The following is a 72,089-nucleotide window of genomic DNA, read 5'->3' as shown; positions in this document are numbered from 1 at the left end:
GCCCAATTTTAATGTTCGGGGCTAAATTTCCCCAGCCCCCAGCCCCACACCCAAATTTTTCGGTTTTTTCCCGACCCTATCAGTTCAGATTCCCACAGTTTTCGGTTTCTCCCTACCCCATCGTCACCCCTAGTCCACACTCACTGCACCAAGTTGATACTAGGGTATGTATACTAACACTCTAATTGTTGGTCCCTTGTTTAGTTGCAAGTATAGTTCCAGGGGGGGTTAGGAACTATTTAAACTTTTTATTTTTATTTTTGCAATTTAGGCAGACTTCTTTTTCTAAAGAAAAAGGTTTCAACAGCGGCGCTGAGTAAATAGCAAGATACTGGCTTAGTCAACAGGTGACTAGGTCAGTTTCTTAGCTTGAGTCAGGAGATAGCACTTAGAGTCTATTCCTGAGCTCAGACGTTCAACGCGCACAACTCAACTTGACCTCTTTACTTGGTCAGTGTTGATTATTTAAAGCAAGCAATATAAATAAGGAGTTAAGGTTTAGAAATACTTTACTCAGCAGATTTATCCAGGTTCGGCTTCTTCTAAGCCTACGTCCTGTCCCCGGAACACTTCCGAGATTTTAAATCCTCTACTGAGCTCTTTAAAGGTAGAGCCTCAAACCTTTTACAATATCAGCAATTGAGTATGACAAGAGTACCTTCCTCTATACTTCTACTCAATCCTAATCTCTCCGCTGAGTACTTAAAACCGAGTACTCAGCCTCTCCTTTCTATCTCTAGAAATGATAAGTGTTTTTGTCCTAATACAAAGATGTGCTAAGACACTTTAGACGATTTACAATCACTCTAGACTTTTACACAGATATGAAAATGTAGTGTAAGAACTTTGCTTTGCTTCTTGCCTGCAGAACTTGTAGAGATTTGGACAGCGTAATGGCTTGATCAAGTTCTGTATTGTGAAGCTTGTGATGGCACTATTTATAGAGACGTCTGGTCATTCGGTCATTTCAAATTTCGAAATAACCGTTGGAGGGAAACGGCTATGTGTCATTGTCATCCTGACTTGCACAGAGGTTTCGGCCAATCACAATCGTGTATCTTCTGTCCTCGGTCAGCACAGCAGATGGTCTCTCCTTTTATGGTAAAGTCAACTGGACAGCATACTGTGTCGTCTGAACTTTGCTAAAAGAGGAAACACTTTGTCTGGAAGTTTTCCTTTGTCAGCTGCTGTCTTGTACGCTTTGTCGAGACTACTCAGTAGCTTCATTGTGAAGTTGTTCCCGGAGGTCTTCTAGATCCTTCCGATTGCTGAGATGCGTTTTTGTCCAAAACGGCAACGTCTTGACATACGCGGGCCGAGTGTACTGAGTTGTTTGACTTGGGCCTTGGCTTCCGTATTGGGCTTGGGCCTTCCAATCCTTATGACTTATAACATTTATACTCAACATTGAACAAACACATTAGTAGAATAGATCAAGGCATTTAAACTTAGTGTGTTTAGAATATGTATTATAATTTATACTTAAACAATTTTGTCAAATCAAAATTATGTGGAAAGGTGTTTCAACAAACTCCCCCATTTTGATGTTGACAAAACTATTCAGCAAGGAACTCAGTATGAGCTCCCCCATGATAGTTGACCTTATATCATTTAGCAAACTCCCCCGTAAGGGTTGCACTACTGACTTAGTTTTAATTGCAACATTTAAGAATTTAAATGAGTGAGTCTAGGATCAGTTTTTAGGTGAAGGCTAGCTATATTACATATTCTATTTACTCAGTGTTAAGCGGAAGTTTTAGATATATTGAGCGCGCTGAGCAAATTATTGTTCAATGAGTTCTTTATCAGAATGTTTCATAAGATCATAGTATGATGTCAAACATGTTATCAGCATATCATTTAGTCAATAAGTGTTAAACATAGCTGATATAAACGAAGATACATAATAACTCAGTACATAATAGCATATATCATAACTCAAGATTTGAATAAGAGAAGTAAGTATGATATATTGATAGAAGTCAGCAGTTACACAGCAAAAGAAATAAACATAGATTACAAATGTTAAGACCTAGCATATCTATTTCTTTTTCTTTCCCTGTGACTGACTTCTCTCGTACTGACGTTGCTCATGCTGAGCTCTAGCAGCTTGCACTTTCTCCCCCGTTTTGTCAACTTCAGGGAGCTTAAACGCATCGGTTAAGACAGCTCGAGTCAGTTCTTGTGAAAGCTCTTTGAGTTTGTCAGCACTTTCATTGACCCCATCAAAAATGGCAACTCCATCAGCTGATACTTCGACTGGTATATGAAGATCAGCAGCACTGAGCATATTTATGCTGAAAGCTTGTGCTTTGGCTTGCCAAATGAGAGCTTCAGTGAGACCAGCAAAGACTTGGTGGAAGGTTTTCAGGAGTGCTGAGTCATAATGATGACGTTGGATATTATTATGACGGATATGGTTGAAGGACTGTTGTGCGAGGGACAACAATTCGTTCTGCTTCAACGCGTCAGTATCCATTTCTTGCTTGTTCAGGTTCAGTAGCCTGACAGCCTCACTGATCTGCTCAACTGAGCACTGACTATAGGACACCATTTGCTCATTTGTCTTGAGTTGCTCAGTATGCAGCTGAGCAAAAAGCATCTTTAGTTCTGAGGAAGTGGCGTAGTCAGTGTTCATAGCAGATAACTTCTGGACTTGCTGATGTAGTGAGTTCAGATGTTGGATTGTGGATAGTTGAATCTTTGCCAACTTGGCAAGGGAGTCTTGCTTTGCTTGCTGGGATTGAAATGTCAAGATGACATTCAGCAGGTCCTTGAGTCCCTTGACTTCGTTTAGAAGTAGAGTGACTTGGGAGAGCTGAGTTGCCTCTGGGAATGAGGATCCAGCAGCAGGTGAAGCAGACTGGTGAAGATCTTGGATGAGAGCTTGCACTGAGTCGATGAGCTTCTTTCCGGACTCAGTGGCATCCTTATGTACATCAGTATGACCAGAAGAATGTGGAGTGAAAGGAGTACCCTGGTCAGTGACTGGATGACTTGGCTCAATCTGCACTTGAGTTGGAGGTAAGTTTGATTGATCAGCAGATAGGTTGTTGATGGAAGTCACAACCCGAACACTGTCAGTGCTGACGGTAGAGGGATAAGGAGTCAGCATCATGCTTGAGGAAACAGCATAGGCAGTGCTTGGTTCAACCGGACTGGTTGAAGTGATTGAAGTGTTATGCTCGGCATGTTCCTGTTGAGAAGAAACAGAGGCTTGTTTTTCCAATGGCGTTGTAGTAGAGGAAGTTGAGGGCCGTTTGAAAAATTTTAATTGGATGGTAGAAGGATCCTTTGTTGTCTTGGAGAGGACAAGTTCAGGAATGGATGGTGGTTGCACAGGAGGTTCACTGACGAGCTTCTCACTGGCTTTAACCAACTTTCACCTTCTACGTGGTGGAGTGAAAGTAGGAGCAACTTCTTCTTTTGAATGAGTAGGAGAGGAATCCTGTTGCTCAGTATGAATTTGGTCAGCTTGCTCTTCAACTTGTTCAACTCCCGCAGCCAACTCAGTGTCAGTCTGCACAGCTCCACCAGCTAACCCAGTGTTAGCATCCTCAGCTTCTATTTCACTGTCATATTCCTCATAGTCATCATCGTCATCCTGATCGCTGGCTTCAACTTCTTCTTCTTCAGCAGTGCTGTCTCCATCAAGCTCTTCCTCAACTTGGGAGATGAAGTGGTCATCTAACTGGACCTCAGTTCCCTCAGCATCAGTACCTTGACATTGAGTGAAGTGAGAATCACCCGGTATAATAAAATCTGTTGGTATGACGTTGAGAGGTGCCAGTGTTGAAGGCTTTTGCTTCTTCTGAGGTAGCTCAGCAGCTTCCTCAGTTTCAGGCTCATCTTGCCTGGTTCTCTTTTCAGCTGACTTTCCAGCTGACCTCTGCCTCTTAGCAGGGGACTCAACATTTGATGAGGGAGTCTCAGCAGACTTTCTCTTGCGAGAAGCTGGGGCCTTAGTTCTTCGCCCTTTCTTAGGCTCAGCAATAGTCTCCTCAGTCTGATCAGCTTGGCCAGCGGCAGCAACAACAGCTTTTCCTTTCTTCAAAGGCTGTCCGTATTTCAGTGCCCTCAGCGAGGCAGCTGTGATTTCGGTTCCTCTGAAAGATTCCTCACTTTCGAGGTCAATCTTGTGGTCGATGAAGATCCTGGTAATGATTGATCCCAACCTCATTGTACCCGTGCTGCGTAGGAACCCAGCAACTAGGAAGACCGGCATGTTGATGGGGGTATACGTCAGCATGTGCCATATGAAGCACTGTTCAAAGTTGGTTGCTGATGTAGTACAGTTGATTTTTGGGTAAATGAAATAGCTCAGCAGGTAGTGAGCCATCTTCTGGTGCTGTCCCATTGAAGATGCTGAGATCTCGCCTGAGTGACCCTCAGGTTTGCAGAATGAATGGACGTAGTTGGTTTTGTCCTGATCTCCTGACTTCCTCAGCCTTACTCCCTCAGTTTTGAGCTGGAGGAGATTTCCTATGTACAGAGGGTTGATGAAAATGGTTTTCCCTTTTACTTCAGTGCTTAGGTAGTCGGCGGAATCATTGGCAACTTTGAGGTTGTGGTAAAATTCCCTCACTAGGTCAGGATATGTCTCATCTCTGACAGAGAACAACCCAGTCCATTCGTTCTTTGCAATCCATTCGGCAAACGGTTGTTCATGTTGGACGAAGTGCTCAGAAACCCATCTGGAGGGCTCAACTTTCCATTCGATGACACTTTCGAAGGCTTTGGAGTAGGTCCGTATCTTCACAGCTTTCTCTTTTCCAGAGTTTTGGTCAGTTTTACCCTTGCTAGAGGTGGAAGGGTTTCGTGAAGGTTCATCGGAGCTGGACTTATTTTGGCCGGCACCGGAGACGTTGAAGGATAACTTAGTCATTCTTCTAAGATGGAGAGAATAAAGGTATTTGAGAGAGAGAAATTTGAGTAATTTCTTAGCCTTAAGAATTTGTTAAGCGTAAAGAGTAAAAGATGGGGAAATTCCCATAATTTATAGACGAGTTGAACGGTGTGGATCTTAACCAAATCCATGTGTCAGTTTTGCCTTGGGATCATGTATCGACAAGGATCCTGGCATTTATGACACATTACGGCGAATACGTCATCCTAGGCTATACGCGTGCTTTGTAGGTATGCTAACGGATTAATCACTCAGTATTTAGAATGTCAAGCGTTTGATATTCTGAGTGGTCAGTGCAATATCTAAGAATGATTTTAAGTTTAAGTCTTAAACTAATTTACTCAGTGTGCAAGTATACTCAGTATTGTATATTCAGTCAGTTTCAATGAGATACTCAGCAAACAATAAATCATTCAGCATGTAATTCACTCAGCATTCAATGTTCATTTAGCACAGGAATTTACTGAAGAGGATTAAACATACCAATTGCTTCTCTCAGTATGCTGAACTGCTCACGAGCCAGTGGCTTCGTGAAGATATCCGCCAGTTGTTCGTCCGTTGGGACAAAGGTCAGCTTGATCTCATCTTTGAGTACATGGTCTCTAATGAAGTGATGTCTGATGCTGACATGCTTCATTCTGCTGTGTTGAATTGGGTTCTTGGAAAGATCAATTGCACTTTTGTTGTCACATTTGACTTCAATTGTCTTCGTTTGAACACCATAATCTTCAAGTTGTTGCTTGATCCATAGGACTTGAGCAACACAGTGACCAGCAGCAATGTACTCAGCTTCAGTGGTGGACAAGGCTACTGACGCCTGCTTTTTGCTGAACCAGGATACAAGACAGCTTCCTAAGAAATGGCATCCTCTAGAGGTGCTTTTACGTTCCAGCTTATCTCGTCCATAGTCAGCGTCAGTGTATCCGATAAGTGTAAAATCATGAGTATTTGGATACCACAAACCTGTGTTCACTGAGCTTTGCAAATATCTAAGGATTCTTTTTACAGCAATGTAATGAGATTCCTTAGGGTTAGATTGATATCTAGCACAGTAGCATACTGAAAACTGAATGTCCGATCTACTGGCTGTTAAGTAAAGTAGAGAGCCTATCATACATCGATATAACTTGCTGTCTACTGACTTACCATTCTCATCAGCACAGAGGACAGTGTCAGTGCCCATAGGAGTGGATATTGGCTTGCAATTTTCCAAGTCATATTTCTTTAAGATCTCCTTGGCATATTTGGCTTGACTGATGACGATGCCATTCTTTCCTTGTTTAATTTGAAGACCGAGGAAGAAGTTGAGTTCTCCCATCATAGACATTTCAAACTCAGTCTGCATTTGTTTGCTAAACTCCTTGCACATTGATTCGTTAGTTGCACCAAATATTATATCATCAATATAGATTTGGGCCAGCAGGGTATCTTTACCCTTTTTCTTAATGAATAAGGTTGTATCAGCTTTACCCCTGACATAATTTCTAGTCAGCAGGAAACTGGTCAGCCTCTCATACCAAGCACGTGGTGCTTGCTTGAGGCCGTACAAAGCCTTTTTGAGTTTGTAAACATAGTTTGGGAACTTAGGGTCCTCAAAACCTGGAGGTTGATTTACATAAACCTCCTCGTTTATAACTCCATTAAGAAACGCACTTTTGACATCCATTTGGAATAATTTAAAGTTCATGTAAGATGCATATGCACACAGTATTCTAATTGCCTCTAGCCTTGCCACTGGGGCAAAGGTCTCACCGTAGTCTATACCTTCTTGCTGACTGTAGCCCTGAGCTACAAGCCTTGCTTTGTTCCTGACTACGTTTCCTTGTTCGTCCATTTTGTTCCTGAAGACCCATCTTGTTCCGATGGTCTTTTGACTCTTTGGATGAGGCACTAACTCCCATACATCATTTCTTCAAAATGATCGAGCTCCTCTTGCATTGCGTTCATCCAGAATTCATCGTACTCAGCTTCAGCGAAATTCTTCGGTTCTTGTACTGAGACGAAAGCAACATTGCTGAGGTACTTCCTGAGTTGATTCCTCGTCATCAGGGTATTCCCAACAGAATCAAGGATTGCAATTTCGGAGTGCCCTCTTGGAATCCTTATTTCTTTGGGTAGATTCATGTCTTGTGCTGTTCCTGTTTCAACAATCTCTGCAGAAGTAGATGGGTCAGTAAAAGTAATCTTAGGTTCACTTTTACTCTTGGTCAGCCTTTTCGTGAATGACTCAGTAGCTGGTTCTGAGTCAGCGATGGTTACTGAGTTTGGATCATCTTCGGTCAGCGGCTGGTATCTACCTGCAGGGCCAGTTTCATCGAACTCTACATGTATTGACTCTTCTAAAACTTGAGTTCGCTTATTAAAAACTCTGTATGCTTTGCTGTTTGTTGAGTAGCCCAAAAAGATAGCTTCATCAACTTTTGAATCAAACTTTGCTAAGCTATCTTTGGTATTTAAAATAAAGCATCTACAGCCAAAAGCACGAAAGTATCCAATATTGGGCTTTCGTCCTTTCCAAAGTTCATAGGGGGTTTTCTTGAGTATAGGTCTAACTAGAGCCCTATTAAGAATGTAGCATGCTGTGTTAACAGCCTCTCCCCAAAAATACTTTGGAAGCCTATGCTCATCCAGCATTGTCCTGGCTATTTCAACCAGAGTTCTGTTCTTCCTTTCTACAACCCCATTTTGCTGAGGTGTTCTAGGAGCAGAAAAATTATGGTCAATGCTGCTAGCTTCACAGAATTCAACAAACTTTTGGTTTTTGAATTCTCCACCGTTATCACTACGGATATGAGCTAATTTTAGGTCTTTTTCATTTTCAATTTTTCTAACCAAATTTGAAAATGTCTCAAAAGTTTCATCCTTGCTGGTCAGCAAGATAACCCACGTATACCGAGAGAAATCATCTACAATGACCAAGGAAAATCTTCTTCCACCCAGACTCAGCGGCTGGACTGGACCAAAGAGATCCAAGTGTAGTAATTCTAACGGACGTTTAGTTGAGACAATGTTTTTACTGTGAAAGGATTGTTTGGTTTGTTTTCCAGCTTGGCAAGCGTGGCATAATTGATCTTTTTGAAATTTAAGTTCAGGCAGGCCCTCAACCAATTGCTTTCTTGCTAGTTTGGCTAGGAGGTCCATGCTTACATGACCAAGTCTCCTGTGCCATAGCTAGGAATTTTCTTCCTTTGTTACTAAGCACACAGTTTTTGAAAACTTTTTCTCTAAGTCTAGCATAAAGACATTATCTATCCGAGGGGCAGTTAAAATTAACTCATTAGTTTTACCCTCGTATATTTTACATCCAGTAGCATCAAATATAACTTTTCTCCCATTGTCACATAGCTGAGCTACGCTGAGTAAGTTATATTTGAGTCCGCTGACTAGGGAGACAGATTTAATAGTAGGGTTACCTCCGATGGTTCCTGAGCCTACTATCTTACCCTTCTTGTTGTCTCCAAAACTTACACTCACTCCTCGTTTACGTTCAAACGTGATGAACTGAGTTTCATCACCCGTCATATGCCTTGAGCATGCGCTGTCAATATACCACATCTTTGACTTCTCGGCACATCTTAGGCTTACCTGCATTGTAACTAGTTACTTTTAGGTACCCAATTCTTTTTGGGTCCTGACTTGTTAGGTGCAACAGGTATAGCATCATATTTTATTTTATGGCGACATACATGGACAGTATGGCCATTCTTTCCACAGAAGTCACAACTGACCTTCTGTTTAGGATTTTTTACTGACTTGTCAGCACCCCAGTGCTGAGCGTGCCAGCACACTTTAGTAGTGTGTCCTAACTTCCCACAAAAGTCACATTGGACTCTTCGCTGGGGATTTCGTCTCTGCTGAGTACCTTGGTACTGTGTACCTTGATACTGAGTTCTCAGCGAAAAATTGTTTTTGTTTGGAACCTTTAATTGGTTCTGAATGGTTGTGATGTCCTTCCTCAGTTTCTTTGAAACTGACTGGACTTCAGAGACAGACTCATGAATGGTTTTCATATTTTCATGCAAAACTGAGTTGTCCTGAAGAAGATATCTGAGGTCACTCAGTTTGACCTCTTCTACTTCATCACAGCGCCGACTGAGTGCTTTAATCTTCCTGTTACACTTTTTAACAAGTGTATAGAGATCACTCAGGGCGTTATCCATTTCATTTCTGAGTTGAGAGAGTGAGATTACCTCATTAGATTGCTCTTTATTATCTGACTCATCAGATTGGTCAGCATGCTCAGAAATGCATGGCTCAGCAAGTTCGTCAGCCATAAAGCATATCTTCACTGATTCGGTGGCCTCAGTTTCTGTTGATGAAGATTCATCACTGTCACTCCAAGTAGCCACCATTGCCTTCTTCCCACTTTTCTTGTCTTTCCTCAGCGTGGGGCAGTTTGACTTAATATGGCCAGCTTGATGGCACTCAAAGCATGTAATGGGCTTTGAGCTGTCCTTTCTGTATTTGCTGTCGCTTGAGTCAGCCTTATACTTATCAAACTTTTTGTAAGGCTTTTTAGAATATTTGTCGTTCTTCCTGAACAACCTCTTCATCTTTCTTGTGAACATGGCCATCTCCTCATCATTAGTTGAACTCCCGTCAGTGGAGTCAGCCTTTATGACAAGTGACTTCTGCTTCTTGTCATCAAATTTTTCCTTCACCTCAAAGTTTTTCATGGATATCTCATGGGTCAGCAATGAACCGATGAGTTCGTCATATTTGTAGGTGGTTAAATCCTGAGCTTCCTCAAATGCTGTCTTCTTTGCTTGCCAGTCTTTTGGAAGACTACTGAGTATCTTTTTGACTTGTTCTTCCTCAGTGAAGATTTTCCCAAGTCTCTTGAGCTCATTAATGATGTTGGTGAACCTTGCGTTCATGTTTGAAATGTCCTCATCATTGTTCATCTCGAACAGCTCATACAGTCTCATCTGCTGATTCACCTTGGATTCTTTTACTTTGTTTGTTCCCTCGTAGGTGACTTCCAGCTTCTTCCAGATCTATTGTGCCGACTCATAACCTGAGATTTTGTTATATTCTGCAGCATCGAGCGCACAGTGAAGCATATTGATAGCCGAAGCATGGTTTTGAAGCTTCTTAAGATCATCCTCTGTCCATTTGGCCTCAGCTTTTATAACTGTTTGGCCAGCCACAACCTCAACAGGTACAAACGGCCCTTGGACTATAGATAGCTAGGCACTCATGTTTGTAGCCTGAATGCAGTTTTTCATCCTATTCTTCCAGAAGGTATAGTTTGACCCGAAGAATAGGGGAGGCCTAGTAATGGACAGCCCCTCAGGCAGTATTTGAGTTGTTTGGTTTCCAGGGAGAAACCGAGTGCTGTTTTCGCCCATGGTAGGGATCAGCTCAAGGTTGTTAAACCTTTTATAGTGAGCTTTTATGCTCTGATACCACTTGTTGGTCCCTTGTTTAGTTGCAAGTATAGTTCCAAGGGGGGGGGGGGGTTAGGAACTATTTAAACTTTTTTTTTTTTTTTTGCAATTTAGGCAGACTTCTTTTTCTAAAGAAAAAGGTTTCAACAACGGCGCTGAGTAAACAGCAAGATACTGGCTTAGTCAACAGGTGACTAGGTCAGTTTCTTAGCTTGAGTCAGGAGATAGCACTTAGAGTCTATTCCTGAGCTCAGACGTTCAACGCGCACAACTCAACTTGACCTCTTTACTTGGTCAGTGTTGATTATTTAAAGCAAGCAATATAAATAAGGAGTTAAGGTTTAGAAATACTTTACTCAGCAGATTTATCCAGGTTCGGCTTCTTCTAAGCCTACGTCCTGTCCCCGGAACACTTCCGAGATTTCAAATCCTCTACTGAGCTCTTTAAAGGTAGAGCCTCAAACCTTTTACAATATCAGCAATTGAGTATGACAAGAGTACCTTCCTCTATACTTCTACTCAATCCTAATCTCTCCGCTGAGTACTTAAAACCGAGTACTCAGCCTCTCCTTTCTATCTCTAGAAATGATAAGTGTTTTTGTCCTAATACAAAGATGTGCTAAGACACTTTACAATCACTCTAGACTTTTACACAGATATGAAAATGTAGTGTAAGAACTTTGCTTTGCTTCTTTCTTGCAGAACTTGTAGAGATTTGGACAGCGTAATGGCTTGATCAAGTTCTGTATTGTGAAGCTTGTGATGGCACTATTTATAGAGACGTCTGGTCATTCGGTCATTTCGAATTTCGAAATAACCGTTGGAGGGAAACGGCTATGTGTCGTTGTCATCCTGACTTGCACAGAGGTCTCGGCCAATCACAATCGTGTATCTTCTGTCCTCGGTCAGCACAGCAGATGGTCTCTCCTTTTATGGTAAAGTCAACTGGACAGCATACTGTGTCGTCTGAACTTTGCTAAAAGAGGAAACACTTTGTCTGGAAGTTTTCCTTTGCCAGCTGCTGTCTTGTACGCTTTGTCGAGACTACTCAGCAGCTTCATTGTGAAGTTGTTCCCGAAGGTCTTCTAGATCCTTCCGATTGCTGAGATGCGTTTTTGTCCAAAACGGCAACGTCTTGACATACGCGGGCCGAGTGTACTGAGTTGTTTGACTTGGGCCTTGGCTTCCGTATTGGGCTTGGGCCTTCCAATCCTTATGACTTATAACATTTATACTCAACATTGAACAAACACATTAGTAGAATAGATCAAGGCATTTAAACTTAGTGTGTTTAGAATATGTATTATAATTTATACTTAAACAATTTTGTCAAATCAAAATTATGTGGAAAGGTGTTTCAACACTAATGACTAACGAGATCTTTTTGGTGCTTGAGATAAGACAGAAAGATGGTCAGAGGGAGGCCATTAACAGACAACCCCACTCTGATGTCTTAGTCAATTGTATGTAGGATGGAGTATTGAGCGATTTGAGTGTAATTATAGAGAATATGAATATATACTTGATTGCGTGATATTTTATTTAGGCATATATATAAGGAATTATTGTCTTAAGAGTCCTTAGAAGATAGTTTAGACAAGTTGGATCCTACCAATTTTGGACTTTCCTTGATTCTATGTGAATTTAGTGGGATTTAGTCCGAGTAGGATGTGGAGATCTTCATATTGGTCTATATGATGGAGGAAATGCAATATCCCTACGAGTGAATCTGATGGCTTCTATCGCTCTAGATGTTACTGTCCGTCTAAGATGGTGACACGTGTACTAACATTATTCCTCGTCTTATCACATTTTATAATTTTAAGGTAAATTAAATTCATGACCCTTGAACTTTGTATTTATTGTTATTATGTTCCTCAATTTCAAAACTTGACATTATGACTCCTGAACTTTTGCACTTTACTGTAAAACATAATGGTTCCTTTTAACGTTGATCAAGTAAAAAACGACTAATGACGATCTCAAAATAGAGAATTCCCAAAACTAAAGTTGTTTAGAACTATATTTCTTAAGGAACTTTAATTTTTAATTTTCCAAATCACAGTTTTCAAAACTTTCAATCTATAAATAATCAATTTTTTTTTTTAAAAAAAAGGCCTATTTTTCTCTCTTAACCCAACAACATCTAAATAATATTAAAATTAAAAAGTTTAAGAACTAAAGTTTTTTAAAATATCATTTTCACCAGCTTTACACTAAAGGATTACCGTTGATTGAAGATGCCATCTTGATCAATGTTAGAAGAAACCATTATATTAATAAAGTACAAAGTCCAGAAGTCATAATATTCGATTTTAAAGTTCAGAGGTTATAATAAAAATAAAAGCAAAGATTAGGAACCATGAGTGTAATTTATCCTATAATTTTAATTTTTATACACATTATTATTTTAATTAACCTCAATATAAAATAAATAAAAATACTGTTATAGTTTAGCTTCTATTTAATTTTAAAAAAATCTTTTTTTACTATTTTATACGGAAGATATGAAATATTTAATAATGATTACGAAATATAACTATTTTAAAAGGAAATGATTTAATATCATTTTCTGGTTACAACAATGAAAGGATCAGACTTCGAAGATAGAAAAAATTAAATGTGGACACGATCAACCGAATTAGTTTAAAATTAAATATGGATACGACAAATCGAAGTAGTTTCAATCGTGTCTGTAATTAATTAATATCTTTAAACAAACAGTAAATAAAACAAATGAATCAAGTATTTAATAATTAAAATATATACTCATAAAAATATATTTTATTTTTATTCAAAAAAAATAGGGAATAAATAAAATGTCATAAATTCAGAAACAAGTGCCATGTGACTATTCTCTCAAAAAGGAAAAGTGCCATGGGATTATTATGATCTAACGGCTCTCATCCATATGAATACGCAATCATAAACAAGTCAGCCCAGTCCCACGGAAGAAACTATACATATGCGTATAGACAATAATTTCCTGCGCAAAAAGAAGTTTGGCCGGACTCTAATATTTATGGTATTAAAATGATTTTGTGCATATCAATAATAATCAAGTTGCGTAAGACGGTTGAACAATCAACTCAGCGAGTTGACTCGGGACTCGTTCCGACTCGGTGACTCAGTTAAAGATTAGTGGCAGTTTTATTTTTGTTTTGTATTGAGCATAAGAATGAACTAAAATGGGGCAATAAAAAGGCGGGAAAAACTTCACTAAATGGCATTACCCGCCAATATTTTTAAAGCTATTTGCATATATTATATATGTATGTAGAAAGTAATTAAATGTTTGGATGCATTTTTTATTTACTATTTAATGTGAATTATTGACATATTCAATTTAAATTCACAATGAATTTTAGATTTAAGATGCTAGTCATTTATTTTAGTTTAAATGATCATAGTTATTTAACATAATAATCTTTATGACGTTATGTTGATTTTGAATTAAGTTAGAAATACGGGTGAAAATTTATGTAAACGTGTTATGTTAATGTCGTGTCGATTACAGTACTAATTTCGTAAAGTTAATCCAAATATAATTTAGAAAATTTTATGTAATGATCGAGTCAATCCAAAATTAATATGATTTTTTTTTTAGTAAAGGCTGGAATGATGTTGGAGAAAGTATTCGGACATCCTAACTATGTTGACACCCCTAATGCTTACCCGAACAAACCCAAATTATATTAAATAAATGAAAAAATATACAAAAAGAGAAGCTAAAACGAACGTAAATGAGCAACATTGCATAAGTCATAAAAAATAAAAGATTGGCAAAAAACGGGTGCCGAGTGCCACCACATCAGTTGTGTAGCTCTAACTCCGTAGCGGGCCAAAGAATCCACAGCATTATTACCTTCACGATAAATATGCATAACAATTAACTCCATATGCACGCACAACTGTAGGCAGCACAACCATTGTTGCCAGATCACCCACGGGACAGTTGAAGGCCGACTTTTGAGCGACTGTACTACCATGCTCGAGTCAGACTCGATCCATAACCGGAGCCATTGCTTTTCCCAAGCCATCTCAACAACGAAAATGACCGACTTCAGTTTTGCAATATACGCATAACTGTCCGAAATTGGAAACGTGAAGCACCCCCTCACGAAGCCTTCCTGTATGGAATATTTGTCACACCCGACCCTAGAAAACCTCAATCGGCATCGGACGTGAAATAGAAAGATCATAATCAACACTTAGGAGTCTCCAATTTATCCCAATATCATAATATCATATTATATTACAATTGAAATACCAAAGTTCTAACCATATTTCTAACAATAAGCAGCCAACTTCCAAACCCCGCCTAAACGGTCGGTAACCTTCTCTATATCCTGTATTTTCTCACCTAAAAATATTAAAACATTTAAAAACGTGAGACAAAAATCTCAATAAGAAACTATCAGCTATAAAAACCAACTTTACTTAACATAGTTACATATATACATTTATAAATGGATTTAATCAAAACTTTATAAAATATACTCAAAACTTAAGTTTATAATATAGTCAAAGTAGTAAACCAAAAACCAAATCAAAACCTTATAAAATATACTCAAAACTTAAGTTCATAAAATAAAATTTGTGTATGTGTATCCATCCTCGAATTTCACCCGTGTAGATCATAACATCAATCATAACAATATCGAGATATCTCATTTATATCTCGTTCCTTGCCTAACAGTTAAGACTACCAACCGTGCACTCTGGCCATACCGCCATTAGGTATGGTCTTACAACTTACAACTCCTACCCCGGACAATCCTAGATGGACAAAACCATTTTATCTTTCAAAATATCACAACTCATAAAAATCAAATTTGGACTTCAATCCAAAATAATAACAACAATAACCGCAACAGATTTCTCAATCCAAAAACAATTCGTAAGAAATCATCAAATTCATTTTATTCAATATATATATACATTGAAACCAAAAATATATATGTATATATGTAAATCAACCAAATCAAGCCTTAAATCAACATAATCAAGTAAAATCTGAAATTCACATAGAAGCATAATCAATAGCTTCATTTGAACCGTAATTTCACAATAAAAAGCAAAATCATGAAAAACTCTAATTTTACAAAATACCCGTATAAACCTTGAAATATCAATTTCTGAAACTTCTTTGATTATATATATATCTAGATACATAAAACTCAAAATATAGTTGATAGTTACTTACCTTGGCTACTAATTAGGAAAACACTCCCGTTCAATTCTCCTCTAAATTCTGTCTAAGACGTTTCCCTCCAAACACTGTCCAAACTCAAAAACTCTTCGGTTAGGACTTAGATCTATATATAAGGATGCTATATTTTAAATTTCGAGTGATTCGGACGGTCGAATCTCCGTAAATCAAAAAAACGGTGGAGAAACGATTTAGAGAAAACTGATGATAAGAATGAAAGAAAAAGAAAAAGAAATGAAAATGAAATAGATGATGATGATGGAGTATATCGATATACTCTGTAACATTTGAGAAAAATTTGGTAAATATCACGTTTGATCCTCCATCTTTCTATAATTTTTTAAAAATTATTCTAAACTTTTAATTTACACATAAAACCATCGAATTAACTCTAAACTTTCCCTATAACACCAAATTACTATCACATATCCAATAATTATAATATATACTAATACCAATGTATAAATTCTAGAAATTTAGACACGGACGTGACAATATTCCTCTTGCACCCGCTGAACCATGAGACCTTGTTGCCGACCCATCTGTATTCACTTTGATCCATCCCGGACCTGGCGGAACCTAGCGAAACCTAGCGAACCTGTCTGTAATCCAGAGCTAGTGGTGGATGATCAAATACGAGAAATCTCACCTCCTGCATATGTAGACGAAGCTTGTAAATCGAGTTTTGGATTGGAGGGAGCTCATAATCGAACACAACCTTGTTCTAGATCTGCCAAACTAACCACGAACACGTAACTACAGCAAGTGACCACCCAGCTGAAGTAGCTCTCCAAATCCGACAGCCTTGAAGGCCCTCAAAGAAGATAGGAAAAGGGGCATGAGGAGGCAGATTAATCCCAAACCAATTGCCGATAAAGGACCATAACACAACAATAAACCGATATGTGATAAATAAGTGCTCGATGGATTCAACGTTGCATCTGCAGAATACACATCTACTAGCAAAGGAGAAGCCATACTTTTGGAGCACATCATGAGTAGCAATTTTACTATGAAGAAGTTTCCAGCAGCAAACTGATCTGCTCGGAGGGATGTAGTTGCGCCAAATGTATCAAGCCTAAGGAACCCCATCAGCAGGGGCCGAGAGATAATTATAAAACTTTTTCACAGTGAAAGATCCATTTTCGAAGGCGTCCAAATGCAAAGGTCCGTGTCATCCATTCCTCGGTTAACCTGTAAGATGTTGTTCCGCGTGTCCGCGGGCAGTAGGTCTATATTAACCCCATGATCACCAGTGAGGAAGTCAGTAACACACCTGTACAGACCTGACTGCTGCTTGGTCGTGAGGCTCAGTTGGTCTACCACCGGAGGCAAAATCCATGCATCCGTCCAGAAGTTGAGCGTCAAAGTGGCACCAACCCACCATCAGATATGACTCTTAATTGACTGATAACAGCCTCGACACGACACCCAAACAAAAGAGTTGACCAAATATGTCCGTGACTGTCCCGATATGTAAAAGAAGCGGCTTTAGGAGTCTAACCACAAATGAGTCCCCTTGTACCAGTTCCCAACACAATTTCCCCAGTAAAGAAGCATTGCATAGTCTGAAGTTCTTGATCCCCAGCCCCCATTTTCCAAGCTTCTACCACATGCGGACCAAGAGACGGTGACCAGTTTCCTTGATTCCCAATTCCCAGTCCAGAGGAAATTGCGGGTCGCCCTATTAAGTTTATTCAGAAGAGAAGTCGGCCATCGATAGACCATGAAGGAGTGAATTAGGGCTCCTTTAAGAGCGGGAAACTTATTTAATAAAATCTTAATTTATTAATTTTGGAATGTGTTCGTATCGTATTTTAAGTTGTACACACTTTGTTCTTATTCTATTAAATAAATATCTATGATTATCTTTAATCATTACTCCATTTTTTTTTAGTTTAGGTTAGATAATAATATTCACATGGACCTATTGACTTTATTAATTCTATTTATATTATTGCTATAATTCTTATCCACCTATGACTTTATTTTCAACTAAAAAAATATTTTTTCCTGTAAATAATTTATTATTATAATATTAATTTCACATATAATATATATTATAGATTTCGAGAAATTTTTGAACAGAAATCTAGATTTCAAAAAATTTAAAAATTCTAGATTTCAACAAATTAAGCGTTATTCTTCCTCGTTCAAACACATTAACATCAAAACAACTTAAAAGATGCATTCATAAAACTCGAGTGTGATTCTACACCTAAAATTCGAATAGAATTTGTAACGAATTGACATGCATTTTTATTTACTATTTAATGGGAATATTGACATATTCAATTTAAATTCACAATGAATTTTAGATGTTAGTTGTTTATCTTAATTTAAATCATCATAGTTATTTAATATAATCATTTTATGTGAAAATGTTGATTGATTTTGAATTAAGTTAGAAATAATGTTGTGTCAATTATGGTACTAGCTTTATAAAGTTAATCCAAATATAATTTAGAAAATTTTATGTAATGATTGAGTCAATCCAACATGATATAAAACTTATTTAATAAAATCTTAATTTGGTAATTTCATAATGAGTTCGTATCGTATTTCAAGTTGTACGCATTTTTTTTTACTTTTATTAAATATATGTCTATAATTATCTTCGATCATTGCTCTATTTTTTCTAGTTTTTTTTTTTGAATGAAAGAATGAGTATTATTAAATCAAATAGAATCACTAGCCAAAAGGCTTACAATCGAACGAGGGACAATGTTTGTTATAGTAGGACACGAGGAAAATAAACCTAATCTAGCAATTTCGTCCGCCACCCTGTTTGCAGGTCTGCGTACAAAACGGAACTGACAACCTGGGATTGACCGAGCTAATACCCGACAGTCCTCGATTACCATGCCAAAACTGGAAAGATCGGCCTCGTTTTCACCACTTAACGCTTGGATAACTACTTGAGCGTCTCCCTCCACACACACCACTTCTGAACCTCTGTCTTTTAACCAGCTAAGAGCCTCTCTACAGGATATTGCCTCAGCCATAGCAGGGGGGAAATTTCCTATAATTTTACAGAATTTCGCAGCCAGCATTTCGCCCCTGGTATTGCGTATTACCGCGCCAGCCCCTATATAGCCCGATTGGGAGTTGACAGCATCGTCGAAATTCAATTTAATACCTGATACTGGCGGGATCCAGCGAGATGAACTGCTGTTGAGGGCGTTACCCGGGGAAGCGACCTGATTCTGCTGGGCAGATTTCCACGATTGGTAGAAAGCCTCTGCGCTACTTGCTACGTTTCTAGGGTCGAAGGGGGTACGGTTCCATACCAATTGGTTTCTCCCGAACCACACGAACCAAAGAAGTGATGCCACTCTGCCCGTCTGTTCGGCCGAGCTGTTTTGGATCAAACCCATACACCATCTGTGTAATTCATTATCGGGGGCATGTCTGAGGCGAGCAACTGAGGAGTTTTCCCAGACTCTAGTTGTTACTGGGCACTGAAGAAACAAATGGAAAGACGATTCATCCGATTGAAGGCAAAGGGGACAGCAAGTACTAATATCAACACGACGTTGAACTAGCGAAACTCTAGTTGGGAGAATATTCCATGCGACACGCCACATGAAGTTTTTAACTTTCGACGGACAATCCGCTTGCCAAAGCCTACCCCACGGTGCGGTTCGTACATCTTCTGGGGGACACGGGTGAGCCTCCATTAATGTATAGTAAGCCGATTTAACAGTATAAATACCTTTTTTTGTCACGTCGCCAACTTAACTAGTCCCCTCTTCCACACTTTGAGATAGGAACCTGAAGGATAGCCTCGCGATCCTCGGGGGAGAACAGCTCCGCTAACACCTCCGTATTCCACTGATTATCTTGAATCAATCGATCAACCGTCCAATCCGGGTATAGGTTCATGCCAACCCATTCCGGGATACCCGAGCTCGTAGGGAGCCACCTTTCCAACCATATTTTTATGTTCTTACCATCCCCAATCCGACTGCTTACACCGTCCTAGAGAATCTGCTGGGTCTGAAAGATACTTGACCAAACTGCACTCGGATTTGAACCCAACACCGCCTCCCTGAAATCCACATCCGGAAAATAACGAGCTTTAAACAGGCGACATACAAGAGCATGGGGTTTTGTGATAAATTTCCAGGCCTGTTTTCCTAGAAAGGCGACGTTGAACTCGTGAAAGAGCCGAAAGTTTAAGCCACCCCAGTCACGTCAGATGCACAAATACCTCCAGGCTTTCCATCTGACACCCCTACCCCACCAATAAGAGTTCAGGAGGACTTCCATCTTGCTGCAAATTGATTTTGGGAGTAGAAAGACCTGCAAGATATAGGAGGGGATTGACTGTGCAACGGCTTTGATCAAGTTTTCTTTCCCGCCTTGTGAGAGTCTGCGACCTTGCCACCCCCTAATCTTCTTCTGAAGCCGCTCAACTACATACCAGAAAGTAGAAGTCCGATTTCTACCGACTGTAGAGGGGAGCCCCAAATAGTTGTCCTGTCTGTCAGCCTGTAATACCTGCATTTGGTTTGCTAGTTCCTGTCGCCTCTCCTCTGACACTTTTGAGCTGAAGGAAATTTTTGATTTGCTGTAGTTTATCTTTTGACCCGAAGCAAGTTCATATTTCTGAAATATCTCCTTAACCACATCACATTCTTCCTTTGTTGCTTTAAAGAAAAAGTAACTGTCATCCGCAAAGAGAAGGTGAGAAACCATTGGCGCTCCCCGACTTATTCTGCACCCATGAATTTTGCCTGCTTCCTCGGCTCTATGAAGTAAGTGGGATAGGCCTTCCGTACAGATAATGAACAGATAAGGCGAGAGCGGGTCTCCCTGCCTTAATCCCCTTGACGGCTTAAAATTTGGGAAACTGGCATTTCTGTTAACAATTTGGTACTCAACCGTCGTCACAAAGCTCATAACAAGGTTGATGAAACGTTCCGGAAACTCAAGTTTTAGCATTAACGCCCTCAGAAATGCCCACTCAACTCTGTCGTAGGCTTTCGTCATGTCTACTTTCAATGCTGCATACCCTGTTCTACCTCCCTTGCCTAGTTTCAGTGCATGACCCACCTCGTAGGCTACCATGACATTGTCTGTAATCGATCTTTTAGCGACAAAGGCACTTTGAGAAGGAGAGATGATAGAATCTAGTACCTGCTTCAGTCGGTTAGCGATGGCCTTAGTCATAATTTTTACAATAACATTGCATAAGGCAATCGGGCGGAGATCAGAAATTTTAGTTGGAGAAGACTTCTTTGGAATAAGGACCAAATTTGTAAGGTTTAGCTCAGTCAGGAATTGACCTGAATTGAGACAGGAGGTACAGAAGGTTGTGAGTTCAGATCCCAAGATATCCCAATGGTGTTTGTAGAAGCCCGGGTTAAGACCATCTGGCCCAGGCGCTTTGTCCGGGTGCATTGCTGCAACTGCTTTTTCAATCTCCCCTATTGTATAATCCCTGACGAGCATCTGTTTGAAGTTAGGCGGAACACGGGTCTGAATTCCCTCAATAATATCAAGCTCAACATCCCCTTGAGATTGGAATAGTGAGGCAAAATGTTCTTGTATCTGTTCTGCCAGACCGGACCTCCACGTGCTGTAGTAACCCGCTTCATTACATAGCCCAACGAACTCATTTTTCTTCCTCCTGTACCGAACCGAGGAGTGAAAGAACCGTGAGTTACGGTCCCCCTCTCTTAGCCATTGTAATTTTGCCCGTTGCTTCCAATACAGTTCCTGCTCCAATCTAACTTTCTCCAGATCAGCGCTGACCCTGTTTATAGTTACTGAATCCCCTGATCCCCTCAGTCTCACGAGCTCATTATGCAGCCGTCTTGCTTTACCCCGGAACCGAACTCTAAAATTTCTGCCCCAATTTCTGACCGCTGTCCGACATGCCTGAAGTCTAGAAGAGAAGTTCCTTTCAGTGTTTAGATTCCAGGATGATTGAATTGCTTGTTTACAGCCCTCCTCCATCCCCCATGCATTTCCATATCTGAACTGGTTGTCACTTTATTAATTTTATTTTTGTTGTTTCTATAGTAATTCTTCTCCAACTATGACTTTATTTTCAACTAAAAAAATATTTCTATAAATCATTTATTATTATAATATTAATTTTCACCTATAATATATATTTTAGATTTCCAAAAACTTTTGAACAGAGATCTAGATTTCCGAAAATTTAAAAATTATAGATTTTAATAGGCCTAATGCTTCTCGAGCCCCCTTAACTTGTTCAAATTGGTCATTTTACCCTCCAACTCATCGAATGTCTTATTTACCCCCTTAACTCCATAGAAATAGTATTTCCCACCCCCTTAACTTATCCAAATTAGTCATTTTACCCCTCCTCAACTCATCGAATGTCCTATTTACCACATTAACTCCATAAAAGTGGTATTTCTCACCCCTTATGATCATATTTACCCCCTTAACTCCATAAAAGTGGTATTTCTCACCCCTTTATGGTGCAAAATTAATAGCACTTATTCAAATGAGTTTGAAAATATATATTTTTAATATCAATTTTTTATTTTGTTTTAATTTGATAATTATATCAATCCTTAATGTGTTTATTATAATAATATTGTATTACAATAATTAGATAATCAAAATTTAACTAGCAAAAAAAGTTGAAAAGAGAAAGAATGAATAAAAGATACAAATAACAATAACATTTTTTTTGGCCTAATACACAAATAACCCCCTGAACTTGTCCAAATATTGCAACTGCCCCCCTCAACTTTCAATTGTAACAACTTACCCCTTAAACTTATCTAATTGTAAAACATAACCCCAAATTGGGATTTTTTTACCCCGTATTTGAAGCAGCCGTAAAAAAGTTTTCCCGGATTCGTATGACGCCAAAGATCTGATTATCATACTCCACGAGCGTTGCAGATTTTATATTTCACGTGTTTCTTCAATTGCAGTCCATGTCAGTAATTTGGGGTTGTGTTTTAGAATTGGACAAGTTTAAAGGGTAAGTTGTTACAATTGGATAAGTTTGAGGGGTAAGTTGTTACAATTGAAAGTTGGAGGGGGCAGTTGCAACATTTGGACAAGTTCAGGGGGTTATTTGTGTATTAGGCCTTTTTTTTGATAAAAAAACAAAAACATTAATATAAACAAGTTAAAGACATTATATGTAGGAAAAATGTACCAAAATAGGCCTATGATTTTGGGGAAGTATCAATTTAGGTTCCACGTACAAAATAACACCAATATAGGTTTAACACTTAAAAAATGTATCAATTTAGGTCTCGATGACGGATTGTAAGGGGTGAGAAATACCACTTTTACAGAGTTAAGAGGGTAAATAGGACATTCTATGAGTTGGGGAGGGGGTAAATGGACAAGTTGAGGGTGTGAGAAATACCACTTTTATGAAGTTAAGAGGGTAAATAGGATATTCTATGAGTTGGGGGGATAAATGGATAAGTTGAGGGGGTGAGAAATACCACTTTTATGGAATTAAGAGGGGTAAATAGGACATTCGATAAGTTGAGGGGGTAAAATAACCAATTTGGACAAGTTAAGGGGGTTGGAGGAGTATTAGGCCATTTCAATAAATTAAACGTTATTTTTCTTTCAACAAATTAACACTAAAACAACTCAAAAGATGCCTTCATAAAACTCAAGTATGATTCTACACCTAAAATTCGAATAGAATTACATGGAAATACCATATTCATCGAAATGTATTCCCATGACAAGCTAAATGAGAAACTAAAAATCTTCAACTCTAATCAATAATCGTTGTATAAATTGAACAATGAAAGCTGTCAAGGTAAATTACATCAATGGTACCTGAATTATACTCCAGTTTACACTTTAGTACTTAAATTACATTTTATCACAAAAATATACTCAAACTTTATATGACTGGACAATATAATATTTATGACCTGCTATAAGTTATCTATTAAAAATGATTATGTGGCATAATTTGACTAAGTCTTTAAAAAAAATTAGGACCCACCATTCACTAACTACCTTTGCAAAACTACACTACCCCCTCTTTAATCAATTCCATTCCAACGCCACTATCCCTCATTCTTATTCATATATACTCTCTTCATTCTTGTTTCTCTCTTTTGTTTCTCTCTATTTGAACATGCTTCTCTCTCTTCTAACCTTTCTCTTTTCTAAACTGATAAAAAAAACTCTCTCTCTTCCTACACGGTAATTAAAACCAGCATCAATGGAAAATACCCATTGTCTAGTCTCTACAAACTAAATGGACATAATATAATCTTCTAATCAAACAGATTTTATTTGCTATTATTCGACTTAACAATACAACTGTGCTAAGCAAAATCAATAATCAATTCCACCTTTGAACACAAAATGATTCACAACGGGAGAATATATAAACTTTTCTAGAGAATATACATTTAAATAAATAATTATAGATGCATGTACATCTTCATTTGAGTTAATGGGTTGGAATAGATTTAGCAATAAAAGAATAAGAACAAGAGAGAAAATAATAAGATCCACTAACCTTAAATGTCTAGTCTAGTCTTCTGCTAAAGAAAAACTAAACAAAAAATGGGGTCTTTAATGTCTATTTGAGGCTCACATATTCTGGATCCTTAAATCAGGTAATTATTCTTCTTAAGTTGCCATGATCTGTTTTAATCTCTTCTTTCTCTTTGCGTTTGTCTCCACTTATCTGCCAAACGTTCCCTTCTTCTACCTCCACTTCCACTTCTTCTTTCTTCAATCCTGGAAGTTCTACTTTAAATATGTGAGCCTCTAGTGTTTCCTTTCAATCCGTTCATGTGTTTGAAACGATGTTGTTTCGTTCGATAGCCCCGATTGAGGGACCAGGGAGGCGATCGGGAAGTCCTGGAAGGAAACATCGAAGAGAGAGATGTATGGGTAGGTGAAATTTGTATAATTTCTTATGCTTAATACTGGTTTGATTATTCTTCAAAAAAAAACTAATTTAATTCCTTTATGCATATCAGATTATACTGGGTAGGCCGAATCAAAGAGAAAAAAATCAAAGAGTTAGAGAGAGAATCAGATTACTTGAAGATAGAAAACAAAGAGACTGAGAAAAAGAGACTGGGAGGGATTTTGTCGAGAGAGAGAGAGAGAGACAGAGAGAGAAGGATTCTGGGTAAGAAAGCTTTATGATTTTGAGAAGATGACGTAAAAGGGATAATTAGAATTTGGGAATTAAAAAAAAAAATTAAATGGTAGTATTTATTTTATATAAAGGGTATAATTGTATTTTTTTATGTATTTTGATATAAGTGGAGTATATGGTGGGTCCCATTTTAAGTTATTAATGGTCAAACTGACGTTGACCGGTTATAAACCGGATAAATGCACATAATTGTCCAGTTATCCATACTTGAAGTATATTTTTGGGACGAAATGTAATCTAGGTACCAAAGTGTGAACTGATGTATATTTCAGGTACCATTGGTGTAATTTACTCAAAGTTGTCATAGGTTGTAATCCTTTTTGCGAAATGGATTCAGCAAGTAAAACAACCTAAATTTCGCAATAGTTGAAATCACAGAACCACATTATTGAGTGGGGCTTTCGCTTTTTGGAGGTCCTCCATGACACTACGACACTTTTTGAGCTTAGGTTCAATTAGAGCATTACCGATTATCAAGAAAAGAGTCACCACTCGAACAAGGTTCAAAAATATTATGGAGATGCCTTGTAGAAAACCTGTGTATTTTCGAGAAATCATGTACGTTTTGGAAAGGCAATACCCCTTAGAAGGAAATATCAAGCACCCCCAAAATGCTCGACAAACACTTCGGTTTCCTAACACTATGATGTACTACTTAGTGTATTACCGAAACTTTTTAAATTTATGTGAAAGTACGTATATTTATTGTGTGTCCATTAGCATTTTAAAAATATACTCTCATTATTTAGTCAAGCTTTTAACATGCCACATTTTTTGTTCAAATGATATGAAAAATAATAAATAAATTAATAACAATAGATGACCGTCAGTTTTATATCGAATGATTATACAATGATAAAAGAGAATTCCCCACCATAGAGGTAGAATTGTGCTTTCATACTTATGACAACCTATGAATAAATAATACTCCCTCTGTTTCATTTTATTTGTCTTTTAAGGTTTCTACATACATATTAAGAAACTTATTAATTAGCCTAAAAAGTAGTTAAACATTACCTTATTACCCTCTTACAATTAATGCTTAAATTTCTCTGCAAATTTCTTTGCTTTTATTATATGAGGACAAAGTTGGAAAAAGCACATTTAATGCTCATTGAAAAGTGTAAAACGTTAAATAATTTGAAACAAATTTTTTTTCTCAAAACGACAATTATTATGAAACGGAGGAAGTACGTATTTTCTCTCTTTTCATTATATGACATTCTATTTTTTATATTTTGATATTAGAATGTAAATAAAAGGTCCACCCCAACGGAGATCCAAAGAAGTCAACTCGAAGGCTATACCACATCCAATATATAATAACTGCCATCATTAAATATTAGTTTTCTAAAGATTAAAAAATTATTGTAAAATTTTGAGTAATTAATTTATTAGTCCCTGTATTTTGACAAAATACATTTTTTTAGTCCCTGTATTTTCAAAAACTCATGGTAACCTTTTTTTTTAAGTGAACTGTTTAGTCCTTCTGTCTATTTGTTAGATTTTTTACCGTTTATGAATTCGGAAATGACTAAATTACCCTTTACTATTTACCTTCAAATTTCAGAAAAGGAAATCCAATTTAGAAGAATAAGCTTTTTATATGGAGAACAAGAAAAAAAAACAGACACAATGCTTATGAATTTGAACGATTAAAAGAAAATTAAGAAAAAGAACACTCAAAGTTGATTTCAGATGCAGCAGAGTTTAAAGGAAGGGAAAATAATAGAAAAGAAAAACGTAAATCCAAATTGACTGACAGAATCTTTATGAGAATCTAACGGCAGAGACTAAACAGTTCACCGAGAAAAACGTTAAGGACTAAACAGTTCATCGAGGAAAAGGTTAGAGACTTTATCATGTATTTTTAAAAATATAAAAACTAAACAGTGTGTTTTATCAAAATATAGAGACTAATAAATTAATTACCCTAAAATTATAAACATCAAAATGTTAATGTTAACGGGCTAGTAGTTGCATTTCACTTTCCTATTCTCTATTATCAAAATAGAACTTTCATTCATAACTTTGTTCTCTCTCATTCACGGTTAGTAGATCCATCTTTCTCTTATTAATTTATTGTTCTACTATGTTTCAAGAGACATTAAATGGATTGTTAATATTATATATTTTAAATGAAATATTAAAAGACATTTACTTAGTGATTTTGCATCTCAAAGTACTAGAACAATTTTTAAAGGCAAAAGACATTATTAGGTCCATGATCTTTTATTTTTTAGTTGATTAAACCCTTGATCTTTTTATTTGGATATATTAAACCTCTGATCTTTTATTTTTGATCTTATTAAGCATTGATGATCAAATTAGTAAGTTGTGAATATGTAATTATGTTAAAAATACGTTATTAACTTCATATGTATTTGAAATTATTTTAAAAAAATATTTTTTATAGTTTGAATTAAGCTTTTTACAGTTTTCCTATAATATTATACATCCAAAACCGTTTTCAAACAGTGGAAAAAAATGATAGTTTGCGGAGCTACAAAATGATTATACATTAATTAATAGTATAAAAAGTTTTAACATTCTTTCCCTTAATATTATTTTTCCAGTGGGGGAACTTATGAAACCAATAGTATAAAAAGTTTTTAGGTACTTAATTAATTATTGTAACTGAAGAATGAAATTCACATATACATTATTTTAAAATTTTAATGAACATAAAATAAACTTAATACCCTTTTCTCTTTTTCTTTCAAAAAAGTTTTTCATATACATTTATATTATATTCTTTTATATATTTTGCCCAACACACTCAAAATTTTATTTCTATTGAGGAAGGGATCCAACTATTAATTCAACTTTTATATATATATAATTTATGGACAATAAAACAAAGAGTAGTAAATTATTTTCAATCAAATAAATATAATAGTAATTAAACATATTATTATACTTAAACACATAAACAAGAATAATCACAAAACAAACAACAATTAAATCAAGATTAGGTTCAGAATATCCTAAGGATTTATTGATTGAAGTACACTGATTTTTGCTGTCCTTTGAGAGAAAATGACTTGTCTGTACCAAATATTAATTAATAACATTCCCTTGCAAGATACACTTCAATCCGTTGAAATTCTTGTGTGCAACTAAAATTTTCCCAAACCGATTATTCTCAATGCTCAAATAATAATAATTAAAATAGAAAAATAACATATATGCTTGTATTGATAAAAGCCACAAAACAAAAGGAATTTCTTAAGCTACTGTTGAGCAAAAATCATAGTAGCAACTCGCTGATCACAAGAGTAATTATTTATAGTATATTTCTATAAATGTAATCTTGATGTTATATGCTGAAAACGTAGAAACTAATTAGGATAATGAATAGGCACTAATCCAAAAAAATAGGAACCAATAATTACTATAAGTCAAAATGAAAATAATATAATTAATACTTATAAATTTTAGGGTAATTAATTTATTAGTCCTTATATTTTGACAAAATACATTGTTTAGTCTCTGTATTTTAAAAAACACACGATAAAATTCCTAACCTTTTTCTCGATGAACTATTTAGCCCCTAACGTTTTTCTCGGTGAACTGTTTAATCCCAGTCATTAGACTCCTATGAAGATTCTGTTAGTCAATTTGGATTTGAGTCAAAATCTATTTAAAATAAAAATGTAATGCCTTAACTACCCTTTACCACAAAATCAAACATACAAGACCATTATCTTTAGGTGCTTTCTATGCTTACTTTGTTTTTTCTACCATCGGATGAGTTTATTTTGTCAAAGTTCATCACCATCCAATGATGGAAAAAACAAAGTAAGGCTTACTTTGTCAAAAATAAAGTAAGCATAGCCTAACTCTTATCTTCATTGTTTACATCAGTAACAAAATTAGCAGAAACATTTTTCGTCATCACTGAAGTAGTTGGCAGTAAACATGAGTTGAGAATATGAAGGAAATTAAGGCTTAAGTTCAAAAGTGTTATGAAAATAAATAAAAACTTTCTAAAATAAAATGAGGTTGATGAGACTTGAACCTAGAATATCTTTAACCATATCATCTACTTTTAACTATTTTTTCCTTTTTTTTAATAATATTTTCGGGTTTTTCAGTCCTTGTGTCGGGGTGCCAGCATAGCTGGGATGTTGATTTCAAGTGGCTAAATCGTCCCAATCTTAAAAAAAAAAAATCTCATCTACTTTTAAGCATTTTAATAATACTACATTATATATATACACTAATATTACGCGGCTATAAGGGGTGAAACAACCCGTACCTGGATCTTAATGACCATGTAGTATTTAGTCATTGACAGTTAGATCTAGACTTATTAGGGTGGAGATTCAAAGCATCCTAATGCTTAGATCTAACCAAATTTTTGAGGTCGCATACCTTGGTTGCAAGGACGTCAAAAGCAGTTCAATCAAGCAAATGTCGGTGAGGACTGAGCAACTGAACTCAAGGCACAAGGAAATGTTGTAAGCCTTAGGGGTCGGCCTTGACAAGAACGACCGGTGACAAAATTGGAGGAGGGAGAATGGTAAGACCTTACCGGGTGTGCATCATATCAAGGTGATGGGCCAGAGATACGAGCTCAAAGAGGACTCGATCGATGTCGCAGTCCCCGATGACGATACCGGCAGGGCGAGAGCCATTTGGTATCTTATTGAACAAAAATGGTGATATTATTCCTCCATTAATTTAAAAATTGCGAATTTTTTTTTTTTTTTGGGGGGGGGGGGGGGGGGGGGGGGGGGGGGGAGGGAGGTCGCATTTGCTTCTAACCCTGATTTTCATTTTGGTCATTAAGAAGCAAACTCCAGCAATCTCTGAAATTAGTGATAGATTAAACTGATTATACACTCACTCACTCAAGGAACCTGTGTAATCCAAGGATCTTCACAATTACTGTAAAAATTACAGAATAAAACACATTTAAGCACATCAAACAAGCTAAAAGAGCAGCAAGGGCTTCCACGTTTCTTTCTTCCTAGCTGTTTCGATTTTCAAGCATTAATTTTGTACCAGAATTACATCAGAGAACAGAAGAGTTAAGTAAATTTAGCAGAGCTGAATTGTTAACATAACTATCCTTACTCTATCAGTATGAACTCAAATATAAAAGTATGCATGTGTAGCTGATAGGAAACTAAGCTAGCTCTGTTCTAACATTGTAAAGAGATGAAATAGGAATCTCGAAACCATTTCTGCATTTAATGCTATGATAAACTGTACACGTGAAGTATCGACAAGGACAGGCCGTGCAGGAAGCATCTATAAGATCCAGTAGCTCCTAAATGGGCCATCAGAATGAACAAGCTCGAGTGATGCTTCTGTGAGTAGATGACTGTCGTATTCCGCTCCCTTTCTTGTATGGATAGTTGTATTCTTCGTCAATCATCTGGCTCTTCACTTCAACACATGTGTCCTCATCACAGACAGAAACTGACAACAACATTCAAGTACATTCTGCAGTCACTTAATTGAATGATGATGATTAACACAATACATAAACTAAGTACTACTAAGTACTAAGCAAAGAAATCTGATAGAAGTCATATTTCAAATTAATGAATCCATTCTTAACACAATCAAACATGAAAATTATTTTCTAACTTGAACATCTAAAAATTCTATAGCAATCCTTTCCAGATCATTAAGGCTAACCCAACATCAACTAATGAGAATTATGCAAGAACTACATGAGCTTCAAGTTACGGATACATCAAACATAACCCAAAAGAGATAGCACCAGAATATAATCAAGCATAAATAAATGATGAAGTACTAGTTACTTACTAGCTAAACAAGTCTTCAACTGTAGAGCAAGAGCTCAATGAGATCATGTCACAAGTTATATTACCAGTGTCAAAACAGTGAAAGATGAATAACTGAGCTCCAACATTTTGAGTCCAGATGAACCGCTTCATCATCACTAGTTTTGTTTGTCGGATTCCATGAATTCACATGACAATTTGTCCTATACAGCAGGATTCTACCAGGAATCCTACAAAGAACTTGAATGTTAGTTATGGATTATAAAGGAAAGTAGTGCAGTAGAGATTGGCCTGAATAAACATCACATCACATTATAAAAAAAAGGAAAGCAGAAGATTCAAGTCTGAAGACAAAACAAATTGGAAATATATATGCAATGATAAAAGGTAATATGGCAGATGTTTTTGTGGGAAAAAGGTTATTGATGAAGTTTCAATATTAAGTTGTGATCCAAAATAAAGAGCAGACATTTTTTTTTTTTGAATTAGGGCTTTTAGTTACTTACCGAAGTCTTATAGGAAATGATGGGTCCATATTCTCCTTTGTCTTTTGAGCACCAATCTTGGAGATGAGGACAATCACTAATTTCTAAATATTCAAGTGCAGGAGGGAGGCTCTCAACAGGAAAGGACTTGAGTTTAGGGCAATCAAAAATGTATAATTCTTGCAGAGAGATGAGGTTTTGGATACCCATGGATATGGATTTCACATTCTCGAAAAAAAAGATTTGAAGATAGGTTAAAGAAGTTGGCAGTAATCCCGCTGGAAAGGAAACCATGTCTGTATTTGATGTTATTGCGAGTATTCTAAGAGAAGTGAGTGAGTGGAGTCCCCACTCTGCCATTGGCTGACTCAACTTTTCACAATTAGAAATCCAAAGTTCAGTTAGTTTTGGAGGTAAGCACCCTTCTAGAGATGATATCTCTGTATTACTTATTCTGAGACATTGAAGGGAAGTGAGATTGGGCAGATACCTCAATCTGCAGCACCTCTCAATTTCCAAAGACAATAGAGGAGTTGGGCAGCCCCCCTTCGGGAAACCATTCTAATTCATCACACTCCTGTATGTCTAAATACTGAAGTCGGTGGAGGCTTTGCATATGACTGGATAGGGACTTGAGTCTTTTACAGCAGGAAAGTTTTAAAGAGATAAGAGTGGGGATATTGGGCAATTCCCTCTCAGGGAACAATTCTAGTTCATCACACCCTTTAATACTCAATGTTCTGAGATGAGAAAACCCATGATGAAATGACTCTAGTAAATGTTGTGCCCATTTCCAATTGTAAGAAACTTGAGAGAATTGACAGACTGGCTGCCTGGAGACCAGCTCACAGATTTACACCCCCCAACTTCCATTGTCTCAAGAGTAGACATCTCACTATCGCAAAGGACCTCCAATGAAGGGCAGTCAACAATGACAAGACTTTTGAGACTGTGTAAGCCACCATTTGTCAACTCAAGCACCTCGAGTGAAGGGCAGTTCTTAATGTAAAGATTTTTGAGACTGTTGAAGCCATTCGGGAACTCCTTCAGTCTCTCGCAATCTGAAAGATTCAAATATTCCAGGTTGAGAGGCAAAAACCCTCCCACTACATTCACCAATGACACAAGCTCCTTACAATTTGATATTGTCAAATGCTTTAGACTGGTAAGAGATGAAAGCACTCTAGGTAAATCAGTTAACTGTTCGCATTCTGAAATTTCAAGTTGTTCCAGGGAAGGAAGGGAGCTTGGCAACTTCCCTACTAATTTTGGACACTCTTTTATTTTAAGCTTACGAAGCTTATGGAAAATTCCCACAGAATCTTCATTTAGATCATTACACCAAGACCACTGCTTCCACTCTGACATATCTCCTATCACTAGAGTCTCCAAACAAGGAAAGGAAGAACCATCTCCATAAAACTCGCTCCCCACTTCTTCCACTGCACTCAATTCTTGTATGCTCAACTCTTTCAGTGATGGTAGTTGTCCAAGCGACGGCAACAATTTGATATGCTTACAAGACCGCAGCTCCAACTTTACCATCTTACTGAACATGGGATCTCCTACCCATGATGAGAATTGCCTTCCGCCAAAACCTGAAATTGAAACAATTGATGCATTTTGATGTGGTTCCAGTGACTTTAGAATCTGCTCATCCTGAATATTTGAGTTTACAACTGTACCATAATAATCCCATTCCAAGTGTAATTCAAGGAGTCCAGACTTCTCCTTAATAAGAATCTCAAGCTTCCCTGCTAATTGAGAAAGTTTCTTCAACTCTGATATCTTCAGACCATCATTCCCTTCTCCCACTATGAAGTTGCTCAACATACGCATCAGATTACCAATTTGCAATGGCATATTTTTCAAGTATGTCGCAGTGATATCAAGATGCAACAGGTTGGTTAAATTACAAATTCTTTTGGGTAACTCTATAAGCTCACCACAATCACGCAGCTTCAGTGTTTCCAAGTGAGAGTTTACCAATTGATTTTGGCAACCTTGTAATCTTAGTGGAAGAAAATCGTACAACAACTTTCTACTTAAATAGCTTGTGCTATAATAATGAAACTCCTTTAGAGACAAAAATGTCCTCAACTTCATCATCTTATAAAAGCATTCAAATCTTCGTGAAGCGTTGAAGTCTCAAGGAATGAAGGAAGAATGGCGAATGTATGCATATGACTCCACAACTGCCGACTCATTCTCACTCAAGTGAAAACATATGTCTCTAGTAACAGAGTTAGCAAGATCATTGATAAGGTCATGCATCACATATCTTGATTTATTATCATTAGACTGTTGAAAAAATGATCTTGATAATAACTCATCAAAGTATTCGTCACCTAAATCATTCCTTTGCTTCACGCTATTAGTTTGCTGACACAAAAAACCCTCTGCCATCCATAATAAAACCAATTCATTCTTATCCAACTCATAATCCTTGGGAAAAATTGAACAATATGCAAAACATCGCTTTAAGTGAGGAGGGAGATGGAGATAGCTCAGCCTCAAGGCAGGAAGAATATTGCTTTTGTTTGGTAAATCCCATATCTCACTCTTCAGTACTTCCTCCCATGCATTAGTGTTGGATTTACCTCTTAGAAGGCCTCCGAGTGCTTTAGCTGCCAAAGGTAATCCCTTGCATCGTTTGACGATCTCTTCGCCTGTTGGTTTTAAATCCATGTGCTGATCAAACTTCGTTGCTCCAAAAGCATGTTGGCAAAACACAGACAAGCATTCATCAAAAGACAACTCTTTGAGTTTATGAACGGCAGTAGAAGTACCTGTCCTCGATGAAAGTTCCTAAATTTTAGTTTTCATCATAAGAATGTGATTTGAGATGTGAGCCAGTAAATTAATTACCTGCTGTCATATCTGCAACGTTCTGAAGGCGAGTTGTGATGATAATTCTGCTTCCTGGTGCCCCTGCTTCAAATCTATAATGCACGGAAACTCTCCATGACAAGCGTTTCCCCGTTTCTGGCAGATGTGGGAAACGGAAACTCTCGGAAACTGATACGAAACGTTTCCGGGCACGTTTCCGTAATTACCAAAAATATGAAACGCGTCTCTCAGTTTTTAAACGGTTTTCCCTACGTATTTCGATTAAAATTCTGGAAATTCAAACTTTCTATTTTCTAGTACCTGTTCAATCTAAGATTATGAAAATTGAAACTTTCTATTCGAGAGATAATTATTTCCTTGTATCCTTCAATTTAAAGAACTTATCCATATTTCTTTCTCCTATAATCCTTGTTTCTTGAATCTTGATTGAGCTTGGACTTTCTTCATCTTGTTCTTCAATCTTGTTTTTATTTAATATATTATTATATTTTTAATATTTATAAATATGCCCCTATATTTTTAATATTTACACGTTTCCCCCACGTTTCCGTTTCCTATGTTTTGTAGAAATTACGTTTCCTAGTATCGTTTCCGTTTCAGTTTCCGTATCCGTTTCCGTGCAACATAGCTTCAAATGGACTACGGAATAGAGTCCACTGCTCATAGTTCTCAGACCAGACATCATCCAGTACAAATAGAAACCTTTTTCCAGACAACTTATGTTTCAATTTCACTTGTAATGAATCGAGATCCTTCTCATCATTGCTTTGAAGGATAGTTTTCGTGATCTTGAAGACATCAAAATCTTCGCCAGCACAAACCCAAGCTTTGAAATCATACTGTAGTGATTTATCATTGTAAATGAGTTGGGCTAAAGTTGTCTTGCCGACACCCCCCATGCCAATTATGGGAATGACAACAACATTAGCATCACCATCTGCAGCCTTCAACAATTCGAGCACCGCCTTTTTATCTTCGTTTCGACCATACACCTTTGCTTCATTCACCAAAGAGGTTGAGGGTGGTCTTTCACTCTCCTGGGCGACCCTCCTATTGGAATCCCGAAGATTCAGGTCATCTTTTTGTTTGCTAATCTCATCTAATCTTGCAGTAATCTTGTCTAACTTGGAAATCATCTCCCTATTGAACTTGACAATTGTTGGATTCACTGCAACACAACATGAAGAGAGGATCCCGTGCATATTAATCGACCGGATTTTGTCATTTTGATCCTTCAAAATGCGCTGCTGAATCTCAGTTGCGAGTTCATCAACTACATCTTCTAGGTCATAAGCCAAGTGTTCTAGATCAGTAAGCCAAATCTCCACCGGTGGACTGCTGATTCGTTTCTCTGCATCATCAAGCACAACATTAATCCTCTTGAGCATCCTCTTCCATCGTTCTAGTTGATGCAGGACTTGCTCTTGACCCACATACTTGAGCCAGTCAATAGAATTCAACCTGTCAAAAACCAGTCGAAAGAATCCAGAAAGGATTGGACCAGCAACTGCTTCCATTGCAAGGATTCTTGGAATTGTAGAAACTATTCAAGTTTTGTTTCAGAAGGAGCAAATACGAAAATTTATAAAATATCTATCAAAGGAAAAAGTCCATTCCATCTATCTATAAGAAGAAAGCAAAGGAAAGTCCAAAGAAAGATCAAAGTATTGTCTATTAAGTGAAGGAATTGATCACGATGACACAAGAAGAAAAGTTCAATTTCTTTGGTCTTGATACAATATATTTGCACCATTGCAAATGGATTCCACTTGCCATTTTCCCCCATATAAAAAACACCCCCGAAAGATATGAGTTTTTATATCAAAACAAAAGTTTAATATAATTATCTTATTTTTGATGAGTGGTATACCCAAGTAAAGGAAAATTCTGAGAAAGAAGTGCTCAGTGATTTCATTGGGAGTAAAAGAAGTGATGGGAGAAATATAATATAATGGTACAATACAAAAAGTATTATTTTGTCCAACTCATTGACTGGTTCAATGCATAATATTTGAGAGAACTTAAGAAGCACATTAATCTTAAACTTGTCTAACTATGTTGGTGTATTTTTAGAGAAAGAAGTGTGGAGTGATTTCATTGGGAGGGAGAAATATAATACTACAACAACAACAAAGCCTTAGTCCCGAAATGATTCGGGGTCGGCTAACATGAACCATCATATAAAACCGTGAAATCAAGTCGTGTCAGCGACACAAATTCGCTCCCTCCACTCCGTCCTATCCACTACCATATTTTCCTCAATTCCCAGTAAACTCATATCACTCTCGATCACCCTCCTCCAAATTTGCTTAGGTCTTCCCCTACCCCTCACCACTACATCCCTTTGCCACTCTTCGGTTCTCCTAACTGGCGCATCAAGCGCTCTACGTCTCACATGGCCAAACCACCTTAGTCGGTTTTCTCTCATTTTATTCTCAATAGATGTGACCCCTACTTTTGTCCTAATTATTTCATTACTCACCCGATCCTTTCTCGTATGACCACACATCCATCTCAACATACGCATCTCCGCCACCGACATCTTATGGATGTGACAGTGTTTCACTGCCCAAATAAGTAAATTGTACTATACAATCTTATATCAATTGACTTGTGGATATTATTAAATGGGTAATGAGGTACAAATTTAGTCCTACGAAAAGTAGATTTAGAATCTTAAACTTAACGATTTACCAGACTGTAATGTCAAGCCTCCTTAACAAAAAATGAGTTTTTCTTTTTTCATTTGCAATTTCATGCTCTGGCTGCCTTTAAACCTCCAGAGCTGACAACCAGTAAGGATTGAAAATGTATATTTTCTGTAAACGAAAAAAACTCATCTTCCATTAGTGAGTATTGAAATTGCATAGTCAGAGTCAGGTAATGTTAGGCTAAATCGGCACTCTCCCAATTAAATTTGTACATTATCCCTAATTTATTTGAGCAGGAAAGGTGTTCAATCAGACAACGAACAGAACTAGATTAGCTTACAATCACATAATGCATAACAAATTAAGCTTATTGTATAACCAGATCTCATTCAAGATTAGAGTAGTCAAGTCTATGTACATTACCAAATAGCCTATAACACATTGAAGCTAACCACATCAATTACAGAACTCATTATGAATCCAAACTCTAATTATTTAACTAAACACATGAATGCAAATTGCTAGATTATATAAAGCCACAGAAATTATTCTCAGTATTTTATACACAAGAATAATAATAATAAATAATAAATTCTCAGTATTCTCATGGTTCAGCTGACCTTTTTTCTCCTGCGCCACCTACGGATGTGTTCTTCATACGGTTGCGATGGCGCCATTCATTCTCGTAGGGCGGGATTACATAGGGTTAAAGATTAAATTGAGTGACATATTGTTTTGCAGCGCCATTGTATTCATTTGAGCTGTCGAACTGAAAAGATGGTTTAGGGTTAAGTGTGGATTTGGGGGGCTGATTTTTGCGAGAACTGAGAAGGAGAGCCTCATTGCAGTTAAATTTCAATTGTGTGGGATAAGGAGACTCCGATCGAGAGTAACTTGTAAAAGGCATTGTAGAGAGATTGAGCTTGTTTCGTTCAATTTTCACGGACAAAACATGTCTTCTCCTTCAATTTTCTGCACTTTTAGCTATGAAAATGAAGAAATGGCGATGGAACGAAGAAGAAAAGGTGATTTCCCTTTATCTCAACTCGGAGTGTGTCTCAAGGCGGGTCACTTAATTTGGAGTCAACTTTTCAAAATTGCAATTTCATTTTATTCGGGGCTAAATTTCATCATAATAAAAAGGTTTAATACACCATCTAAAAATCTTAATTGGCCTCTTAAATTTTCAAAGCATTTTAATAGTTCCCTAAATTTACATGAAATGTTCAGTTAATCCCCTGAATTTATGTAAAATGTAATCAATTGCTAATACGATTGCAAAAAAGTAAGTTAAATGTGGAAGATGTATTCCACGTATCTTAAAATGTTATTATATAATTTAAGAATGTTATTACTTCTACTTGTTGTTTGTGACGTGCTTAGTTTCTATTTTTTTTATTGTTCTTAGATTGAAATATGAGTTAAAAAAGAAGATGAGGTTGAAAAAGATGGATTGAAGAAGATGAAGAAATTGTAAAGGTATTTAAAAAAACATATTGAAAGAGTGTAATATAGTAATAATAGCATATGTTGAGTCTAAAAATGTAAATAAATCTCAATTTTGTAAAGGGTGTTATTAAATCCAGCCCCAAATTTCCACTCCTAGCCATGTGAAAGGACAAAAATGCCTTTTCATGGGTTTTGGGAGTAAAAAGCTATTTTTTTTTGCCAATCCAACACGCGGGCGTGTGGATATCACGCCTCACCGCGTGGTCGGGCGTGATAGCCACACGCCTCATCGCGTGGTCGGACGTGATAGCCCAACGCCCGACCACGCGGTGAGGCGTGATATCCACACGCCCGCGTGTCGGATTGGCAAAAAAAAAATAGCTTTTTACTCCCAAAAATAGGCCGTTAAACCCGTAAATAGGCCGTTAAACTCGTAACTACAGAATTGTACTTAAAACCTAAAAATACCATACAATTTTAACTAAAATCAGTAACAATAATATAAGTTAATGAATAAATATTATTAATCACAACATATAAAACTAATATAATCTAGTCCAAGCCTCTCTCCTTTCAGCGTATAGATTGTCCAAGTGACGAACACTCGGATGATGAAATATACGCCATTGGGTAGCAATGGGAGGCACTGGAAATGTAGGATGTAAACAAAGATGTATGTAGTGACGATAACTCCCCAAATGACAAATCACAATCTCTCGCTCTGGTGGTTTTCCATCGTCCGAACGCATCGGCAGTATAGTGCAACATCCTAACTGTGATGTAGTAAAAAGGAATATTACTGCATTCAAAACAGATGCAGCAGCATATAAGTCATCCGGACTCACCATCCAGTGGGACTCACTACACCCCGCTCATGCCCATCTAATGTGCGTGAGGGCAGCATCAAATCCGTTCCCGTACACTGGCTCATATAGATCACGGTTCGCCCGCATCTCATTCTCTATGAGCACTCTCTGCAGCTTCCACTCCTCTTGATTATAGGTGATGGCATCGGCTAACACACGAAATCCACAGTTACCATCTGCTACAACATCGTGGAATCCAGTAATAAATGGTACGATGAGACCTTGAACCCGATGTAAATGTTGGTAACCAGCGATATCCGACTGAAAATATTAATATATGAAATTCATCAATAAAAATATATTTACTTTAACTTCAACATATATATTAATAAAATAAAATATACCCGGCATCTCGTTGTTATGCACAGATGAGGATGAGGAACGGGCTCGACTACGACTACTCCTCGAACCTGAGGACCGTGCTCGACCTCGTGGTGCCTGACTATACTCCTATGCACTCGGATTTCGTTTTGTTGATGAATTCCCCTTTGGTCTACCCCTAACAGTGTCTTTGACCTCAGGTTCTTTGAAGCCACTTTGTTCCGGGTTTATCTGATCATGAATCATCATCGATATGCTACGCACCATTGAAGGATCTAAATTTTTAACCTTTTCCACCAGAGAGTGAAAAAACCGGTGATCCTCAGACCCGTCAGCATATTTGGGAGCAGTAACTGGTATGTCACTCAACCCTTCAAACGCAAGAGATCTCCAAAAAGGATGGATTCGATCAGCACGGACCGATTCATCTGTGTCAATATACGTTTTAAGCTCACAAGCACATGGAATGCCATGAGTCATGGGCAACATGCATCCGCATTCACTTACCACATCCATACTCAATTCGTGCATACGCTTGAGCTCAGCATTTAGTACACGCAAGCATTTAGTCCAGCAATCCCATTCACCACCCAACCGCCTAATTCAGCGATTTCCATAACCTTTATCTGGAATTTGCAACCACAGTACTTTGTTTTTGTTTCACTCCGTAGTATCTCACACTACAAAAAAAAGACTTTATTGTTACAAAAAAAATCGTCACAATATATTCGTTTTTCGTCACAATATATTTGTAGTGACAAAAGAATTGGTCATAAATTTCGTTGCAATAAGCTCGTCTCAATAAGTTTATTGTGACGAAATTATGATTTGTCTCAATTATTAAGATGATGTTGTGACAAAATTTCATTAGTCACTTTTGCAATATATGTTGTGACTAATAGTTTGTTAGAATATGTATTATATTTGGTTGCTACAAGTTTATATTAGTCTCGATATGTAAGTTATTTTGACAAAATATTAGTACTTGTTGTAACAAATTAGTTAATGTGACATAATATTTGTTGCAATTAATTTAATATGAAACAATATTCTGACAAACTAGATTCGTCATTATATATTTAATTTATTGTGACTAGTAAATTATCATAAATCCATTGAATATCATTGCTAATGGTTATATTAATCACAAAAAAATTAATTGGTTTAATTACAAATTGCTATTAATTGTGACAACACGAATTGTTGCATTATATTTGTCATAAATCAAAACTTAATTGTGCTGAAACAATAAGAGAAAAAATTTATTAACTAATAATATTATCTCAATCTAATATTCTATCAATCCATATTAGAAATGTAAATTATTCTAAGAGTGGTAAAAATTAAACCGTTAATTTAATCACAATGAAGAACACGAGAAATTTATAAACAACATTAAATCTAAAAATAATCTTCTAGTTCAAGTCTGTAGAACAAACTCCAAATCCACACAAGAAAAAAAGCTTCATCTGCATTTAAAAAATTAAAAGAAAAAATTAGTATAAAAAATAAACACTAAATTCTACATAACACAATAATATTAAAGTGATAAATACCTTAAATCTTTAGAAGAGGAGATGAAGAAGTTTGGCTTCATCACAAACTAAACATCAGCAAAAAATTAGAATTTATATGCCAAATAAGCAAGAAGAATTTCTAAGTAGTACAACCACACTAAAAAACAACAAGGAAAGTCTTCTCTAACTAGTTGTCCGCAACCTATATGCAATATATAATATATAAACCAAGCAACATAACACTTTGAGAACAAAGTACCATTACCAAACTTATGACAGAACAAATGAATAAGAACATTTGAATGTAGAAATAGAATGCAAGGTGTTTGAAATCAAATTAATTAGAGAAATTTGCAATTTCTTTCGCATTTCACTAACTATGGAATTATATATTGCAAATTTTAAGAAAATGAATAAACGTTGGAAGTAAGTACTTCTGTAATTTACTTATTGTTATACTGAAATCTCAGAAACTCTCCTATAAAAAAGAAAATACAAGTTATTGAATTATGCGGATGGAAACAAAAACTCTTTCAAAAAAAATTAAACTTACAAATAAGTTAAAAGGGGAAAAAGGGATAAGATACCAAAATAGGTCTATAGTTTTCGGAAAAGTATCATTTAGGTATCAATTTAGACTCCACCTACAAAATAGTACCAATATAGACTTAATATTTAAATTCTTATGAGATTTTTTTTCCATTTCCATAATTTAATAACTAAAACGAAAACAACAAATACTAATCCTTTCAATTCTATTCACACCTAATCAGCATTTAATCAATCAAGTGAAATTGAAACACAAACACATTGAAACACAAACCCATAGATACATCATATAGATACAAACTTAGGGCTAGGGATTCAAAATACAAATCAACTAAACTAACCTACCTGAAGATCAATACCGGCGAAGAACACAGATTGTGGGAGCAGCGGTGGTGGCGACTAGCTTAGTCCTGGTGGACGACGACGTCGGGGTTGAGTCCAGGTCACCGTCGGTGTTGAGGAAGGGGATCAGACTCAAGAGCTGTAGATTACAATGAAACGCTAAAAAACCGAAGGTACATACCTGAGCAATAACCAGCGAAGGAGAATACTCCAGCAGAAATTTAGAGGCTTTTACCTTGGAGACTTTTCTGAATCAGAAAGGGAGGCGGTGGTGCTTGAAGTCGGAGTTTCGACTGCGACTTTGCTGCTCGGAACTCTATTCAACCCTTGGTGCCAACCACAAGATAGCGCTGGAGAATGCAAACCGTCGAAATTGATCTTATCCTCTGTTTCACAAAATAAAAACAGCAAAGGCAAATTAATGGAAAATGGAAAGTCGGAAGCATGAATTTGGAGAAGGGGGATAAACAAAACAGAAACAGGAAAAGGAAAACTATAAGAGACCTCGAAGAGAGACGTGGTAGGTGAAGGGTTATTTTGTTTAGTTAGGATTATTTCATATATTTTTTTTGGTAAAGGGTTATTTTATATTTCTCATCTAATTTATTTAATTAAGAAATTTTTAATATAAATAAATATTAAAAATAAAATAATTAATATAATTTTACATTTCTTAAGAATAATACGCTAATTGCTTCAAAAAAATTAATAAGCTAATTTTAAAAAATTGAAAAAATAGTTTAATTAATTACCAATTTATGGAAAGAAATTTTTTTATAATTAATTATATTTTCGATTTTTTAAATTAACATATATTAATTATTATATATTTTTTACAATAAATCATTTGAGTGCATAAATATTTTACAAATGGCTATCAAAAATTTTAACTCCTAAACTTTGTATTAGTATCAAAATGTTCCTTTAAATTATAATATTGAGAAATTAAAACAAAATAAATTTTTGTTACAATAAAAACTTTATAATAACAAACCGTCATCATAATTATAATTTTGATATCTACTGTGACCAAACACCATTTGTTTCTATAGTTACAAATATTGTGACAAAACAAAAATATGTTGAAGTATGCTATTTTGACAAAACTATTGGTTACACGAAAACTATATTTTTTAAGATAAAATATTTGTCTCCATATATTTGCAATTTTGCTCCAAAAGTTTCCGGTATATATATAGCTACGAACAATGTGACAAATTTATTTTGTCTCAATATATATATACATGTTGTGACACAATTTTGTCATAATAAGTATTTCATCACATTGTTTTTAATATACTATTGTGACAAATATTTCATTTTGTCACAATAAACATATTTATTGTGACAAAATAAATTTCGTCACAATAGAATTAGTCACAATATCAGGAATTTTTTGTAGTGACATCTGTATCCATATCCCTTTTCCTTCTATAATTCTTAATACCACGAGCACATTTAACCAATATCCACTTTGACTTGCCCCCTGTCTTATGCGACGCTGTTGTTAACTCGAATCCGATCCCAATTGCCGTCTTGCCCAGTTAACAACTTCATGATATGTTTGAAACGTTTGTTTGGGAAAAAAATGCGAACTGTAATCAATGCCGTTTCCGCTAAATTCTTCCCACGGAACCTCCTGCAAATGATAAATAACGAACATTACATTCCAACGTGTGATATTTCTACAGCGTTTCGGTGTCTAAACCCGAAAAATAGCAACAATATACGCGGGCGTGTGAGCATCACGCCCCACCATGTGGTCGGGCGTGTGAGCATCACGCCTCACCTCACGGTAGGGCGTACGAGCATCACGCCTCACCTCACGGTGGGGCGTATGAGTATCACGTCCCACCATGTGGTGGGGCGTGTGGCTATCACGTCCCACCACATGGTGGGGCGTGATGTTCATATGCCCCACCGTGAGGTGAGGCGTGATGCTCATACGCCCGAGGTCCGAACCAACGATTTTTTTTTATAAAAATTGACAGAAATCATAGGAAGTTCAATCGGAAAAATACCTCAACTTCAGACACAGAATCACTCCCGTCTCTTCCCGGTGATAACGGATTGCTCTCCATCAAACGTGTTATCTTTGATTTCGGATCAAAATGTATTTGGGAGAGTTTGAGAGAGTTTCCGAGAGTTTTGGATTTTTAATTTTTTGGTTAAAGAGCGGTTACGTCTTTTTTCGGGGCTGGAAGTGTGAATTTGGGGCTGGGTATAGTAATCCACTTTTGTAAATTACCCTGGAAGAAAACATAAAGCCCATTTGTTCGTATGTAAGGTAACAACATCCATTGTTTTAAATTTTATCAACGACAATGACCAAAATCACGAGACATATGGGTAAATTACACTAGAGTTGCTTAATTTTATCTATTTTAACATTATAACCATTGAATTTCAATTCTTAATAATATAACCACTAAACTTTAACTTTTTTAGCACATATGGCCACTCAACTTTTACTAACTCCTCGAAATAACCTTTAACGACTATAAAATGAAAATATTCAAGAATTAAAGTTGTTCAGTATGACATTTACCATGAAGCTATATTTTTTATTGGGTAATTAATTTATTAGTCCCTATATTTTGACAAAACACACTGTTTAGTCCCTGTATTTTCAAAAACACACGGTGAAGTCCCTAACGTTTTTCTCGGTGAACTGTTTAGTCCCCAATGTTTTTCTCAGTGAACTGTTTAGTCCCTGCCGTTAGACTCTAATGAAGATTCTGCTAGTCAATTTGGATTTGCATTCTTTTTTTCATTTATTTTCCTTTCCTATAAACTCTCATGCATCTGAAATCAACTTTGAGTGTTCTTCTTCTTGATTTTCTTCTTAATTGTTCAAATTTGTAAGCATTGGGTCTGTTCTTTTTCTTGTTCTCCATACAAATAGTTTCTTTTTCTAAATTGGATTTCCTCTTCTGAAGTTTGAAGATAAATAGTAAAGGGTAATTTAGTCATTTCCGAAGTCATAAACGGTAAAAAATCTAACAAACAGACGGAAGGACTAAACAGTTCACTGAGAAAAAGGTTAGGGACCTTACCATGTGTTTTTAAAAATATAGAGACTAAACAGTGTGTTTTGCCAAAATATAGGGACTAATAAATTAATTACCCTTTTTTATTTTTCAAAATCACCTTTTTTGATTTTTCTCTCTCTAAAAATCCACCATCTCTCCTAACCAAATAACACCTAAATGATCTTAAAACAAAAAATTTCAAGAATTAAAGTTCCTAACAATATCATTAACTCTTCAAATTTTTTATTTTGAGGCTGTTAACGATTGTTTTAAGGTATTGAGTGTCCACCGATGTTAAAAAAAAATGTAAAATTCAATAACCATACCGTTAAAAATTGAAGTTCAGTGACCATAATATTACATTGAGTAAAATTAAGTAGTCATGGATGTAATTTAGCCTAGATTTATCGGCTATGAATGCAATTTTGATCATATGTTGAATTAAGAAAAGACTAATTAGGGACATAGGAATCTCATAGCAAGTGGGGAATGCACCCCACTCCGGCTCCGGCACAGCCTATTATCACGCCTAGTAAAAAAAACCCATCGTGGCTTAATGATTTTGTAGCAATAAACGTATATATATATTACTATGAACTATTTAAAACTCGAACCGAATGTTGCTGTTGTTGAAATAAAATATCTTGAATATATATCAAAATAAATATAGTTAAATAAAATTTAGGGTTAAGGTGTAAAAATACTCCTAACGTTTTGGGTCAGGAGCAATTTTACCCCTAAAATTGCTCTTGGCTTCCAAGATTAGGGGTAAAATTGTTCCTGTCCCAAAACGTTAGGGTATTTTTGCACCTTAACCCTAAAATTTATATTAGCATGAGCTATTTAATAGAAAACTTAAAATGAAAAACCAATTAAGATTCAAAATAAATCAGACCACACTAAACCTTGATTTTGAATATAAATTAGGCCACATTAATAAATCCTCAAGCCCTTGTACAGTTTTCCAGAGAGAGACTCGAATTGCTGTTGCATAATTAGTTCCAAATTGCAAATTGATACCAAAGCTTAAAAATATTACATTCATTCATCTCTTACACACAAAATATTAATAATAACAATAATAATAATAAAAAGATGAAACCCTAATTATCACATCAAATTAAAAAATGGAGCCTGAAAAATTCCTTACGATTTCATGGAGAAAGCAAGAAGCCTTTCTTTCCCAAAAAAGAAATTAGGATTTCAGAATACCTTTATTCTTCGACTTGGTAAAGATGTTCAAGATTGATAGCAAAAATGGAATTGAATATTGGTATTGCTCTCTTCTGTTGCCAGACACAACAAAGACTCCTTTTCTCGAATCAGATCAGCACCTCTCTCCATTTCGGCTGTTCTCAAATCAGAAAGCAAGAATCACACTGGAATCCTTTCTTAGGGTTCCGGAATCTTTTTATTCTTCTTCTTGTTGTTGAAGATTGATAGGAAAAGTGGAAAAGAATGTTGGAATTGCAGTTTATGTTGATGCTGTTGTTGCTGTTTCTGTTGCTTCTAATAATGAAACTGCAACAGCAACAACAGAAAATGCAAAACCAACAACTGAGCCATCTCGTCTCGTCTTCTTCATCGTAACAAGAACACTACAATATGATTCATCTGAATATTACTTATGATTTCATCGATAAAGCAAGAATCTCTTTCTTTGAATATCTCCTTTCATTTATCTTTTTCCATCCTACATAAACGGTTCTCTTTCTTCAACAGATAATATGGAAAATAGACAACAATGGAGAACCAAAGAAGAAGAAGAAGGGAGGGAGGGCGGGAGCAGAGAGAGTCTGTGGGTTGAAAAACAAAATTAGCATAAATCTGAACCCTATTTGATTTATAAATAAGGAAGACGGGTAGTTACTAATAGAAGATTAAATCTCAACCCTATTTTATTGGAAAAATTATAAAATTGGGATTCATTTACATTTTTAACCAATTTACTCAACATACTATATATCTAGACTATATTTGTGTGACTTTTCCAAAATACATTCAATATGTTTGTAATTTTACGGGACGTCTGTCTCCCTCCCGTTTGACTTCGCAGATTTCGCGATATGCGAAGTCTACGAAGATAATGTTTGATTTAGTAGATGATTTTAATTCGTAGATTTCTCAATATACGAAGTGTGGACGTGTTTTTAACAAAATTCGCGAAGTAGTATATAACAAAACAACAACAAAGGATTCTAACATTAAAATCATAACATTATCAAAATTTATAACAAGATTGCCACAATAACAACGTTAAAATCATAACATTATCAAAATTTACAACAAGATTTCCACAATAAACTCCTAAATAATCATTTTAAAGTGAACGTAACGAATCTGGACGAAAATTTCTCCCTGTATTGGAAGTCCATATCTTTTAGGATGTATGTTTCCCATGTTACACAACAAGATTGGCACAATAAACTCATAACTAATCATTCCAAAGTAATGTGACCAATCTTGATGGGAATTTCTCCATGTATCAAAAGGAAATTGATCTCCCCTGCAGCCCAATGTGTCACCTTCCAGAAAGGGATGTTATGTATTCAACCACATTCAGAAAAATTTAATCGTGTTAGGCAGAAAAAAGGACGATTTGGCTTCACGAAATGAGGATTCGCGAAGTATGCGAATATAAATGTGCAAGGAAGAGGATGATTTTACTTCACGTATCGATGATTTCGCGAAGGCTGCGAGGCTTGAAATGTGACAATTGACTTCGCGAAAACGGATTACGCGAAGTCTGCGAGTGAAAAATCATGAACTTTGCTACTCGCAGACCTTCGTGAAACCAGATTACGTGAGTCAAATCGTCACGTTTCAGGCTCTTTCTCCTCGCAGACCTTCGCGAAACCGGATTACGCGAAGTGATTTTCTGGAAAAAACGAAGATAAAACAGTAGATACTTACATTTTTCCCACCTTTCACCATTAAAATCATCAATAACCATATGAGAAACTGGGAAAAACTAGGAAGACGAAGAATCAAAGGATGAAGAGAGGAAGAAGAGAAAGGCATGGTGATGTAGAGAAATGGTGCAGATTTCACAAAATATAAAGAAAGAGAGGAATATTAAAGGTTTGGGAAAGACCAACCGTTCGGATAACTAGGAAGGAGAAGGAGGAAGATGAAAGGGTCAGGGTATTTTGAGAAAGTCACACAAACATAGTATAGATATGTAGGTTGAGTAAATAGGTTAAAAATGTAAATGAGTTTCCCATTTGGTCCAATTTTATAATTTTTCCTATTTTATAAGGAGGGTGTGGATTTGATTACTAACTAGTATGGATATGTTTTCCTATCTTAAACATGTTCATGGGTTTGGATTTATGGGCTGGGGTCCGGGTCCTTCCGGCTGCCGGAACCACATTGATCCCAAATAGTTGCGGTCATCCTGTCTATGTTTTTTTATTGGTGTGTTGAATTAGCCCCCTCAAAATGGACATTTACATGTTAGGTTTATCCAAAATTCAAAATTTCAATATTTTGGGCCTACTAGGTACTCCCTAAATCCAAATTTGTAAATTTTTTTGGGTCTGTTAGTCCTCTCTAAATCCAAATTTCTAATTTTTTTTGGCTTGTTAGGCCTCTGTAAATCCAATTTTCCAATCCCTAAATCCAAATTTCAAAATTTCAATATTTTGGATCTATTAGGTACTCACTAAATCCAAATTTCTATTTTTTTGTCTATTAGACTTCTCTAAATTCAAATTTCCTTAAATCCAAATTATTAATTTTTTGGTCTGGTAGGCCATCTGAAATCAAATTTTAAATTTTTTTTTACATGTACAACTCTCCCTAAATCCAATTCTTTTAAAGTTAGGGCTATTAAACGAAATCTAGATTAATTTTGAGAAATTATACATTAATACTTAAAAATTGATTCTTGACCATTCAAATTGTTATATATATATAGGGGTGAGATCCAGTGTGACAAGAGGTTAGAATGTGACAATGAGCTTATTGTGTGACATAACAAAACTACGTAGTTTTGATGATAATTGAAAATGGCAAAGTGACAAATTTGTAAATAAAAGGAAAGAGGATATAGAAAATTGTTTTATTTCTTTTCTTTAAAATACATTTTCCCGACATCTCTAACATCGTTTTTCGAAATTTTTTATACTATTAGACTCGTCTAAATTAGACGGTCATTTTAAGATCCCTGAAGCTCAAGTAAAAAAATTTCCGGTGAACGGAATCCGGGTGGACGTTTTCCGGCGAGAAAAAAAGTGCCCAGAAAATTCTCAAAAAAATCCAGAAAATGTAAAACATTATTCTAAGAAACTTTAATTCTTGAATCGAATCAGGATTTCTTACGGTTTAGTCCCAATAAAACTTTTTCCTTAATTTTATCAATTTTACATGCTTCAACAATTTGTTGGGTCAAAACTGTAAGGAATCTCCCTTTGAGCCAAGAATTAAAGTTTCTCAAAATTATGTTTTAAATGTTTAAAATTTTTTAATAATTTTCTGGGCACGTTTTTTGTCCTACTTACATTGTTCCAAATCAGTGTACAATTTGTTCCAACATAATACTTTTATTGTTCCAACAGAAAATTGTTTTATTTCTTTTCTTTAAAATACATTTTCCGACATTTCTAACCTCGTTTTTCGAAAATTTTTATACTATTAGACTCATCTAAATTAGACGGTCATTTTAAGATCCCTGAAGTTCAAGTAAAAAAAATTCCGGTGAACGGAATCCGGGTGGACGTTTTCTGGCGAGAAAAAACATGCCTAGAAAATTCTCAAAAAATTCCAAAAAATGTAAAACATTATTCTAAGAAATTTTAATTCTTGGGTCGGAGCGGGATTTCTTACGGTTTAATCCCAATAAAACTTGTTCCTTAATTTTATCCATTTTACATGCTTCAACAATTTATTGGGTCAAAACTATAAGGAATCTCGCTTTGAGCCAATAATTAAAGTTTCTTAAAATAATGTTTTACATGTTTTGAAATTTTTTGATAATTTTCTGGGCACGTTTTTTGTTCTACTTACATTGTTCCAAATCAGTGTACCATTTGTTGCAAATCAGTGTACCATTTGTTCCAACATAATACTTATATTGTTCCAACAGAAAAATGTTTTATTTCTTTTCTTTAAAATACATTTTCCCAACATTTCTAACCTCGTTTTTCGAAAATTTTTATGCTATTAGACTCGTCTAAATTAGATGGTCATTTTAAGATCCCTGAAGCTCAAGTAAAAAAAATTCCGGTGAACGGAATCCGGGTGGACGTTTTCTAGCGAGAAAAAAAGTGCCCCAAAAATTCTCAAAAAATTCCAAAAAATGTAAAACGTTATTCTAAGAAACTTTAATTCTTGGGCCGATGAGGGATTTCTTACGGTTTTGACCCAATAAATTATTGAAGGATGTAAAATGGATAAAATTAAGAAAAAAGTTTTATTGGGACTAAACCGTAAGAAATCCTACTTCGACTCAAGAATTAAAGTTTCTCCAAATACTTTTTTACATTTTTTGAAATTGTTTGAGAATTTTCTGGGTACTTTCGGGGTTTTTTTTATCGGAAAACGCCCATCTAACCGCCGGATTCCGTTGATTTGGGACTAAACCGTAAGGAATCTCATTTTGAGTCAAGAATTAAAGTTTCTCAGAATAATGTTTTACATTTTCTGAAATTTTTTAAGAATTTTCTGGATATTTGTTTCTCACAGAAAAATAGATCGCCGGATTCCATTCACCGGAAATTTTTTTACCCGAGCTTCTGGGATCTTAAAATGACCGTCTAATTAAGACGAGTCCAACGGTATAAATTTTTTTGAAAAACAAGGTTGGAAAAGTTAGAAAAATGCATTTTAAAGAAAAAAAATAAAACAATTTTCTCTTTCCTTTTATTTACAAATTTGCCACCTCCTTTTGGTTAATTACAAATTTGCCACCTCCTTTTGATTAATTACAAAATTGGTCATTGTCACACAATAAGGCTTGTCACACCATAAGAAATGTGTCACACCTGATCTCATCTATATATATATATATATATAAATATATATATATATATATAAATATATATATAAATATATAAAATTGCTACAAAAAAAAGGCTTTTAACGAGAAGAGAAATCCTCAATAAAAGTCTAAATATCCTCACGAAAGCGATTTTAGTGAGAATAATTACTCTCATGGGTATCCTCACTACAGGGGTTCGCTACTAAAAGTAATAACGAGAATGAAGCGTTATTCTCTCCATTAACATATAATGAGAATAGTTGTATCTTCATTAAATTATTTTTGGTGATAATCAAATCATCTCATGAAAGTATTTATAATGATTAAAAATCTTCTCACCAAAATATTTATAGTGATAAAAAATCTTCTCGTTATACTGATATAATTTTCTTTACAATTAATATTAATAATAAAAGTTATCCTCACTAAAGTGTTTATAATAATAAAAAACATCCTTATTATTTAATAGTAGTTTCATCATAAAAATAATTAATAGTGTCAAAAAATAATCTTATTATATCATGCTTAGTATCCTCATTAGTAGGGGTGCACGTGGTCGGTTAACCAGTCCATTGATGTTAATTCGGACGATTAACCATTTAATCGGTTTTTTAAAAACACTAACCATACACTAGTCCATTAAATTCGGTTAACCACTAATCGGTTAACCAATTATTTCGGTCGGTTAACCTTTTATTTCGGTTTCTAACCATTAGTAAATAAAAATAAAAATAATAAAATAATTCTAATTTTTATTGTGAGGGAGGCGGCGGGTCAATGACGAGTTAAAGAGATGTACGTACATTATTATCCCTCAGTTTTAATTCCGTTAAATTATTTAGTCTCTATATTTACCTACTTGCCAGGCTAGATTCCATCCGATCTTGTTTGACTGCTTATATGTATACAAAATTATTTAACCCTTCCCTGATATTTCCTTTTTAAAGTCCTTAGTTGACATCTCATTTTCCCTAATCATAGCTCTGATTAAGTCCGAAGCTAAATTATAAAGACTTTAAGTTTGGATCAATGGTTTATTTGGAACCATTGATCCAAATAAACCAGTCAGTACACAAATGAGGGTACTTTGTGTGATGACGAATCATAATTTGAGTCGATGTTTTTTTTACCAATTTGATTTGCTCTGCCTTGCCTTACCTGTTTGTGTGTACTACACACCTCCTCTAAGTTGATGAGCTGGTATATGTCTGATACTCTTTTGAGCTTATACACGGACCAGAGGAGGAAAAAGCTATGGCATATTAGGCTAGCGAAAGAACCCCGACAATTTCTTAGGGAACCCTGGGATCGGGGGTAGAGGTTGGAATCCTTACCCTATTAGGGTGGGTCAGTTAATTTAAATATTTTCATATCATTTGATATTATTACTTGATAGAAGGACTAAACCATTAAAAGTGAAAAAAAAAATTAGAGACATTATAATTAAATAGTGGATTGATTAATGAGTTATGAAAAACTACAGGGATTAAATAATTATTTATCCATATAAATAAATTTACTTTTAGAGGGCGAGCCTTGGCGCAACGGTAAAACGTTGTTGCCGTGTGACCAGAGGTCACGGGTTCGAGTCTTAGGAGCGGCCTCTTGCCAATTAAATTGGCAAGGGAAGGCTTGCCCCCAATACACCCTTGTGGTGGGACCCCTCCCCGGACCCTCGCTCAGCGGGGACGCGTAATGCGACCGGGCCACCCTTTTTATAAATAAATTTACTTTTATATTTTTTTAATATTTAATTGGGATTCGGTCGGTTTCGGCTAACCGCGGTTTTTGGAATAAAGAAACCGTAACCGTAACCATTAACCATTATTTTTAAAATTAAAAACCTTACACTAGTCCATCGGTTTCGGTTAACCTTATTTTCGGTTTGGTTTTCCGGTTTTTCGATTTTCCGGATTTTTGTGTTCACCCCTACTCATTAGTAGTGTTTATAATGATCATATAATAGTATAATATCATAAATAAGCCACTAAAAGCTAACATATATTCAAAAGACTTTCAAAGTCAGTTTCATCAAGACATAAAGACTATTTCCTATTTACCTTACAAAATACATTTCATTTACTATTAACTTTCATCTCTATGATGAAAATGGGATAATCTGTTCAAAAAATGCAAACTGTATATTGATAATCTCTACTTTGAACATGTTCTTTTTCACCAAGATATAGAGACAATATTTCACTATTTGCTTTACAAAATAAGTTCACATGAATGAACTTCTATCCATATGCGTGCAAAATGAGACGGTTTGGCCAAAAGATACTGTCTATGTTGATAATCTTTAGCTTGAAAATCTTCTGCCAGTTGGCCTACAAAAGATAACAAATAGAATAATTAATACATTGTTAGATCAGACAGTGAACTAATTCTGACACTTAACTAATTAAGTAAACCACAAATGAGTTGCGAGTTGATAATTTGTAAACTGACAGCAAAGTTTAGTTTTGTAAACATAATTTGTAAGCATGACAATGAAGTTAGCTGATAATTTACACTACTTGTATCATTTTTGTTCCAATGAATAGATAGATCAACCATAACCATAACAATTACCTTTGTGATGTCATATTTATTTAAACCAATGAATAGATAGATCAACCATAACCATAACAAAACTGTAAAAAAAAAGAAGTAATGCTAGTGATCGCACACTTTATGTATGATGGTCCATATTTGTAGTTGGCGATGCAACCGATGGTGAGTGGACACAACCATTTTCCATTTCATCTAACCTGATTTCAATCCCCTCAAATCTTCTCTTAAGCTTAAGATTTTCTTCTTCTTTCTCTTGAATTATAGCATACCTCTATTGAATTTTAGCCTCAAGCTCTTTTTCATAAGTAGATTTGGATCCAATCAATCGCTTTCGTTTCATTCCACCCCCATAACCAAAGACACGATTATGGGACTGTTTTTTGAAACATTTATCAATCACCTCTATAGTAGAAAGTGATGGGTCAGATTGTGTGGTGTTCAAAATTTCATCCTACAAAGGTCCAATGTATTAAATATGATATTACCAAAAAAACCATTCAAATAAGAGAACTTTAGATAAGAAATTAGAAATTGTTACATATTTATTTGTCGTTGCTTGGTCTTGCAACTTCCCATTTTTCTGTCGAGTCTAGAAGAAAATACTTGGAAAATCAGGTGGATTTCCATCTTTGCCTCCCTATTTCAAAGTAAATTGAGAGTGTAAAATTATTTCAGCTGTTAATGAAATAAATGAAAATAAGACATTTTGAGCATGTTTCTTACCATGTCATACATAATTGCTCGATGTGGTTTACTTCCTGAACGATGAGGCATCAGAGTCTTGGCTCTATTTTTTCTGTTTCTTTTGCTCAATCTCTATAAAAAATTGTGAAAATATTATATTTCTTGTAAGTATTAGAGGCATACTATACAATAATGCATAGGCAAAACTACTATACCTGGAATTCTTCAGTAAAATATTTCTCATTCACAAGCCACGTCCAATCTTTTACATTAATATGCGGTGGACATTTTTTCAAAGCTTCCCTTTGGGTTTGCAAGGTTCCACAAATTTAAGGTACAAACCTGACCTCCACGATGTCCATAAATAACCCATATGCTCCAAGGTTTCTTCACGATAAATTTCCATGTTCTCATGTTCAAAACATTCCTACAACATATGGTACCACAGAACCTCAAAATATTAATCAAAACAAAATTTACTGATCAAGTAGGCAGGAATTAATTAAAACAGATTTACTTCTATATAAGGCATCAATTAATCAAAACTGATTTATTACTTATTCAAGCAATAATTAATCGAAATGGATAGCTACTTATTTTGGCAGTAATTAATCAAAACAGAGTTATTGTTTATTAAGACATCAATTAATTAATCAAAATAGATTTACCTTGACTGAGCCCCATAAATGGTTCTTGATTTCTTTCTTCACATCCTTCCAAGTCTGAATTTTAACATCTTCACGAGTTGCAGAAAGAGTGTTGAAACACTTAGTACATGGACACCGAATTTTGTGCTCAATACTAGTCCTCTCAAACGCATAATCTATGAACTCTTGAACACCAGCTTGGTATTTTTCCCCAAACCGGTCATTTAAGCAACTCATCCACTCTTTGCTAAGTTCCATTTTCTTAAATAACTACAAGAAAACAAGTAGGTTATACTGAGCCTTATTTAAGAATTAATTAAACATGCAAAGCCATTCTAATTAAAACAAGTGAATTGGTTATAACATAATTAGTTTAATAAATTCTAAAATCAGTAATTGCCAGTAAAATTACATAATTAGTTTACTGGTATGTAAAAGGGCTATGACCACCAAAGATAAGTTATACATCATGTAGTGGTATGAGGGCTATGACTGTATAGCCATCTAACATGGACTCTAGAAATATATAGATAAAGAAATATACTACTTTCTATTTCTCTATATCCTCTGTCAACGGATATAACATGTCCTGTAATGTAAGAGGGAGCACGTATGCAAAGCAATGCACAAGAGTTGAGTCTTCTATTGGTTCACCGACACGCTAAAGAGGAGTTCAAGAAACTACTTTGTTTAAGAACTCTTCGTACTGAGCAAATGCAGGGAGACATACAGACATGAGGAACATGTTCTGAAACATCAACTAGGTGCAACCTTTGAGCACTTTAACTGATATGAGCAAAATTTTATAAAACACAGCCCTAGAACCTACTCATGGCCCCGAAAATACTGTTGACTTTCAAGGCTATTCTCGTTGGATTACTGACCTATTATCCTAATAAATGTTGACACTTGATATGTAATTAAGAACCATCTGGTTCAAATTTGAACTTAAACATTGTCACCAAGTAAGTGATTCTATAGTGTCAAGTGTGGGTGTTTATTTGAGCTATTAACAAGATCTTAGGATCTTTAAACAGTCCCTAAAATGGTCCACGACTACAAGGAAGCCCCAAACTTAAGAACAAAGTATATACCTTAAATTTTGATCTTTTTAATCTATAAATTATAACTAACCTTAAGTTTTCAAATTGGCAGCAAACACATGAAATTATATAAAGCTAGCCAATAATCCCTCAACATGTAAACTATATTATTGGAAGAAAACACATGTTCCATTAATGTCCGCTTCTATCCTTACAAAGTAAAACCGGAAACAGGGGAAGGAATAGGGTGGAGTAGAGCCTTATTCTACTTTATTATATATAACCTAGTGTCAAATAATGCTAATGCAAATATTTGATATAATGCCAAAATAATGCACAAACAACATCAGGGGAAATTAATTAAATGCCCAATTATTGTTTAGTATATATCACTACCATAGCCAATAATTAGATTGTAAAGATTTGATAATTGAATAATGGCAACAAACATTAGGAGGCCTGATCTTTAACTTTCTTTTTCATTAAACCCTTAATCTCCGTGATGACAAAAAATACTTAGTTTTAAGAATAAAACTCAGTTAACATATTGTTTTCCGTTTCACCTACCTTCGAAAAACAGTTTTTGATACGTGTAATGTGATTATAAGGAAACTGTAAAAATATAATTTCATACGTATATGAAATGAATAACATCTTTTAACTAAATTAAGTGTTCACAACTAACTAATTTCACAAACAATGGCTTAATGCAAGAAAAAAACAAATTGCGCTCAAATAAATGATACGACTTTAATGAACTAAAAAATGAAAGATCAAACACCTAAAGATGTTTTTTTTACTCTTGAAGTAGGTGTGATCTGTTAGTGAATAAATAAGAAATGAAGGTTTTTTTTTCCATATTGTAAAAGAGCAAAAGAGAGGAAAATTAGCATTAAATGAGGGTAATTCAGAGTAAAATCCAAACATGTAAAATGAAATAGGGAAATAGAACAGATGTCAGCAGAAGATAAAGTAGATTATGGATAGCCATTCTCTTTCCTTATAACATGCCATAAACCTATATACCTTTTCTTTAGACCAACCATGCAAAAATACTTGTCTTATTCCCTCAGTATCCTTCCAACTCATCAAGGAATAACTAATTTCCTTATGCCCCAAGCTAGACTCCCACATCTTTCCACCCATTATTTCTTCTAGATTGACCTCCCAGACTCTAGGACCAACCGATCCACCCATGCTTTTCTCTATCAATTTTTTACTGTCATCAAGATTTATAATTGTATTTTGATAAAAGAACTACGACAGCTCCAACATATCATATTATCAATTCATCAACTATAATGAACTTTGTATTTTAGGAATAAAAAGAACTTGATAACACCAATTTAACGTCAGGATCATTCAACACATAAATAATACTCATGTTTGATTGCTATTTACAGCTATAAGTATCACCCTATTCATCACCTAAAAAGTAAAACTAATTTATATCGTACAGAAACAATCGTAAGTACCGATGATTGAAAATGTATATAATCAAAGTCCTGCAGTTAATCAAAACATATTCAACAGGTAATGTATATAATTTCCTACCTTTCAGCTTGTTGAAATGATGTTCGCCTTCTCTTCAAAGGAACTAGAGAGAGTCTATTATCACAAAGAAGAAATTAGGAAGTATATAATTTAATGTATAAGAAAAAATCTAATTTAATTTAGGCATAAGGCTAAATTTAGCCCTTAAACTATGCAATCAAAATCAATTGAATCCTATTCTTCTAAAATAGCCAATCAAGCCCTACCCTATTTTTAAATGGACAATCAACCCCCTCTAGTAAACACTGTTAACTTCTCTGCATCTCAGTTACTGCACTCTCATTTTGTGGGTTTGATGTTTCCCTTCACATCCATATAGCTTCAAACTTATTAATCAATTCTCCCGTAATCATCAAGTTTAAAAGCAGCTTTTGAAATAGAACCAAGGAATATGAGTATCTAGTGACCATGAATTCCCATTTGTAGCTTCTTCAGTCAATCTTTCAAACAAAACCCAGCTCAATAAAATATTTAAGAAAGAAAGCTTACTGTTGTGGATGTGTAAGGCCAGTTAGAGCCAATCATGTCTAACATTTGATCAAACTAAATCACAATATGTAGACCATTATAAAAAATAAATGATTACTTTTTCCATTACAATGAAGAATAAAGAAAATGGGGAAAATTTCGATTGCAAACTAAAGGAGAGAAGAGTTCGAACTGAAATTATAAAATTCAAAGAAAGTGATGAGAGTAATGAATTCAACAAATTTTAATTGATTTGATCTTGTAGAGAACGAAGTTGAAGTCAATGTCTGTACAGGGTGATTAAGTTGGGAGCTCTGTGACTACTGCTGGTTAATAGGTTTGAAGCTATGGGTGTGAACAGTAATATCAAACCCAAAAAAGCTTTGTGGGTAGACTCATTGCGAAAAAGCTAGAGGTAAGGAAAATGAAAGAGTGCAGTAATTATTGAGAGGTAACGGTTTTTACTAGAGGGGCTTGATTGGTCATTTAAAAACAGAATAGGGGCTTCATTGGCTATTCAGATGGACCTTATTATGCAACAATTACTCATACATATCTCAGAATACAAACTCCACCTCCAACTTTCATTTCGAAAGGGAAGGGAGAAGGGAAAACTAATGATACATCAGAATACTAGGTACTTAGCTTCCTATTCAAACCCAGGTAAGTAACTAGCTTCCTATCTGAACTCAATTAGAGGCATCTGCCCTACTTTTATTCAAAAAAAAGAAAAAAAACTAGCTTCATATTCACACTACTAAGACATCAGAATACTAGGTACCTAGCTTCCTATTCAAATAAGCAACGATGATTGAAAATGTATAGAATTTAAAGTCATGCAGCTAAACAAAACCATACAGAAGGTAATGTATATAACCTACCTTTCAACTTGTTGAAAATAATGTTTGCCTTCTCTTCAATGGAACTAGAGAGAGTCTGTTATCACTATGAAGAAATTAGGAAATCATATCATTTAATTTACAAGAAATAAAAGTTCACAAATATTACAATTTCCATGTACAGAGAAAACCTCTTCCCACTAGAAATTATTCCTAAGGAAAATCTTTATCTTCTCTAATCTCGTTTTCACTTGGTAATTTTCACCTTCCCTTACTCACCAATGAATTCCAACTAGATATCATGTTAGGATGAGAAGGACAAACAAAATTGAGTAAGAGGCATTTTCCTTTGGATATCAGTGATTTTGTAAACAATGATACTACCACTGAATCTTGCTTAATGGCATTGGACAGCGGTATGGTTGTTGATCCTCCACTCAGGAGATGGCATGGCTATATACACATGTTAATGATAATGACTTACAATGGCTTCCTATCAACTGAAGCGGAAATTAGTTGAGTAACTTCATTTTGACCTGTTCTGTTATGTTAGCTTGAAATTTAATCATGCAAGCTACTACTAACTAAACTAGTGCTTCACATATTTAAGTAACTTTATAATATGTAATATGAGGTATTTGGTGAAATAAACCTCCAAATTATGCAACGGGAAACCTGGTGATTATGTGTTTGGTGGGTGGGTCATGTGTCTATGAATCATTGTTTTGTTGAAGTTTCTATATTGTGCAACTATTTGAGGGTTTTTTGGTTGGGAATCTAGTAGGTGTTTTGTTTGAAATGGAATAAGTAATAAATTTATATCAACATATAATCAAATAAAATGTAAATAACAAAGTTATAATCATAAAAGGGGCAAACTTTATATGAGGTCTGGTCAAACAGAGTTAGATAAAATGTAAATAACAAAGTTGTAATCCTAAAAAGGGCAAACTTTATATCAGATATGCTCGAACAGAGTTCGGTTATGAGAAAAAATTTGAAGGATTTAGTCAATTTCACCATAGCATAAGCTCAATCATCATCCAAGGATAATTATTGCTTAAGATTCACTTTGTAGGAAACAGACTACCTGTAAGAAACCCTAGAACCAACATAAAATTTCCAAAATCAAGTTTCCACACCCACATTCTTTTCTTCTAAATAGAGAACTTCAATAGCAAAAAATTAAAATTAACCACACACTAACAAAAACCCAAGAACAAACTAACAAACACCAGAGTTAGATCACTTCAAAGAGGGAAAAAAAAGCATCAACTAATTGAGAGAAAAATTAGTCGAACCAGAAAATAGATCTGTCCAAAAAAAGAATACCAATAATCAATAAGCAAATATTTACAATCTAAAAGAAAAGTAGGAATTACCTAAGGAATGAAACTAAAACGATTAGGAATCGTCTTCGTTGCAGCTCTCAAAACCAAAACTTTGATTTCTTCCGATAAGCAGTATGTTTCTTAAGAGCGAAGGGTATGAATTAGGGTTCACTATGATGGTGAAGGTATGGATATGAGGAGTGATGTTCAGGATTTAGTGAAGCCAATGGATAAAGATGGAGTACAAATTTGGGGAAAAAAGGAAGTGACGTTACAGGAGTCTAGGCATTGGGATAATCGAAAATTTTGGTGGGAATAGATGGCGCTAAAAAAATAAGTTTTGGGGGGAACACTTTTGTGAGGATATAATATTAAAAGTCAGTACACAATTTAACCAATTAGTAAAAATTAGGAATTTGTGAGAATAAGATTTAATAAAAAAAAAATTGCTTAGTTATTAATATTAAAATATATAATTTATCCTCACTACAATTGTTGAGAGTATGATGTTAATGAGAATATCTTTTTATTCTCACTAAATTTTTCTTATTAAAAGCCATTTTTTTTTGTAGTGTTGAGCAAGTTCGATTTAACATTTTTTTTTTGTTTTGCGAACGCACGTGTAAAATCGGTCCCCAACCGAGCAATCCTGTATTCACCACTGCTAATCCCTATTTAGTGGCTTGAGGTTTGATAAGAAAATTTGATTTAAGGACTAGTTTAGACCCACTAAACCCATATATTTTTACAGCATGCTTTATAAAAATAAGACGAGTAAAACCCGATTCGCCTTATTAATATTATTTGTATTAATATTATTTAAATGACTTAATATCATTGACTACTCAAGCCAATCCTCATCGATTATTAATATTATTTGTTAAATTTGTATACTTTAAATAAGTATAAATTTTAATTTGATGTGGAGCAAAAAGGGATTTTGATTTTTTATTTTAATTCTTTTTAGAAAATAATTAGTTACTAATGGAAGATTAAATCTCAACCCTTTATTTTATAAGAAGGATGTGGATTTAATTAACTAAGTTGCGATTTTTCTATCTTAGCCATGTTAAAGGGGTTGGATGGGTAAATTACATACATGGTGTACAACCTTTACCCCAAATCACACTTTGGTGTACAACCAAAATTTTGTCACACTAAACTGTACGAGCTTCAGGTGACCTCCCACTAAAGTATACAGCTGATTTTTGTGACCGATCAACGCTGGTCAACGTTGCCACATCATCAATTTGACTATTCTAAAAGTCAAAAATTGACATACCTATTATGAAATTACTAAAATATCCTCATCCTCATCCCCTTCCTCTCTCACTCTTTTCCTTTCTCTCCCTCAATCATCTCTCCTTCCCTATAACCATTGTCATCAGCTCACTTCTCACTCTTTTCCTTGCTTTCCCTCACTCCTCACTCCTCTCTCCTTTAACTCCTCTCTCTACTATTTCTCTCACTCCTTTCTCTACCATTAATGAGCAATAACAATAGAGAGAGGAGTGAGATAGAAATGTAAGATGCTGCTGAAATTGCAGTCGTGTAAGAAATGTAAGATCAAAACCTGCAAAGAAAGAAGCTTAAAGCATAATAGCATTTGTCAAGTGTAAGGATTTATGCATGTCAAATAAACAAGTACGATGCTATGCGCTAATTTTGCTTCAAAAGTGGATCATCTAACTGATTCTATTCTATATTTGGATAATCAATACTCTGCTCCTCTCTCTATGCTCTATTCCATTCTTGGAATCAGTAACAGATTTTGGGATCACATTGACAACTGAAAATCTGACATCATCCTCACTCAACGATTCCCAGGCTTGCATTGATATCGAGAAAAACAGGCATGTATTATTCAAAAGAATCCACTTAGGCATTTTAACGAATAGGTAGCCTAATTTACATTAAAACGTAAAAAAGCAAGCATTTTGATGGCGTGGCACACCCATTTAATGGCATTGCACGCACCCAATTAATTCACAATTGTTGTTCTCAACTCCAATTACTCCATATCATCTCTGATTTTTGCAACTATTTAGATCCCAAATATGGTCATACCTAGGGTAAGCTTTTTGTCATATATATATATATATATATATATATATATATATTGAAAAGTGCCGGGCTGATGATAAATTCAGCACCAAGATTGAACCAATAGAAGAGACCAATTGTAACGACCCGGTCCAGAGTGGGTGGCGCTGAGATAGAAGGCCTGAGCAAGGAGCGGCCCTAAGGGATGGCGATGGGGGCAGGAATGAACTGAATGAACCAGTAGAAGAGACCAGTTGTAACGACCCGGTCTGGAGTGGGTGGCGTCGGGATAGAAGGCCTGAGCAAGGAGCGGCCCTAAGGGATGGCGATGGGGGCAGGAATGAACTGAATCCCACATCGGAAATGGAGAGGGAGTGATTGAGGCTTATTAGTAAGATTTGAATCCAATACATGCAGACGCGTTTTAAAGCCATGAGACCCAATGTATTGGAATTGGGCTAGAGTGGACAATATCTACATGGTATTGGACTAGAGTGTTACACCAGTGGCGGAGCTAGGAATTTAGGCTTGGGGGGGGGGGGCTAATTTTAGCCGTACGGTTGAGGGTAAATTTTAACGGCCTAACCATCTCATCTACCTTTAAACATTGAAATAATACTACATAAAGTCAACATATATTAATTTTAGGGAGGGCTACAGAGGACATATCAACTCGTACTCAAGGGCGGAGCCGGTGGCCGGGGGGGGGGCTCCGGCCCCCTGAGCCATGGGCTGGCTCTGCCCCTAGAAGAGACGCTCAAGTATTTCAAATTAGAAAAGATTCAAGTATTTTCTAAATTGGAAACTCCTAATTAGAAATGAATTCAAAGCCCCGTTTAAAAAGAAAAATAAACAAAAGAATTGCATTTCAGCTCTAATTAGAAAACAATTCCTTCCTCAAAAAAAAAAAAATCACAATTAGATTGCTTTCCAGGAAGACTACATTCTCTATTTTTGTGGTAGTGGTTCAATTGTTCTTTGTAGTTGTATGTGCACTTCTTGAGTTTAAGGTATAAAAGTTATGCCGAACTTTTTTTCCTCTATCAGTGTTAAAGAGCCGAACCGAGATTGGGATTGGTAGATTTGGTATTCTCGAGAGTTGAGCTTCGACCGAACTTTAACTGAGCTTAGTTTTACTGATCTTTGATCAAGCCGATTCACGTATAGAATAGTTAACATTTCTCTATACCATTAATTATATGTTTTGGTGTATTGTTATTGCTCATTAATGGTAGAGAGAGGAGTGAGAGAGAAATGGTAGAGAGAGAGGAGTGAGGGAGAGAAAGGAAAATAGTGAGAGGTGAGCTGATGACAATGATTACAAGGAATGAGTGAGGAGTGAGGGAGAGAAAGGAAAGGAGTGAGTGAGGGAGAGAAAGGAAAGGAGTGAGTGAGGAAGGGGATGGGAACATTTTAGTAATTTCACAATAGATATGTCAATTTTTAACTTTTTAGAATAGTCAAATTGATGATGTGGCAACGTTGACCGGTCATAAAAACCAGCTATATAATTTAGTGGGAGGTCACCTGAAGCTCGTACGGTTTAGTGTGACAAAATTTTGATTGTACACCAAAATGTGATTTAGAGTAAAGGTTGTACACCACGTATATAATTTATCCGGTTTTGGATACATGTCTAATCCATGTTTATTGGCTCGAGTTTTGATAAGAAATTTTGATATTAGAATTGGTTTACACCCACCATTGTCCATCTATTTTAAAAATAAGATAGGAATATTATTTGTTTTTTATATTCAATTATTCGGTTTGATGTTTATTATACATTCTTGTAATTCACTCTTGATTTTTTCAATCTTTTTCTACTCTTCTCCCTTGTACTTTTTTGGGGATTCCATGTTACTCGTGGGGACCCGTAAAAGGCCGAAATAAAGACAAAAAAATATTCGAACATTGTAATAGAAATTTTTCGAAACCGTCCCCTCAAGTATTGATATAGTAAAATGGGGACTGTACCCATTCTCCCGCAAGCCCCACTCTGTTGTCACCCAATATGTCACACCCGACCCTAAACGGCATCATATATGAACGGTAAAGAGGATAACGAACTTCTAACAGTAATAGAATAAAAATTATTTGGACTACCCAAAGTTTATTTAATTATTTGGTTTGGACTCGATAATTCTATCAAACTTCCTACGTATCTCGAGTCATCTTGCAATTTTTAAATCGGAAATCAAAGCCACGTAGTTCTAACAGTTTTAAAATAAACTATACATTTATTTCTAGTGAAATCTCCATACCTTAAATCAATTGATAAAATTATAAATGCAATTAATCTTTCAATTTAAATTATTCACGGTATATTTTAACTACAAAATTCTCATGTATTTATGTTCACCGATATATGTGTGTATACATATATATCCACATAATTTTGTACTATGTAATTAATTTTGTTTATTTATAGTACTTATTTTTCAAGTGATTAACCAAACTTTTTTTACTCGGTAGACAATTCTCGAACCAATTCAACTTAAGGTCCAAACGATTCTTTTTACCATACGAATTCAATTCAAGTCCAAACGTCTCTTTAATAAAAACTAAAATTTTAAGTCTCAAATGTTCGTTCTACTGAACAAACCTAAGTCAAAATCATCGTACGTCTTAATATCACTTGAATCATTTTTACCAACGAACTGATTTAAACGTCTAACACAATAATGAATCCATTTTTATTATTTTTATCAAATTGAAACCAATTTAAACATCCAAGTCTCAAAGGGCTCTTATTCAAAACTTACTCCAAGTCTAAAATGACTATCGCTACCGAAAAAATTAGAGTAAAAACCTGTTCAAGGTCTACGTCTGAAACGATTCTTTCTACCGAAAGAATCAGATTCAGAACCCATTGACTCCTCCTACCGAACAAAACCAACTAGAGAAAATAATATATTTAAAACCACACTTAGCAAACCCGTGTAGGAGGTCATCTTCCTCCTTCCTATTTTGATACGAACCCCAAATGGACAGCCACAAACATACGTTCTCAGTTAAAAATTTCATAGAATAACAACACCCACACGCAACCGTAAGCACAAATTCATAAAAAGGGAAATCGTTCACAAAAACGTACGGAACCACTAAACCTCCGTGAATCAGAACACAGTCTTCTGAAAACAGAGATAGGAAGCTCGCCTCTCCGGTGATCGGATAAAAATGGAATAAGTAAACCCATGGGAGCCTGGTTACTTTCGAACCGAGAGAGAGAAAAGGATAATCAATACATAAAGGAAGAAGGAAGAGAGAGAGGCGGATAAAAGGTTTAGTTTAGCCCCTCCAAAACCCAAAAACAAATGAATCCCACCCCCAAGCTGGTTAAGTAAAGTTGAGATATATCCTGAAGATTCTAGTATTTTTGAGTGGAGATCAGAGTTAATCAAGGATTTTTTTGTGTGTGTTTACTCCCTCATCACATGGTTATAACTTGTATTTTATTCTTTTATTCTTTTATTCTTATTTTTTTACACTAGCTTCAAGCCCGTGTATAATAGATATTTTAAATATAATTATATATTTTAACTTTAATAGATATTTTATTCTTATTTTATTCTTTTATTCTTATTAAATATAATAGATATTTTATATTACTAAAACTTAAATGAAAATTATATTTTAAATATAATTATATATTTTAACTTTTTTTTCTTTTTAACTTAAAATTATATTTATTTTATAATAAATACTTAACTTTAAAGATTAATGATTTTAATAATATAAGTTGTTTAATTTTTTTTTTTGTAGACTCTCAACTTACAGTTTATATGTAATCCTTTTTATTTTCATAGAATGGACATTTGGGACTTGGTGTTGGTAGTTGTTGAAGGAGTAAAAAGGATAATAAATTGACATGAATTTTGAAGATGTATATAGCTTCCAACATGGTATATGCAATTATTTACCTTTTCAATATTCAATTTTAACATCAAAATATAAAGTCAGCAATACTAATATCTCCAAAGGAAAATAGGATTGAAAGTTTTCAAATTGGAAGGTAAATAATTTATTAGTCTCCTATTTTTTACTTAATATATTGTTTAGTCCTTGTATTTTGAAAAACATATTATAAAGTATCTATCGTTTGTCAATATTAATTCTTTAGTCCTTCTGTCTATTTTTTTAGATTTTCAACCATTATATTTAGCATAAACAGGCAAAAAATAACATAGTAACCTTATACTATGGTTGTCCTAAAAGCTATAATCTATTCACTTAAAAATCTAAAAAAAATAGACAAAATGACCAAAACCTTAATATTGACAAAAGATATTTGTAATGTGTTTTTCAAAATAGGGAGACTAAATAAATTATTTACTCTAATAAAAATAATACAAATAGACAAATATTTTATAATGTAATAGTTTCTTTTATCTCGTTAAATGACAAAATCAGAAATATATATTGGCCATATGTTTTTATTTTTCAGTTCTCTCTGTCATATAGTTAATAATTTCACTTCCTTTGAGATTAGCATTGTTTCCTCCCCAACTTCGCTTTGTAGAGTTATCATCCCTATGAAATTATAGATTTGAACAAAACTGAATCAATACAAACAAAATTGAAAAACAAAAAATAAATAGATAAGAACAAAATTGGATCAATTCATTTATATCCTCTCTTTCCCCCTTCATAATCATTTGCCACTTCTATACCCAATTTAAAGTAATAAAGGTGAAAATAGAACTAAATATTTCATTCCGCACTTAAATATAATAATGGAATGACATTTCTCAATTATAAGGACTACTTAACAGAATCTGAAGAAAACATCTAAAAATAAATGTTTACAATTTATATACTATATATATTATTTGTAATAAAATGGCAAAAATAATATGAAACATACCATACGTCACGCAAATTATCAGAATAGTATGTACTCTTCCGCAATTCCATTTTACCCAGACAATACTTTATAATTATAAAAATAGAACCTTTCAACAATAGCAATAGGGTTGCTTTAATCAAAAGAGGAAAAAATGGAATAAAAAGTGAATAATCCACAAAATTCATTACAAAATGGACAGTAGAAACTTTACCTCTTCAAGAGTTTTTCTCACCTCTTCAAGAGTTGCAGATCAATTCCAGGAAGATCACGATTTGCAAGTGAGAATGAGTACAATCTTAGCTTCAGGTCTATATCACCAAATATAAATCTCAACCCCAAGTTAGGTACAAATTACAAACAAAATCAATAATAGCACATATAACAACATAAATTTAATTGAAAATTAATCACTACTATCGTCACTAAGATCAATATCATTGTTTGAATCATCAATAAGCACTAAGCTCGACTTCGGTGTCTATTTCAAACATACCTTCTTCTTCCTCCTCTTCTCCTTCTTCTTGGCTTTGTCCTCCTGTAGTGTATTGAACCAGCAAATTTTTATCACTGACATCGATATAGTCTCAGCCACCATAGATGGAATCCCTAATTGAGAAACAATAATAACTTAATAATTGAAGCAGTTTTTGAAATCCATGGAAAGAGAGAAGTTGTGGAAGATTAGGGATTCAGCAAAAACAGTTTGTTTTCTATCGAACTATCAATTGTTCATTATACCATGTTTTAACGGGAGAGAGTGAAGCAGAGATTGTTACAGGCTAGGATTCTATTGACAATTAGTTGTTGATAAAGTGTGAGTGAGTGTTTTCTCGAAAATTTAGCATGAGAAGATTAAGATAGATTGAGAAGTGTTAGTTTTGCTAAAATGTAGTTTACTTAGATGTGTCAGTATTATCTGATTGGAGAACAAATTATAAAATTCATTAAATTAACACATTTAAATTAGATGCTTTAATATCTTGAAATATTTCATCTTATTTCCTTTGTTATATATATATACTTCTCGCACAAACTCTGTTGGGTTAGAAAAAAATAGGTAAAAAAGTACCATTAGACTCTTGATCTTTTATTTTTTTGATTCATTAAGCCCTTAATCTTTTATTTGAATATATTAAGTCTCTGATCACTTATTTTTAGTCTCATTACGCCCTTTATGACCAAATTAGTAAGTTATAAACATGTAATTCTATTAAAAACATGTTATTAACTTCATCTGTATTTGAAATTATTAAAAAAAAATACAAATTTCAAATGCATGTGTGATGAATAACAGTCTGTTAACCGAATTTTATGTTCAAAATTACTTTTTTTTGGTCATCTAGGGTTTACCGAGACAAAAAATAAATGATCAGTGGCTTAATGTATCCAAATAAAAGATTAAGGGCTTCATGAACCAAAAAATGAAAGATCAGAAACCTAACGATGTTTTTTTGCCAAAAAAAAAAATACACCATGTACCATCCATTTTTTGTATATATGCATATTGACTCCGATCTCTAGATATTTCAAATGGTTTATTGTCGATATTAATCCTTTTTTGTAAAGAAATTCAAAATAACTCATGCAATTGAAATATATAAATTACGTTGGCTTATGGAAGGAGTTTATGTTCCTAAGAAAATAAAAAATAGTGCTGGGACATGAAAAAAATAGTGCTAATTTAGGGAGACTTTTTGGGAAGATTTTGATAGATAATAGACATACGAATTCTATTAGGATTCCATTAGAGCACCACCAAGAATCAAGGGATAAAAGATAGGGATAATGGGTTTAAAGATTTGATTAGTTAGAGAAAAAAAATTAATTATTAGATTATTTACTTGAAAAACGTTTTATTGGAAAAAATGACACATCAGCTCCTGCTTTCTTATTTAGCCACATCAGCTATCGAAATCTCTAAAATTGTGACATGTGTTACTTTTGTTCCACACTTTATATATATAATAGATTTCGAATTACACCAACATTAGTTAATTATAAGTCTAAATAACTCATTAACACTTTTAACTCCTCTAATTATTAATTTAGCTCATGCTGTAAACTAATTACGATATTTAAATGAGCCGTTAACAATCCCGATACTTAAATGTTCATTATTTATATTCGTGTATCATTAGAGAACCGTTCCTTCGTCTAAACATCACTATTGATCGGTTTCCAAATTGAACCTTTATTTATAATTCCGAATACAAAAATTCATCGCATATAACCAAAGATATTACAAGCCGCTTTCCTTTTTCAATAGCAAATTAACAATTATTTATATTGCAATAATTTTGATCTAACAATTATTTATACTAATGCTTCTTTCATTATTATCACGAGTGATAATTTCTGATACGGAAAAATGATTAATAGAAATAACCCGACTGATACGATCGAGACGAAAATTATTTTTCTAATATATATATATATATATATATATAATCATATGGAACACACAAGTTATAACAAAATCTCAATTTAATCCCTGCTTATCGGTAAATTCATCCTCTCCAAACAATAAACAAAATCTAAAATTTTGACCCAATATGTTGTGTGACTGAATGACATATATAATGATTGGAGGAACCAAATTTTCTATAACACTTTTGTTGCTTAGGGAAGACATGAAGTAATTCATATTTTTCCGGATTAAAGTATAAAATGTGTTCAACATTAATCCAGAACAATTTTATTTTTAACGTTTAAAATTTACTCGTAACGTTGATAGAAAATAGCAAAATTGCTCATAATATTGGTAAGTTGGACTAATTTGAGAAATAATTTATCAAATTGTACTCTCAGTCATTAATATTATATCATTTACATTTCACATAGTAACAATTTATAAATATATGAATAGACGTAAAAGAAACTAAAAAATTATACTATATTTTGTACGAGTTGGAAAAATATTTTGTCAAATTTAAAAATATTAATCTTAAATTTTATTATTAAATAAAAAATGTGAATTGTTTTTAGAAACAACTGATATGCAATTGGTGCATAATAAAAAATAAAATATTTAGGTTTTATAATTATATCTGAAATCGACCAAACTTGCCAACATTAGGTCTAAAATTTCTCATGACTGCCAAAATTAAGGGTAAAATTACATTATTTTAAACGTTAAATTTAAACCCATTAAAAATGTGTATATTCTAATTTATTTATATATTAATTTAAAATATACTGTATTAGTAATTTTATATTCTAATAATAACAAAAATTCTACATTAGTCTCATACCAGTTTGGTACAAGGAGAATGTCACTTATCATAGTTTTAAAAACAGTAATAACCAATCTCCTATCATGAAAACAATTAAGTATTCGTTTGGTTTCATTTCCATAAGCAATAACAAATAGCAAATAATAAATAACTAACAACAATAACAAACAACAATATTTCCTAATTAGTAATAATTGGAAAGTACTTATCTTTAATTAAAAACCGTTCATACCAACAGGGAACCACCTCCTTACTCACTGCTCTAGAGAAAATAATGGTTGGCTCCGCTTTTCTTCTGCTCTTCTTCTCTTTCCAAACATTTTCCTTTTGTGGTTCTACTTTAAGAAAAAACAAGGAAGTTTGTTTTTCTTTTTCCTTCTCACACCGGATTAGATTTTTTTGTATCTTTTTGTTCTTACTTTTTTTAGCTGGCGTTCATATATTTTTTTGAATCTTTTTATCCGTCTAAATTGTATATGCCCTCTATTATTCTTTTATTTATACCCTTTTTGGATATAGCACGAATGGAAAAGATTTATTTTATTTATGGATCAATAGATCTATGTGGTTGCAACAAAAGAAAGGATTCACGTCCGAATGTTCGGAAGGGCTTAAAGGATAAAGTTTGGATTGCAGACGCTGTTTTGCTGATTTGGATTTCTAAGAAGTATAAGTTTTATTATTATTTTGTGTTATTTATACTTTTTATGGTTTGTCAAAGGCTGCTTTGCTTTCCAAATCGACAACTCTCCTGCGCACGTCGCTGAGCTAAAAGCTGTTATGTTTGCAATTGAATCAGCCTGGGAGAGGGAGTCACTACTAGAAAAATCCTATTTACTGATGGAAAATTCCGTCAGTAAACACCTAAATTCTGTCAATAAATCAATTTACTGACGGAATATTAACGGAAAGAAACCCGTGGGTAAATCACACGTCAGAAATTTATTTTGACGGACGTTTGATGGAATTCACTGACGGTCATTTTACGGAATTTCCGTCGAACCTCCGACGTTTTAATTGACAAAAACATTCCGTCAAAATCTTCTGACGTATGTGGTGATGTTCCAAACGTCGTCATGTCTGACGGTATATTTGACAGAATTTTCCATCAACATCCTTATTCCGTCAGGAACATCTATTCTGACGGAATATTTGGTCAGTTAATTAAAATCAAATTTTTTACATAAATAATAATATATTAGCACCAATTTCATAATTATAATTCACAAATAAAATATTATTACATTTAATATTTGGATTGAAGGAAGCTTACTATATCTGCAGATGCATTCTTCTTTTACGTTAGATATACAAAATATGGAAAAATAAAGCGACTTAACACTATAATTAATGCCATATGAAGCTAACTGGCAGAAAATGAGGAAAAGAAAATCACAAGGCCAATATTAGAAGTATTAGAAATCATAAATTAAGTTAACAAATAAGCATTAATTATCTTAGCATTAATAAAGATCAAATGACAGAGCTTAGCGTTAATTATCTTGAAAATGTCCACTTTAATTTCAATTTTGAATCAGGAATGCACATATTGTCTATTTCTGAGAATACCAAAAGCGATTAAAGCTTTAAAAAAAGCACCAATTAAATATGTAATAAGACCAACAAGGCAACTAAATGTCATTCCAAGGTTACGAAACATTCACAAGATAATACCTCTTTCAATCAAAAGTAAAATTTTCTACAAACCCTATGAATCAAGTTCGAATCCTGACTTAAAATATAATTTTCTAATAACCCTATGATTATGAAAAACTATAGTTTCATTAAGTTGTTATATAAGATTATTCATATACTAAATAATGGGAAAATTACACAGAAATTCATATTTTAAAAACTATTTACAACTATGTCAAGTCATAATTTTGGATTATGTCAAACTAGTTAAAATCAGTACTTTTAATATATTTAAAGATTAGAATTTATAAATTTGAAGTCTATAATATATTGTTTACGGTTTATAGTTTATGAATTGGAGTCTAGAATCTTTAAATTACTATGTAAAATCATAATATATAGAAAATAATGACATAATAAGAATTAAGTTTGGTGATATGATTTAATTGTAATTTTGTATTTAATTATGATATTCATGTAATTGACCCATAAATAATATGAATTCCCATCCAACACATGGGTAGCATCTAGTTCTACCTGATATTCAACTGCTGGTTTAAGTCAACCTCAACCGATGATTTTGGACCTGAAAGCTCCTCCAGTCACTAGAGTTCATCGCCTCAAGTTTCCTTTTATTACTAGCATCGGCTGCTTCCTTGTTACGTATTTCTTCCTCTATATTGGCTAGAGACTGCTCCTTTGCCTTCACTTCCTGTCTCCACTTTGCCTATAATATAACAACAGTAA

The 72,089-nt window shown here is 34.8% G+C and overlaps 1 protein-coding gene and 3 long non-coding RNA genes across 4 annotated transcripts in view; all 4 read right to left on the bottom strand.

The window, feature by feature from the left end:
• Window positions 1-29,619: 29,619 nt before the first annotated feature.
• Window positions 29,620-37,479, bottom strand: LOC136223853 (uncharacterized). Its single transcript, XR_010686165.1, has 3 exons — window positions 37,028-37,479; window positions 30,444-30,651; window positions 29,620-30,089 (listed from the first exon to the last, which is right to left on the bottom strand). It is a non-coding gene; the product is annotated as an uncharacterized lncRNA (long non-coding RNA).
• Window positions 34,320-35,331, bottom strand: LOC136224086 (putative disease resistance RPP13-like protein 1). Its single transcript, XM_066012335.1, has one exon. It carries the CDS (start codon window positions 35,271-35,273, stop codon window positions 34,353-34,355), a length of 921 nt encoding a protein of 306 aa, XP_065868407.1. The 5' UTR covers window positions 35,274-35,331; the 3' UTR covers window positions 34,320-34,352.
• Window positions 37,480-52,582: 15,103 nt separating the features above from the next.
• Window positions 52,583-59,818, bottom strand: LOC136224811 (uncharacterized). The gene is made up of 8 exons (XR_010686627.1): window positions 59,637-59,818; window positions 58,297-58,351; window positions 56,948-57,001; window positions 54,372-54,620; window positions 53,919-54,130; window positions 53,743-53,835; window positions 53,558-53,656; window positions 52,583-52,793 (listed from the first exon to the last, which is right to left on the bottom strand). It is a non-coding gene; the product is annotated as an uncharacterized lncRNA (long non-coding RNA).
• Window positions 59,819-71,780: 11,962 nt separating this feature from the next.
• The window catches only part of LOC136223794 (uncharacterized), a 2,376-nt gene continuing 2,067 nt past the window's right edge, over window positions 71,781-72,089 (bottom strand). The window contains exon 3 of the long non-coding RNA XR_010686137.1: window positions 71,781-72,069. This is a non-coding gene — a long non-coding RNA (uncharacterized lncRNA). The remainder of the gene's footprint in view (window positions 72,070-72,089) is intronic.

Source organism: Euphorbia lathyris, chromosome 3, assembly GCF_963576675.1.
Source record: "Euphorbia lathyris chromosome 3, ddEupLath1.1, whole genome shotgun sequence".
In the NCBI taxonomy this organism is placed as follows: Eukaryota; Viridiplantae; Streptophyta; class Magnoliopsida; order Malpighiales; family Euphorbiaceae; genus Euphorbia; species Euphorbia lathyris.
Note: the sequence above shows the minus strand (reverse complement) of the source record. Positions and strands in the feature narration are given on the sequence as shown.

What these genes read in the sequence shown, in the direction of transcription:
- LOC136224086 (XM_066012335.1), bottom strand. Translation starts at nt 35,273, where the DNA reads ATGGAAGCAGTTGCTGGTCCAATCCTTTCTGGATTCTTTCGACTGGTT.